General features: G+C 40.4%; 1 long non-coding RNA gene across 1 annotated transcript; it reads left to right on the forward strand.

Annotated features, from left to right (window-relative positions):
- The first annotated feature begins 7,547 nt into the window (after positions 1-7,547).
- LOC139358188 (uncharacterized) lies at positions 7,548-37,962 on the forward strand. The gene is made up of 4 exons (XR_011612770.1): positions 7,548-7,645; positions 28,126-28,347; positions 28,898-29,028; positions 36,772-37,962. It is a non-coding gene; the product is annotated as an uncharacterized lncRNA (long non-coding RNA).
- Positions 37,963-72,089: the final 34,127 nt, after the last annotated feature.

Below are 72,089 nucleotides of genomic sequence, written 5' to 3' on the forward strand. Positions count from 1 at the left end.
ATGCATTGTTATAAGAAGGAGGCAGAAGGAGATTAGAGCAGACAGAAAAGGAGAAGGCCATGTGAAGACAGAGGCAGAGATTGAAGAGATGTGGCCACAAGCCAAGGAATGCTGGCAGCCATCAGAAGCTGGAAGAGGCAACAAACAAATTATCCCCTAGAGCCTCCAGAAAGCAGTCAGCACAGCTGACACTTTGATTTTCAGCTCAGTGATAACAGATTTCAGACTCCTGGCCTACAGAACTGTGGGATAATATGTTTCTTTTGTTTTAAGTTGCCACACTTGTGGTTATTTATTACAGCAGCCACAGGAAACAAATGCACCTACCAAAGTAATCAAGAAGAAAGGCAGTGTGGTATACCTCTTATAAATGAAAACCCAGAGATAGTGATGCTTATGACATTGTGCTATAAACTCACACTACTCCTACTCCCCACAGCTAGATGTGGCTAGACGGCTTTCCCCAGAGCTCCTTTAAAGCCTTTATTTAAGAGAAGACTTTCCCTGACCAAATTTTAGTCAGGCTCCTCTGAGCCCTCCTTTCAACTAGGCCCCAACCTTGGCCCCTGTCCTACCTTCCACGTGTCTAGCCAACTTTTAGAAAGAATCCTGCTGTTAACTGAGAAAGAATCTCTCACCCTTAATATCTAATCACCCTTAGTACATAATCAAGTTTCTTACCCCCGACCTTTGATGTATATGTCCATAACCTGCCTTCAGCAAGAAAAAATTCCCCTACCCCCATCTTAGAAATTTTTCATTCATTGACCCCTTTACCCTTCTCCTTGGCAATAAATATCCACTTGTCCTTGTATTTGGAGATGAGCTTGATCTCTGTTTTCCATTGGAATAGAGTTAACCCCTATTGTGATAGTCTTAAATAAAGTTTTCCCACTATTTTAACAAGTGTCAGGATAACTCATTCTTTAATGGAGAAAGCGTTGCCAGCTTATCAGTTATTGACTTTCAGACGTTGGAAACTTCAAATGACTTTCCTTTCTAGATGTGATGTTTGGTGCTCCTGAAAATGTCACAGGTGAGCAAGAAAAGGAACTATCCCAGTTCTATTTGGATATACTTGGTGTTTAAGTTGAAACTCCTGATAACTTTTGTATTCCGAAGAAGACATAAATGGGCCAACTCTTTCATTTAATGTCTTTTGCCTCCTTGCCTCCTTTCCTTCCTTTTCTTCTTCTTTCCTTTCACCCAATTATTTATTCATTCATTTAGCAAACATTTGCTGAGGCATGACTGTGCACAAAGCTACATGCTCTGGGCCATAGAGCTAGAAACGTGTAGATATGATAGTCACCACCCCCAGAGGAGGAAGGGAACCACAGCAGAGCTCCGAGCCCGTACCTGGTATCTAGCTCTATTCTGGAAATTTTCACATATATTGTCACATTTAATCCACCCACAGAACCAGAGAGATGATTGTTATTATTCTCTTTTCCCCTAACAGACGATGAAAAACTGAGTCTTAAAAGAAATTGAGTATGAGGAGAGATGAATAGAGCACAGACTATTTTTAGGGCAGACAAAATATCCTGTATAATATCATAATGGTAGATACAGATTATTATACATTTGTCTAAACCCATAGAATGTACAAGCCCAAGAGTAAACCTGATGTAAATTTTGAACCTTGGGTGATAATTACGTGTCAACGTAGGTTCATCACTTGCAACAAATGGGCCGCTCTGGTCGGGGATGTTATAATGGGAGAGGCTATGCCTGTGTGGTAGCTGGAGGTATAAGGGAATTCTCTTTATCTTCCATTTTTCTGTGACCCTGAAACTGCTCTATAAGAATAAAGACATTTTTAAAAATAAAAATAAAAAAAATTGAGCAGCTTACTCAAGACCATACAGTTACTCCTTTTTTCTCACTGTGCTGCAACAAGATATGCACACAAATAACTATGATACAAGGTAAAGGGGAACAACTTTGCTACTCTAGAAGAGAATAGGTAAATCCTTTTAGAGTTCAAATAATTTTTAAAAAATAGGAAAGAAATAACTATTGTGTGTCTAGTATGTGCTAGGCATTTCACCTTGCATATCCACGTGCATAATCTTTATGGAAGCAAGAACACGTAATATGAGCTCTACCCTCTTCATAAATTTTCAACTGTGCAATACACTATTGTTGACTACAGGCACAATGTTGTACAGCAGGTCTCTAGAACTTATTCATGTTGCATCACTGAAACTTTACACCTGTTGAACAGCAACTCCCCATTTCTCCTTCTTCCCCGCTCCTGGTAACCACCATTCTACTGTCTGCTCCTATGAATCATCTTGTTCAATCCTTTCCACAATGCTATGATGAGTGACATCTCACGTTCAGCTGGAGAGACTGGGGAAATCATCAAGGAGAAGGCAATTCTAATTTTGGGTTTTGAAGGGTGAGGAAGGTAGAGCATACAGAATTGGAGAGAAATCACATTCCAATGGAGGAAAGAGCAAAGTTCTAGAAAAAGAAAAAACATTTTTACAAAGCAGTTGTTGGTGAAATTGGCTGGAGCAGTAAAAGCACAATAGGAAAGAAAAAAGGTAGAGAGCCTTGAAGGCCACGTTCAAGTATTTGGGCCTTGTTCAGTGAACCATGGGAGCTCTTGACAAGGAGGCCAGAGCTGAACTTGAGGCAAAGTGTGTCATGGAGGATGAATGGGAAGAATGAAGGGAGAAACTAGGGTCAAGGGAACCAGGTGAGAGGCTTTGGAAATAATCTAAGGAGTGGTTGTAAGACTCTTCTGAGGCAGGGGACAGGCTGGGAGGGAGGGGGAATCACACAGTGAGATAAAAATCGACATCATTTTTCAAAAAACGTATTAAAGATAGAAAAAACACAGCTTAAAATAACTAGTTCTCTTTTGGAAAAGAGGCAGCAATGGGCCAAGGATATTTTCTCTTAAACCTATATTTGTTAGATGGCAAGGGCGGTAGCTGGCCAGTAGTAAATTGCTCCTTATCTCTAGACCTAGGCCATTTCACTCTTCTATCCAGAGTCTGAATAATAGATGTTCTGTTCTTCCAAGGAAAACAATGTCACTGAAAGAGGTGGAAATATCAGAAACAGGATGGTTTGTTTTTTATGGACAAAGTTTCATACACTGTGTCAGAAGTCATCTATTTCTTTCCCAGTTGACCCAACTGCCCAACCAGCTGACCTTGAAAAATCATTTTCTTTCTCTTTTCGATTCAGTTTTAAAAATCAAAGTGTTCTTAGAATTGGAGAGACAAACCTAGAAACAAGGTTTGAAGAAAAGAAAAAAAGGATAATCGATCTGTTCAAGAGTTCTCCTGATAAGACTGAACAGTGAAGGCTACGAATTATGCAGTGATAGGGAAGGAACTAATTTACTGGTGCCTGTTATTCCTGAATACTCAGCTGGATGCTGTGAATTTAACAATGAACAAGACAATCCCTACCCTCAGTGCACTCACAAACAGATAGAAGAATTACTTGAACAACTAGTTTGGAAGGGAAATTTCCAGAGGTATTCAATGGGATGAAAACTTGGGCAATCTTGTGATTTATGGATCACTTTCTGATCAAGTCTGATGGCCACCTATACCTGCAAACACAGTATACATTCAGTGATCGAAAAGTCAAATCTTGTGTAATAATACTCAAAGCTGCCAAATCATTGAAATTATGACTCTCTTCTCTTCCTAAGAGGAAGGGGCAGAGACTGGAGAAAAGGGGAAATGTGGTCATTTTCTCCACCTACCAATGTTCCCCTCCCCAGCTGGTCAACGGCAGTTCCTGATCCCCTCAAGACTGGGTTAAGGGCATGGTTGGATAGGTGTCAGTGGTAGGAAAAAAAGGTAAGGTAACAGATAATGTCTTCCCTGACTGGGTGTATTGTAAGCAGTTTGGGCCGTGGGGATGGGAAATGTTAAAGCTGCTTTCTAGGGAAGCTCACTGATAAGCTTCCACAGGCCATGCCCTTGATCGAAGTAAAAATCCACTGATCCAGCATTGCTCACTCTCTCCTCTGCTCCTAGGAATCCAGAAGTGCAACTTACCCTCTGTTGAGGCCATTTCTCCCACTTAATAACCCTATTGGATAAGATAATAAGATGACCCCACCCAGGGTTGCAGATAAACTATTCTGTCTTCGTCCAGCCAAAATCTGAGAGTGAAGACTAATCCCCAGCAGGAACAATTCTCATCCTCTGATATCCTGGGTGGGGTGGGGGAATGGGGGTCAGACAACAGGCCTGTGTGTTCCCCTAACGGCTCTCTGCATGGTCCCTTTGAACTCTTCTTCCTTGACAAGGTGAAGCGGGAAGCTACCCTTTCAACCCTCCTCCTTAGATGGAGAAGGAGGACTCACAACACGGCCACAACTCTTTCCAAAGAAATCCCCATAAATTTTTCCTAAATCTGCACTCTCTCAACCCTATTATATCCTGGGTATGGTGGGGGTTTGGCAAGCTATGATTTTCAGTTTATCTTCTCTAGAATTTCTGCATACGACCTAAAATCTACTATAGAATGTATAGTGTCACATAAACTGAAACCTCCAATATGATATCCCGTTTAATTTTCAGAGACAAAGTTGAGAATAAATTACAGAATTTATTAATAGCAGTAAATGCTTGATGCTCCTATGTAAAGCCCTTGTAAGTGAATAAAAAATACAGATGAGGCCAAAGCCTCTTATTTCCCAATCATTGATTCTGTCCCTCTCCCATTCCCCAAACACAAAGTTGGGAGGCTATCACAGCAGTGCAAGGGAAGACCGACGTGAAGCAGCACCCCATGACTACCAGAGGAAGTGGAGCATGTCAAAACACTAAAAAAAGTACATCTGACCCCAAATCAAGTGCTGAGTAATCCAGGCATCTTGGCGCAGAGTGAGAACAATGAACAGGGTCAAGTTGTCATCTGGGAGAAAAGAACACTGATTAGAGATGAGTAAGTGTCTTCCATCACAGTAAAGGACCCAAGACCTTTAACCAGTTCTTACAGCAGGAAGTAAAAGAAGAAGGGGCAGGAGAGTCTACCTTGCAAAAACTGAAGAAGTGACAGAGAAAGAGGTTGGCTTGGTTTCTGCCACTGGGTAATCGAAAGCCTTCTAACTGGCCAAGTTATATGTCATGAATAGGCTACAGTTGTGCCATAAGACCTTCAATCCATACATCTTTGGGGCTGCCAGAGACCCTGGGTGGGTCACCTCTGACCATGAGTAGCCTTATTTGGGGCTCTTCAGAGGGTGTCTCAAGATTAGTGGGATCAGTCTGTATACCCCACAGTCACTGTAGGCAGGAGCGTAATAAGCACCACTGTGCAACAATGGCTCAGCTTCAACATACTGAGCAGAGCCAAGGAGGAGCCATTCCATCCAGATAGCCACCAGCAGCTAAATGTAGAGCCCGAACAGCTCATCATGGACAAGTGGCCCACGGGGCTTATAGAGAAGTTTGTGTTCCTGATGTCCAAGGTCTATAGTACACAGACCAAGGTGCCACCTGTCTGCATTGAAAGAGAGGGATGTCAAGCTCCTGAGGTGGCCTGCCAACATATTTGGAATTTCTGGTCATTTGTCATTGACGTGCCCTTTAATGGCATTCAAGCCATCTGCATGGCAACTGCTCTAATGATATGTGAGAGTTCTGTAAATTACAGTCACATAATTATTTTGAAGTACCAGATATGACAAAGTTAATTAGATTTGAAAAGCATTTGCAGTATCCTAAGAAATTTCAAAAGTAAATTTGTCAATAAAAGGATGGGCTATTATCATCCTAACTATAATTTCAACTATTATGAGTTTTGGAATTGTTGTAAAACAATGGTCTAAATATTATTTTATGACATCCTCATGCAAATTTTCTCACTGATGCTGAATATCCAAAATTTGAAGAGATCATTGTTAAAAAAGTTTTGGTCAGGAATTCAGTGTAGCCATTTCAAGCATCAAACTTGATATTAAAAAGTTGGATTTCTAAAAGTAAACTCTCATTTTTTAAACTGACAATACCCTATTTAGATGTTTTATGCAAACATATCTAGTATCTTTCTCAATTTTTATTTTCTTATAAGAAATTGGCTTCAACATACATATTTTAAAGTTCTGGTGTTTTATAAAGAATATATTCCTTGTGTATAGCATCCGAGGACTGTTCCATAAAAAATTTGATCCTCAACTATGGCTCTCAGTCTTCAAGATTCTAGCATGAACCTCCTCTCCTTTTAAGAGGAGGGCTCACGGCTACCTCGTTCTTGGGACCCTCCTTCCCATGAGAGGAAATAGAACAACCTGGGTCCTGTGTTTTCCCAGGTGTTTTATCTTATTAAGCCATATTTTCTTATCACTTTTTAAAATAAATATTTTAAAAAAATTTTTTTAAAGACACATTGGAGATTCCTTAAAAATAGAACTACCCTTTGATCCAGCAATCCCACTACTGGGTATCAATCCAGAGGAAAAGAAGAAGTCATTACACGAAAAAAGGTACTTTCACACACATGTTTATAGCAGCACAATTTGCAATTGCGAAAATGTGGAACCAACCCAAATGCCCATCAATCAATGAGTGGATAAAGAAACTGTGGAATATAAATATGATGGAATACTACTGAGTCATAGAAAGGAATGAATTAGTGGCATTTGTGGCAACCTGGATGGGATTGGAGGCTATTATCGTAAGTGAAGTAACTCAGGAATGGAAAAGCAAACATTGTATGTTCTCACTCATAAGTGGGAACTAAGCTATGAGGATGCACAAGCATATGAATGACACAATGGACTTTGGAGACTCGGGGGAAAGGGTGGGATGGGGGGTGAAGGATAAAGACTACAAATTGGGTGCAGTGTATACTGCTCAGGTGATGGGTACACCAAAATCTCACAAATCACCACTAAAGAACTGAGGTAACCAAACACCACCTGTTCCCCAATAACTAATGGAAACAAAAAAAAAATTTTAAGACAATTCAGTCTACTTTTAGCATATGCTTTGGCTAATTTCACTATTTTTATTATTTTTTCTTTAAAACTATTTACTCTACACTTCTAACTTATTTATAATATTTTATCTTTTTTCTCCTGGCCCTACACCATTGTAGAATGGGAAGATTGGAGAGGTGAAGGTCCTCAGGGACTTTTTTTTTTTTTTTTAAGGCACGGTCTTGCTCTATCGTCAGGCTGGAGTGCAGTGGCGTGATCTCAGCTCACTGCAACCTCCACCTCCCCAGTTCAAGCGATTCTCCTGCCTCAGCCTCCCGAGTATCTGGGACTACAGGTGTGCACCATCACACCCAGCTAATTTTTGTATTTTTACTAGAGACAGGGTTTCACTATGTTGGCCAGGATGGTCTCGATCTCTTGACCTTGTGATCTGCCTGCCTCCTCAGAGACTTTTCAGAAAAGGCATCATAGAAGGGAGCCAGGTCTGAGAAAAGGGCTATTCAGCCAGGCCCACTCCTCAGGAAGCCTTGCTGAATTTCTCCTATGTCATCATTCATTGTTCACCTACTACCTGGAGGCACATGCACATGCTTTTGCTAGTCATCACAATGACTCAGCAGCATAGGTAGCAGTAGGTCCAATTTACAGAGAAGGACACTGAGGCTCAAAGCAATCGCTTAGCAATCACCCAAGGGCAGCAGACACATCTTTAGTGAGAAGGTGAGTGTGTCAGGAGTTACAAAATCTGTTTGATTTTGAACCTTTGCTCTTTCTGCTCCTCCAGTGCTTCTCAAACTTTAATGTGCTTATGAATCACCTGGGCATCTAAAAATGCCGATTCCAATTTAGCAGGTCTGGGGTGGAGCCAGAGATTCTGCATTTCGAATAAGCTCCTAGGTGAGGCTGAGGCTGCTCCCCTGAAGACCACACTGGAGCTGAAATGTGCACGTGGTCTTCACCAGGCCCCTCTGGGTACACCAGCATCAAGGAGGCAGCCCAGATAGAGCTGTCGAGGTTATCATTTACAGCAGGTTTCTCCTTTCGCTGACTGGCTTTGATCAGGGTTCCAATGGATGGCTAGCAAGAGCTAATTACAATCCCAACTAATTCACTGTGTCAGTTGTTATTCATTAACAAATTATGTTCCTGACAAACTGCTCTAGTGTGGTACCCTAAGTACTGTAATTAAAATCTTAGAAAGTTGCATGTGGGCCTAATTGATTTCCTTAATGTATTACTCAGACTAAACATCCCATTATTTTGTGTCTTGATGTTTATGAAGGGGCGGAACTGCCGCTGCCACCCAGGCGGCAGATAGATCCATCTCTGGGTTAATGGGGGAGCTTTTCTGCTACTGGGCCCCACTCAGTTCCCCAGCAGCACTGCCCAAGCATTCAAATGACAGTGGCGTTTCTCTCCTCCAGAAATGTTTACATAGAAAGGGATGGCGGGCAATTGGATTTCTGTCTATGATTTGTATTTCCTTCTCGGGTTTCCAAGCTTTCGAAATGTATGATGACTTTTTAGTGTTGTGTCCTGAGGCTGTCATGATCCCATGTCCTATAGCTCCCCTTTTGCCACTGAGCACCATGGGGCAGAACAGGAGATGGAGCTGGGAACAGTACCTAAAAATGCCTGTGCTTCATCCAAAGCCGTGTGTGATGCAGGCAAATCCAAGTGCATCTGGCAAATGTGGAATGTTATGAACAGCCAATATATATACTGCAGTTCACTGAATTAGACTACGTTTATTCATTCATTCATGTATTCAACAGCCTCTAAATAAGCACCTAGCATGGGCCAGGCCCAATGCTAGGTTTAAAAAACAAATTAAAAAAATCAAAATAAGCGCAATCATAATAACGGCAAACAGTTCTATATTGTAAGCCAGGCACTGTTCTAAGTGCTTTAAATATATTCACTCCTTTTATTTTTGCTTATTTCCTTTGAAGAAAGTACTCCTATTATCCCTATTTTACAAACGAGAAAACTGAAGCAAAGGGAATTTAAGGAACTTGCCTAAGGTCAGACAGCCAGGATTCAGGTCCAAACAGTCTGGCTCCAAGTCCTTGCTTGAACCACTATGCCATACTGCCTCCCTTCAGTATTATAATAATAATAGCGGGTGAGCACTTAGTATATCCTCATGAATAATTTTATACTCACAAACTCACAAAAAACCTAATGAGGGCTAGGTGTGGTGGTTCACACATGTAATCCCAACACTTTGGGAGGCCAAGGCAGGAGGATCACTTGAGCCTAGCAGTTCAAGACCAGCCTGGGCAATATAATGAGACTATGTCTCTACCAAAAAAAAAAAAAATTAGCCAGGCATGGTGACATGGGTCTGTAGTCCAGTTACTTGGGAGTCTGAGGCAGGAGGATTGCTTCAGCCTGGGACATAGAGGTGGCAGTGAGCCATGGTTGTGCCACTGCACTCTAGCTTGGGCAACAGAGTAAGATCCTGCCTCAAAAAAACAAACAAAGCCTAATGAGATAGGTCTTTATCCCCATCTCACAATTGAGGAAACTGAGGCGCAGAAAGGTTGCTTAACTGCCCCCAAAGTCTTGGGTTGTAAGTGGCAGAGTCACGATTTGAGCCCAGGCCTGGAACCTAACATTTCAATCTCCATGCATCCTATGTAGAACTAGCAGAGATCTGAGAAATCAAATAGGGATTTGGGGCCAGCACAGTCCAACCAATTTAAATAATCAAGCTACAGGTATCCCTGCCCTAGATCTCCAGCAAATGAAGCTACAGCCCTGGTGGAAAAGTGTAGAGCTGGGATGTGAAGCCATGGGCTGCCCTCTGCCTCTGCATTAGAGTATCTCTTGCACAGCCCTAGTTCTCTGAAGCTCTTTCCTGTGCCCTCTGCCCTACTCACCTTCACTCAGCATCCAACACAATGCGGGTGGATCACATGTGTCCAAGGATAAACTTAACAGGCTCACTATACATTGCATGATATGCTACCTACTGTATATTAAACTAAAATGTGCTTAATTTGGGGGCATCCCTTTTTTTATGAGAGTGTACATCAAAAATGCAAATTATGAAAGACAAATATTTCTCATGGTTTCCTAATTCTTAAAAAAAAAAAAAAAAGGCCAGCTGTGAGGTCTTTTGGAAGAATTGGATGATTTTGTTTGCTAGAATAGGAAACAGGGCTTCTTCAATATGTTATTTCTCACGCTGCATGTATGCATTAAGTGAGGGTTCTCACTTTCTATTGGCTGCCCCAAGAACGATGTGGTTCATTAGTGTGTTCAAGCCCTTTCCTTGGTTCTGGTACTTTACATGAGTCAACACCATTACCCTCTGAGTCATTTCCTGTAACCGTGGTTCACAGGCTTCCTGTGAACCCTGGTTCACAATCACAAGTTGTATTATTTCTGCTTCTCTTCAACAAGTGCCGTTGCATACACCCAATCCAGCCCCTCCAAATCACTTTTCTCCTAGATTTCTGCCCCAGGCATCACAAATTCCTTTCCCTCTGGTTTCTGGGAATGATCTTACTATGCACCATCTTTAGTGAGCTCCTTTCAGTAGTTTCCACTCATGGTTAAGCACTTTCTCCCCCTCAGCTAAACCAACTGTGTATCCTTCCATTGGAATGTCCCACCAGTAGAACAAACTGGCTTTTCATTCATCACTCTCAATGCGTGGTGTTCTTAAACTTTTTTTTAAATGCATGTGTGGCCAGGCGCAGTGGCCCACGCCTATAATCCCAGCACTTTGGGAGGCCGAGGTGGGTAGATCACCTGAGGTCAGGAGTTCGAAACCAGCCTGTCCAACATGGCGAAATCCATCTCTACTAAAAATAAAAAAATTAGCCAGGCGTGGTGGTGGGCGCCTGTAGTCCCAGCCACTCAGGAGACTGAGGTAGAAGAATCACTTGAACCTGGGAGGTGGAGGTTGCAGTGAGCCGAGATTGCACCATTGCACTCCAGCCTGAGCAACAGAGTGAGACTCTGCCTCAAAAATAAATCAATAAATAAAATTAAAATGCACATGTGTGTGTTAGCAGTCAATACCACAAATTTGTATTCATATTACTAAGCAAAAGCTAGATTTAAGAAAACTAAATTTAAGTTTAAAATATCATGTGGATATATTCATCCCAGCAAACTCCATTGTCAATTCTTATGTAGGACTTTGTAGCATTGATGACTTGGCTAATAAAAATGCTGTCGGAAGTTAAGAACCATTTCTGGGGTAGTACTCCCTTTCAATAAGAGTTCTTAAAAACACTTGACCAAACTAGGGAACTTGGTTATGCATTACAGATTTTTCTCTCTATACAAGCCACCATTGTTAAGCAAAGGAGTCAGTGCAATTGTCAGAAAAGTGTCAACCATGCTCTCCAATTTATTTGATATTAAAAAAAAAAAAAATCTGGTTTAGGGTATGTGTTCAGAATACAGAGTATTTGTGAAGCATGATGCTGGTAGCTGGTAATTACAGGATTTCTTTCTTTTTTCTTTGTTTTTACTGAAATGGCCACTGGGATGTCACTCAGAGTTTTTAGTTTGGGGAGGCTGAGAGGTTCTCAGGTTCTTTGGAATGAATTTGTTTTGTTTTTGGAAAATTACCAAGATTGATCCCATAGTTACATAAGTATAAAGCAAGTACCCATTTCTTGTCCTTGGCGACAGCAGTGAAGTCACCATAAATCTGAATGCTGATGGTGCAGATTAAGATGCCAACTCTTTAGCCCAGTGATGTAAGTAAGTATCTTTAGCCAGGACCATGTCCTTGAAGAGGGAGAGAAATTTTTTGCCCAAATGTGAATCTAGAGCATTGGTATCTAAGTGGTATTTGAAGAGTAAATGATACCAACCTTGTGGATGTATTTTCAACAATTTGGGTACTTTCAACTTTTTTTGAAGCACAGTTTTTAAAGACTTTTTAAAGGATATTTTACATTTTACATTGTATTCCAGTAAACATGTGCAACAAATATCTAACAGGAACAAAATTTCATTAAGCAATACTTATCTTTATTATAAGTAATGCTTTCTGCTATGTCTATATATTCCTATTTCATTGATTTTAATGTTGGTCATGTCCCATTGAATTGATATTACAACCTGTTAATGGTTCATAATTTGTAGTTTGTAAAACACTGAACTGTTGTGATTGCTTTGTCTGAATCCAGTGGTCAACCACACCCTATGAAGGGGAGTGGCAGGAAATGAGTAAAAGCCTTCTACTGAGCAGAAGGAGCACCTTCTCCCATCTGTGGAGTCCAGGAGGTCTGCGGCCTTAGGCTTGGAGGTTTGAGGACCTGTAGTGATGGCAGCAATGTACTATAAAATACTTCAACATGGACAGTGAGATACTACATACGTGCCAGTTAGTTAGAGCTTTAATTAGGAGCAGCCAGGGGTGGTCAGCTGGCACTTTCACCTAGAGTCCCCCCACCAGTGCTTCTGTTATCTGCATCTCAATCAATAGTCAAAGCTTCATCACTGAACATCTTACACACTGAATATCAAAAATGAGTTTTTATTGGCCAGGTGTGGTGGCTCACACCTGTAATCCCAGCACTTTGGGAGGCCGAGGTGAGTAGATCAAGAGGTCAAGAGATCGAGACCACCCTGGCCAACATGGTGAAAACCTGTCTCTACTAAAAATACAAAAATTAGCTGGGTGTGGTGGCGTGCACCTGTAGTCCCAGCTACTCAGGAGGCTGAGGCAGTAGAATCGCTTGAACCCAGGAGGTGGAGGTTGCTGTGAACCGAGATCACACCATTGCACTCCATCCTGGTGACAGAGCAAGGCTCTCTATCAAAAAAAAAAAAAAAAAAGGAGGGGGGTTATCATGCAAAATTATGCTCTGTTGATTCACTTAACAAATTTCAGAAATGATCTTTTATTGGTAAAATTAGAAGAAGTCTTAATGTGTGGACTGGCTAAAATTTCTCTACCCTCATCTAATCAGAGTATTGGAATCCAGGGAAACTGGTAGCTTACTACCCTGGGAGACTTGATTGCTAAAGGGCTCTATGTGCAGCCATTGGTGTGTAGCCATCAATATGAAATATGCTTGCTATCTGATGTTGACTGTAAGGGTAACAGAATCCTGCCTCTGAAGTATTGACTTTTGTCTCCAGTGAACAGAAGTTCATGCGAGGTGCTCATAAGAGCATCTAAAAGGCCAGACAGGGGCTATGACTTCATCAAGCCTCCGGAATAGGCCATGTGAGCCATTTTGTGCTCACTTGCTAGTGAACGTGTGTTTAGCAAATGTCTGCTTGTGTAGCAGAATTTGGTCTGAGAATTGCTTTCATTGTAACCCAGTAGTGAGGTTGTATGGGAATGGCAAACTGTCACCCACCTCATACTTTGAATGGTTTGTGTTATCTTAAAAATAATAAAACCTAAGAGCTGTGATTATCAAATTGATTATATTCAGTTAGTTTACAGGCCCCTTCCTCATGTGCAGATCTGTGTGGAGAGTGAAGGATGCTGGAGAAGCAGATAACTTGGGGAATGAATGGTTGATAAACATGCCCAATAGCAGAGGTGTGTGGAGCGTGGGAATGATCCCTTGATTCCCAGAATTCAGTTGTGGAGGAAAACTCAACAGAGGAAGGGTGTTCAAAGGATGGGGACTCAGGACCATATTACTCTAGATTGTAAAAGGAAATATGACCTTATTTGGTAGTCAGAGGCTGGTGAGGGCTGGAAATCCACAGGTCATATTTGAAATCACAGTCTACAACAAGAAGACTTTTACTGGCATTCCACTCCATATGAACATTAACATTTTAGTTATGAAGTAGACTTTCTCAGGGTAATATTGTAGAGGGAAAAGTGAAGAGACTCCACGTGATCCTAAGATGCACCCACTGCTGTGTTCCAGGCCTTTCTGACAAGTCAAACAAAGGGAAAAGCCCTAATGGAATAACCATTGAGGAAGGGGCTATCTGCATTTTGGGGCTATTTGGAAGGAAGCTAGTAGAGAAGGCTTAAGAAGTGTCTGGGAGAGATGAAGATGGGAGGAAGAGCTTGAGATCTGATGCCTATCGTTCCCTGGCCCAGCTCCATGAACTAGGTCTGGTCTGTCTGGGCCATAGGCAAAATCAAAAGGAGACACTAGGATGTTGCTCACAGTGCACTGGGCCTCAGAAACTAAGTATAACACCAAAGGGAAGAGGAAATTTTCTGTTATTGCTGTATGAATCCAACACAGAGAAAATCCAAGAGATTACAGAGCCATTTATGAGCTTGAGAGTCAGGGTCTGCATCCTGGGTGTCACCTGGAGAGTGCAGACTTAGCACAGGCATCAGCATTGTCACCCAAGACATCAGTGACAGTACTGAGGCATGATTGCCATGGAGCGTTCAGTGGACATAGACCGTGTAAGCCAGAGAGGAAGAACTTAAGATTAGGGTCATGCAGTTTGGAGCAAGAGCCAAGAAATTTTTATCTTTACCCTCAATGTGCCTCCATTGTACCTAAAAATACAGATAAGACTTGAAGAAATTTGAATTACATTGGAGAATCTTATTGGAATTATGATGATTTTGGATTTTTCCACAAAACTAGAGCCCAAGATAAGAGTTTGTGCCCGTAGCTGGGAAATGATCCAGGAAAGAGAGGGTAAGAGGGAACAGCACTATAAGAGGACATTATCACGTTGGTCACTGCTGTGTAACTAGGGCTTGACCACTAAGACCTTCTGAGGAGCCATATAGAATATGCCTCATTTATCCATCATTTGTCTGTCAGCTCTCAACCCCCATTAGAAAAGCGATGCCCTATCGGGCTTTAACTCCCTGCCCTTTCAAGGTGCACATGCCTGAGTGGGTTTCCACAGCCATCTCACAGCACAGCATTTGAGAAGTCCCAGGGCAGAAAAATGTGATGCAGATGAAGTGAGGCACTGTCAGAATATATTTGTGCAAAACTAGTTGCTGCGGCAGTGACTGGAGTTAAATGTAAACTGAGAAGCTGTGAAGATATGAAGTGGTACATACAAGGTGTCTGACAGAGTACATCTCCTGCACTGCTCAACTCCACTCATGCCCTACATTATTAAATCCTGTTCACCAGAGAGCTCAAGGTGGCGGCCAACTACAGTCTCTACAAAGGATTTAATACAGAAAGCTTCCTGAATAAAGCTGTAGTCCCTATTGCTGCAACTGGTGGAAAGGAATTGATGCAATCAAACTGTTATTAGTTGCCTGTTTGGTCTCTTCAAGTGATGGGGCCATTTAGAGGATTAATATCAGTCTCTGTAGTTGCCAGGTTGGGCCCTCAGCTTTAATGAGATGGAACCCAATGCCACTGCAGTCATGTATAACTTCCATCCTTGTACCATAACCGGTCTACCATAAGTCCATTGCACAGAACTGGAGTGGCTGAGACAGAGGTTGGCTGAAATCTGCAGGACAAGTGATCTGTCGACTCAATTGATCAGGGGGGCCTCCTCCAGATGACTGTTCTTCATTGGGCATTACCATGAGACACAGAAAGCCAATGCTTTATGCCTACTTTCATGGGCCCATGCACATGCCTCTTACTTATACTTCTTATCTTTAATCATCCAAACTTGCCTTTTTTAGGGCCTTGATTAACCAGCCAAACCAGTTGCCACTGCCCAAGACTATGTACATCACCACTTTAAGGCATTTCACCCGCCATAAAAAGTAACTGCCACTGCACTGTTCTCAGCTTTACCCACTTTCTCTTTGCCACTTTCTTTTAGGGGAACATCCTTCAGGGCCATGCCTGGGTGCTATATCTCCCTGATCTTATGATTCTGAGGGCAGAATCATGCCCAGATCATGATAGGCAACATCTATTGCATAATTATTTGATGTCCTATGGTGAGATACTCATTCTCTATTAGGAGCCAGAACATGCCAGGAGGTGCTCTTCAAATGGAGACAATTTCCCTGCTCCAGAAGGCATGTCCTTGCCCCAGAACCCTACCGATGTATATTATGATGCTCTTATTGGAGTTTGCAAGAATATCCACACACCTTGTTTATCCACAGCAGACTCCTTTAGCATCATTAACCTTGTTGGTTTATATCCAACCTGGACCTGCTGCAAAGTTCTCTTTCTCTGGCAGTACTCCCAAGGGCTTCCCTCCAAATTCTAAGCAGCTTACCAAGCACCATGACTCTTTCTCAGTGGTAGGAGGATGAAAAGTACAACTACTTGTCACTTATCTCAAAGAGCATGTCCTGGTAAGTCCCAGACCATTGAACTTCTAAAATGTTCATTGACTTGGAAAGCCCCTTAATGTTTAAGGGGTTGTCTCCTGCCCTCTAGCATGCATGTGTCTTATTAGAACATCCAGACTACTTGTCACTTCCTACTCACCAGGTCCAATTAGCATGATGTTACTAATGTAGATGATCCTCATGACATTCTGTGAAATGCCATAATGATCAATGTTCTTGAAGACTATATTATGGCAGCAAAAAGTAAGATAACATATCTCTGTGTCAAGGTAGTGAATGTATACTTGCATCCCTCCCACATAATGTAAACTTACTTTTGAGCCTCCTGAGTCATGGGTATTAAAAAGAATGCATTTGCCAGATTAATTACCACATACATTATAGCAGAATAATGAAAGCTGTACTGATCCTAAGATGCACCCACTGCTGTGTTCCAGGCCTTTCTGACAAGTCAGACAAAGGGAAAAGCCCTAATGGCATAACCATTGAAGAAGGGGCTATCTGCATTTTGGGGCTATTTGGAAGGAAGCTAGTAGAGAAGGTTTAAGTATTATCTGGGAGAGATGAAGATGGGAGGAAGAGCTTGAGATCTGCGTTGCCTATCGCTCCCTGGCCCAGCTCCATGAACTAGTCTGGTCTGTCTGGGCCATAGGCAAAATCAAAAGGAGACACTAGGATGTTGCTCACAGTGCACGGGGCCTCAGAAACTAAGTATATCACCAAAGGGGAGAGGAAATTTTCTTTTATTGCTGTATGGATCCAAAATCCAAGAGACTGCAGCGCCATTTAGGAGCTAGGGTTTTTCCCAGTGAAAAACTCCACATTTCTCCACAGCATCTGTAATTGGGGCCATTATCTGCCATAACCCTATGGCTTTTATAAAAGTCATAAAGTTAAATCAATCAAATAGGAATACGATGAGGACCACCATCCCTACAGCCTTTAAATCTTTAATGATGACATTAGCTTCTGCAGTTCCTCCCAGGGTATGGTGTTGATTCTGAGTTACTATCTCAGTCACAGAAAGACACATGAGGGTGTTCCCACAGCTTCAGGGCATTCTACTTAGTCTTTTCTTCCCTGATGGCACAACACAGAATATGGATAGTGTTTTCTGCCCAAGGAATGGATGGAGGTAGCCCTTGTCCACTGGCTCTTTTCTCCCTATTTGTCAGGATTGCCCCGATCTTCAATCCCTCAACCCTTCCAGATTGTGCATGCATGAGAGCTAAGTAGCCACCATATCAGTGATGTCCCAGGGCATAAGAACAGATGTAGTTGAAGGGAGGTACTATCAAAATACACCTGCACAAAGCTAGTTGTCACATCTGTGGTTAAAGCAAATGGTGGCCAAGAAAATGTGAGGTGGTGTAACAAGTTATCCTATATAGTGGTGCACTACCAATCTTTACTTCTTACAAATTAGTTATGGCGTCCCCCATCCCCATTCATTACTAATTAATTGTTACCTCTAGAATAGCACAACATTGGCTTTCCCAACTCCTAACTTCATGATGCCATTAAGTAAAAGACTAGGCCTTCCACCAATTGTCTTCGTCCTTAGAGTTTTCACATACCTCCCAAATAAAAAAGAAAGTGGGATGGGCATAGTGGCTCATGCCTGTAATCCCAGCACTTTGCAAGGTCAAGGCAGGAGGATCACTTGAGGTCAGGAGTTCAAGACCAGCCTGGCCAACAGGGTGAAACCCCATTTCTACTAAAAAATGCAAAAATTAGCTGGGCATGGTGTCACGCACCTGTAATCCCAGCTACAAGGGAGGCTGAGGCAGGAGAATTGCTTGAATGCAGGAGGCGGAGGTTTCAGTGAGCCGAGATCAGACCATTGCACTCCAGCCTGGGCAACAGAATGAGACTCTGTCTCAAAAAAAAAGAAAGAAAAAAAGAAAAAGACAGTGATTGACTATTCAATTTGCCAGTCTGTGTCTTTTAATTGGAGCATTTGACCCATTTACATTTAAGGTTAATATTGTTATTGTGAATTTGATCCTGTCATTACAATGTTAGCTGGTTATTTTGCTCATTAGTTGATGCAGTTTCTTCCTAGCATTGGTGGTCTTTACAATTTGGCATGTCTTTGCAGTGGCTGATACCAATTGTTCCTTTCCATGTTTAGTGCCTCCTTCAGGAGCTCTTGTAGGGCAGGCCTGGTGGTGACAAAATCTCCCAGCATTTGCTTGTCTGTAAAGGATTTTATTTCTCCTTCACTTATGAAGCTTAGTTTGGCTGGATATGAAATTCCGGGTTTAAAATTCTTTTCTTGAAGAATGTCGAATATTGGCCTCCACTCTCTTCTGACTTGTAGAGATTCTGCTGAGAGATCTGCTGTTAATCCGATGGACTTCCCTTTGTGGGTAATCCAACTTTCTGGCTGGCTGTCCTTATCATTTTTCCCTTCATTTCAACTTTGGTGAATCTGACAATTATGTGTCTTGGAGTTGCTCTTCTCAAGGAGTATCTTTGTGGCGTTCTCTGTATTTCCTGAATTTGAATGTTGGCCTGTCTTGCTAGGCTGGGGAAGTTCTCCTGGATAATATCCTACAGAGTGTTTTCCAACTTGGTTCTATTCTCCCCATCACTTTCAGGTACACCAATCAGAGGTAGATTTGGTCTTTTCACATAGTCCCGTATTTCTTGGAGGCTTTGTTCATTTCTTTTTACTCTTTTTTTCTCTAAACTTCTCTTCTCACTTCATTTCATTCATTAGATCTTCAATCATTGATACCTTTTCTTCCAGTTGATCGAATCAGCTACTGAAGCTTGTGCATTCGTCACTTAGTTCTTGTGCCATGGTTTTCAGCTCCATCAGGTCATTTAAGGACTTATCTACACTGGTTATTCTAGTTGGCCATTCGTCTAATCTTTTTTCAAGGTTTTTAGCTTCTTTGCGATGGGTTCGCACTTCCTCCTTTAGCTCAAAGAAGTCTGATCATCTGAAGCCTTCTTCTCTCAACTCGTCAAAGTCATTCTCCATTCAGCTTTGTTCCATTGCTGGCGAGAGCTGCGTTCCTTTGGAGGGGGAGAGGTGCTCTGATTTTTAGAATTTTCAGCTTTTCTGCTCTGTTTTTTCCCCATCTTTGTGGTTTTATCTATCGTCTTTGATCATGGTGACATACAGATGGGGTTTTGGTGTGGATGTCCTTTCTGTTTGTTAGTTTTCCTTCTAACAGTCAGGACCCTCAGCTGCAGGTCTGTTGGACTTTGCTGGAGGTCCACTCCAGACCCTGTTTGCCTGGTATCAGCAGCGGAGGCTGCAGAAGAGCGAATGTTGCTGAACAGCAAATGTTGCTGCCTGATCATTCCTCTGGAAGCCTCACATCAGAGGGGTACCTGGCCATGTGAGGTATCAATCTGCTCCTACTGGGGGATGCCTCCCAGTTATGCTACTCGGGGGTCAGGGAGCCACTTGAGCAGGCAGTCTGTCCATTCTCAGATCTCAAATTCTGTGCTGGGAGAACCACTACTCTCTTCAAAGCTGTCAGACAGGGACATTTAAGTCTGCAGAGGTTTCTACTGCCTTTTGTTCAGCTATGCCCTGCCCCCAGAGGTGGAGTCTACAGAGTCCCGCAGGCCTCCTTGAGCTGCAGTGGGCTCCACCCAGTTCGAGCTTCTTGGCCTCTTTGTTTACCTACTCAATCCTCAGCAATGGCAGGGGCCCCTTCCCCAGCCTTGCTGCTGCCTTGCAGTTCGATCTCAGACTGCTGTGCTAGTAATGAGCAAGGCTCCGTGGGTGTGGGACCCTCCAAGTCAGGTGCAGGATATAATCTCCTGGTGTGCCGTTTGCTAAGACAGTTGGAAAAGTGCAGTATTCGGGTGGGAGTGACCCGATTTTCCAGGTGCCATCTGTCACAGATTCCCTTGGCTAGGAAAGGGAATTTCCTGACCCCTTGCGTTTCCTGGGTGAGGTGGTGCCTCGCCCTGCTTCGGCTCATGCTTGGTGGGCTGCATCCACTGTCCTGCACCCACTATCCGACATGCCGCAGTGAGATGAACCCAGTACCTCAGTTGGAAATGCAGAAATCACCCGTCTTCTGCATCGCTCATGCTGGAAGCTGTAGACTGGAGCTGCTCCTCTTTGGCCATCTTGGAACCCCATCAAAAATTGGGCAAAGGATGTGAACAGACACTTCTCAAAAGAAGACATTTATGCAGCCAACAGACACATGAAAAAAATGCTCATCATCACTGGCCATCAGAGAAATGCAAATCAAAACCACAATGAGATACCATCTCACACCAGTTAGAATGGCGATCACTAAAAATTCAAGAAACAACAGGTGCTGGAGAGGATGTGGAGAAATAGGAACACTTTTACACTGTTGGTGGGACTGTAAACTAGTTCAACCACTGTGGAAGACAGTGTGGCGATTCCTCAAGGATCTAGAACTTGAAATACCATTTGACCCAGCCATCCCATTACTGGGTATATACCCAAAGGATTATAAATCATGCTTCTATAAAGACACATGCACACGTATGTTTATTGTGGCACTATTCACAATAGCAAAGACTTGGAACCAACCCAAATGTCCATCAATGATAGACTGGATTAAGAAAATGTGGAAAATATACACCATGGAATACTATGCAGCCATAAAAAAGGATGAGTTTGTGTCCTTTGTAGGGACATGGATACAGCTGGAAACCATCATTCTCAGTAAACTATCGCAAGGACAAAAAACCAAACACTGCATATTCTCACTCATAGGTGGGAACTGAACAATGAGATCACTTGGACACAGGAAGGGTAACATCACACACTGGGCCTGACGTGGGGTAGGGGGAGCGGGGAGGGATAGCATTAGGAGATATTCCTAATGTAAATGACGAGTTAATGGGTGCAGCACACCAATATGGCATATGTATACATATGTAACAAACCTGCACGTTATGCACATGTACCCTAGAACTTAAAGTACAATAAAAAAAAAAAAAGAAAAGAATTATAATAATTAACATTTTTTTTTAAAAAAAGTGATTGAAACTTCTCTGGTGGAGCATTAGAATTCCTGGAATAGGTATATTCTATCTAACTGGGTTTATCAAACCAAAAAAGAAACCTAGTCCATAGGCTCCCTTGAGAAGTGTTAGATGAGGCAGGGTCCTGAAAGATGTCGTGAAGAAGCTAGCCTCTACATTCAATTACAAAATTTAAAAAGTAAAAACCTAGTTTTTCATAAGCTAAAAGGGAATATATGGCCCACTTTATGGGAAGTCCCTTTCCTTCCCTAACTACTTGGAAGAAATCCCTTGGCAACTGAGTGGAGGCCCTAGGATAGGCAATTAGGTGAGCAATGAAGCCTATGACAGAAGCTTCTTGATTCCCAAAACAAAGACTGGGGAAGGAATAGTGCCAGACCCTGAAAAGGAAGCTTAGGAATTGTCCCTGGATTGAGGCTCAGCAGGGCTGCAGTGCTGGTTCCCTGAACAACACAGAGAAGAGGAAGTCTAAAAATCCACAGGAAGAGCCTCAGTTAGGTACAAACGATAATCCTTATATTCAGAGGGATTGACAGTTCATGAAACTTTTGCCTCAAGGTTTTCTTCTTTTGGTTTGATCTTAACTACAAGGCAGCAGGGGGCCTAGCCTGTAGCCTCCCCTTCTGATCCCCTTCTGATGTCTAAACCTTTAAATTTGATTTTCCTTTTTTGGCCCTGAACCCTTGAAGAAGTAGAAAATTAACACCGTGTTTCTAAATTTGTCCAGAACAAATGGTCACTGCTCCTGTAAGGATTCTCTTCCTACTCAGGCGTAAAGCTTTCAACCCCTGGATCAAAAGTTGATATGTTGTCCCTTTTGTGCATATCTATCTTTTCTAAATTTTCTATAATGAACATGTTCAGGCAGTCCTTGCTTTGCACAAGTTCCTGTGTGCACAAATTTCAGTTACCATGGTTTAAATAACACCAGTCCCCCAGCAACACGGTTCAAATTCCAGTTTCCATGGTATATTAACTGTGAAACTTCCCTGCTCGCTCTTGAGTACACAAATCACTACATAAATAATGGATGTACCTCATCATCAGTAGCCAACCACGTCCCTTCTTTCAGTTCGTCCAGGCTCAGTCACTGCACATCTATTATTCAGTTCACTCACAGATGGCAAACCAAGGGGTTGTGCTGTCTCCTTGTCTCCCAGGGATAAACCCACATGACAGTTTACAAAAACAGGTAATAAGAGGCAATGGCCCAGATGAAACACAGCAAAGGAATGAGAAGTGTTAACACTGGGAGTGAAATTCGAACCAAATGTAAATGGAGTGATCATAGAAGTAGCTGACTATGGAATGTGGATACCGCCTGTATCTGCAGCTAGAGAAGCTTAAAGAAGGTGAACTTACTGACACCAGTTAGAAAGTGACCGTGATGAAACAATGAAGATGCTCTAGAGGAAGTGACACCAGCAATAGGAAGAAAAAAAAAAAAAAACCCTCTCATTGAAGGAACTCTTGGAGATATTTCATGACATGGAAGGCACAAGGATACAATACTGGCAGCTAATCAAAACTTAGGATATGACAGTTCACCAAGGCGTAGAAAGAGATGCTCGTTCTATCATAAGTTACAGAATGAGAAGGTAAGCACCATTCAAACTATTTTTGATAAGTTTTTTACACAGAAAAAAAAACGTTAATTCTCAGTACTTCCAACATTCTAAATTACAGAGTACTAAATAAATGTGAGCTTTACTATTTTTTCATTACTCTCCATATTTAGAATGAAGACTAAGAGAATATTTAATGTTATGACAAAATTTGTTAAAGCTACAGGACAATCATAATTTTTCCCATTGATTATGAAAATCACTGCACAGTTTCAGCTTGCATGGTCATTTTTATTGTTCCATACTACTGGCTAAAGGGATTGCATGAGATGAAAAAGGTGCTTTTAATATATGTTTTTGCTGGGCAAAGTAGCTCATGCCTGTAATTCCAGCACTTTGGTAGGCCGAGGCGGGTGGATCACTTGACATCAGGAGTTCAAGACTAGCCTGGCCAACATGGTTAAATCCCATCTCTACTAAAAATACAAAAATTAGCTGGGTGTGGTGGCACATGCCTGTAATTCCAGCTACTCAAGAGGTTGAGGCAGGAGAATCACTTGAACCCAGGAGGCGGAGGTTGCAGTGAGCCAAGATTGCACCACTGCACTCCAGCCTGGGCAACAGAGTGGGATTCCACCTCAAAAAAAGAAAGAAAGAAAAAATATGTGTTTTTAAAAACTAACAAGGAACAAGAATGTTTTTCTGCTAGCTAACTACTAGTGTGTCTCTAAGATGAACTATATTCTTAAATAGCAAACGTTTGAGAATTGATCGACTTCCACATACACAAGAATCATAAATATCCAACTGCATGTGTGGTACAGGTAAAATAATCTGTTGCATAATTTTTACCATTTTTGGTGTAACAGAGGTGGAAAAGTAATAGCTTAGGAATTAGCATATTTAATCTATCATTCAAAAAATATATCATCTAAACTTTTTCGACTGAAATATTTTCGGTTCTCAAAAAAATATGGAAAAACATTTCCCTAAAATGTTCTCTAAACTTTCAGGTAGGTGGATTCTGTCTTTGACTTTGCAATTTATTTATTTATTTACAGACGGAGTCTCGCTCTGTCACCCAGGCTGGAGCGCAGTAGCGTGATCTCGGCTCACTGCAACCTCCACCTCCCAGGTTCAAGCGGTTCTCCTGCCTCAGCCTCCCGAGTAGCTGGAATTACAGGTGCGTGCCATCACGCCCAGCTAATTTTTTGTATTTTTAGTAGAAACAGGATTTCACCATGTTAGCTAGGATGGTCTCGATCTCCTGACCTCATGAGCCACCTGCCTCGGCCTCCCAAAGTGCTGGAATTACCAGTGTGAGCCATCACACCTGGCCTGCAATTTATTTTTTTAATAGATATCCATCCTAGTGTTTTCCAGGACCTGAAAGCTTTCATGAAAAAATAAATGTATTAAATATCTTCTATGTTTGAGGAGCTGTAATAGATTTGGGGAATGTAGAAATGTTGCAAATGCTTAATTTTCAGTCTAGTATCCTGTAAAATGTGGTGCTTCTGGTAATGCTTGGGAGATTTTATCATTTTGGAAATGCTTTTGCTTAATTAGATTTTCCTAGTGTTCTAGGAGCCAAGCATTCACAGAATACACTTTTAAAGGGATGATATTTTCACATTTCCTTAGTACAGTTCTTTTAGTAACAATATTTATATCAAAATTATTATGACATGTGAGTCATAACATTTGTTTTAATTCTCAAATTACCTGGTAACCACTGTTAATAGTTTGGTATATAAACACTAAGATAGCCAGTAAGTAATTTGTTGTATTTACATTTGTACTTTTCTCCATGCTATTACACTCACACACACACACACACACACACACACCTCACATGTACATAAACAAGTTAAAATTTATATTCTTTCTTCTAAGGAAAATGAGACTATCCTATAGACAGGTGTCTGAAACTTGCTTATTCGCCTGTGAGTACATCACAAGTATCTCTTCAAATTAATACATGAATATCTAAGTCACTATTTTTAATAGCTGCAAAATATTTCTCAGTATGGAAAGAATGTAATTTATTCAATGATCTCACTACTGATGGACATTCACATTTAAATTTTGTCTGGGTTTTTTTAACCCCTATAACAAAACTACAATAAACATTCATGTGTACACACACGCATGGTATATTTTTGTGGATAGGCTCTGTAGCTGACTCTTCAACATCCACTCCCAGATCGTCAAAGCCAAGGATAATTCTATCCCTTTGTTAATGATTGGTAATAAATGGACAAATGTCCATGATAAATGGACCCAGTTCTGGACAGTGAATGAGGGGAAGATGATCATGGAAGCTCTGAGATGTGATTCATAAAACTGCTTCAAGGCCGGACGCGGTGGCTCACACCTGTAATCTCAGCACTATGGGAGGCCGAGGTGGGTGGATCACGATGTCAGGAGATCAAGACCACCTTGGCTAACATGATGAAACCCAGTCTCTACTAAAAATATAAAAAATTAGCGGGGTTTGATGGTGCACGCCTGTTATCTCAGCTACTTGGGAGGCTGAGGCAGGAGAACAGCTTGAACCTGGGAGGTAGAGGTTGCAGTGAGCTGAGATCGCACCACTGCACTCCAGTCTAGGCAACAGAGCAAGACTCTGCCTCAAAAAGAAAAAGAAAAACCTGCTTCAAACACCTTGCTCCAACTCAAATATAAAAATGACAATGAGGATCAAGAAAAGAGAGAAAGAGCCAATACTCAATGACATTTTGGCACACTGAATTAACCAACTTTAGCATTTACTCTGTTTTCTGGGCTTCCCTTCAGGTGAGAGATATATTTCTTACCATTTAAGCCAATTTAGTTTTTCTGTTTGTTATAGCAAAGAACACATCCTATCAGACATGCCTCATGTAGAGTTTTATTTCTGTGACAAAAAATTCCAAAAGAGGGTTTGCTGTATTTTTATTGTATTTGAGTCTGACAGATTATAATCCAAAAATACTGTAACAATGCATACTTCTATCAGCAATGGTATATGGGAATGCTTATTTTCCCCATGCTTTCACAAGGAAAGGAAAGTATTAACTATATCAATTGTAATTCAGTTTCAAGTAATAGGTAACTAACCCAAAGGGGCTTAAATTTAAAAGGGAGTTTATTTGGCTCACATAACTGAACAGTCCAAGAGTAAATGTGTATCCAGATAGGGCTTGGTTCACAATATATGTGAATCAATCCATGGAACAGAAGAATTAATGAAGGGCAAGAAAAAAGAAATATATATATATTATATATATGCATGTGACACAATATTTTAATTTTTTCCCAATATATGCAAAATACGGCATTTTACTAGCATTTTTCTAACCAAAGTTGGTCGAAGTGAGATTTGAATACAAATCAAATGACTCAGAAATTCTTTTACCAATACCCTGTACTATATCCTTCATATCCACTCCTTTTGAAATCCGGAACTATAGAAAGCCATGAAAGAAATAAAATACTGTCTAGCAGTTCTACGAAGATAACAAAAGATTTAGAAATTCTGCCTGGGAAAACTTAGTGATATGCTAAATTTTTACAGCCTATAAAATAATGTATCTTCTCAAGAACAATTAAGGGTTTAATTGTTGCCTTTTGTTGAGGAGGAATCATGGAAAGATACTGAGTAGCAGGCAGAAGAAAGGAATCAAATTAGAGTCAGAAGGAATCAGTTTAGTCACAAAAGTTATATTTCTCAACAGAAAAAGTCCCATACAGGGCTGGGTGTAGTCGGTCTGTGTTGCTTGTCTGCCCTGCACCCTCCTCCAGTTCACACAGTCCTGATGGAATTGTGAATATTACATCATCCTCCTCCCAACTCGAGAGCCATCGTGTGACCCAGGCCAACCAATCAATATGCCCCATCCCTCTGGTCATGGTGAACGGTTCTAAGACAGGCCTGTGACATAAGTGGAGCCCATTAGAATCCTCCTTAGGACTTTTCTGCCAGAGTAATTAGAAGAGAATATCTCTTTCCCATTGGGGTTGATAGCCTGTCATCTTCATGAAGCCAGCTGTAGCCCTGAATTTCCAACTCGTGTGGTCAATACATTTCCTATTTTGCCTGGGCTGCTTTGTTCAGTTTTCTGTTTTCCAACAAAATGCTTTTAAGCAATATAGTGGGTGACTCACAAGTCTGTTGTAGCTCCTTCTTCTGAGGCTATTAGTATGAGAGAACTTATGTGCAGAAGGAGGATGGTCAATGACACCTCTAGAGGTTGGTTGCATCTCATCAGGGATCTGTCTGATGGTGGATGTAATGGAAATAAAAGAGAATGCAAGGCTGGTGTGATTCTCACTTCAAATTCTCAGAAATGCATTCATTGATCCCACATTATCTACATACGATTTCAGAACTCATAGGTGAGATACATTTAAGTGACTTATAATACATATTGAATAAAGCTATAATCTTTTTTCCTTTGCTGTGTAAGAAAAGAAAAGTTGATTCCTATTTACAATTATTCATACAAACCAGATTCTAGACCAAGTGTCAACTGCTATGTGATTAGCCAAAACAGTCCTTCTTAAACAGTCCTTTCTAAAACTCAGCTAGTAGAGTCAATTTATCCATCAGGATGTGAGTTGGAAGCCAGGCTATGATGGTTGGAATCATAGCCAAGCTAAAGCCTTTCTGAGAGCCTTTGTAGCTCGGGGTTTGAAGGGAACAGAAGGAGCTGAATTGAGCTCTAACCCGAAGGTGTTTAGATTCTACGGAGGAGAATAACGTCAGGCTATAATAAGAATGGCCACCATTTGTGGAGCTGCTTCTACAGGCTAGGTACACTGCACGTGTTATCCCATTTAATCCTCAAAAATATTTGGTAAAGGAGGTATATTTAATCCATGAGTATTCACATGGGGAAACTGAGGCTCACAGAAATCAAGGTTTGTCCAGAGTTACCTAACTGGTACATGCAGGATCTAGGAGTCATGACCAGTTCTAGCTTGTCCCGGATCTGTGCCTTGGGTCTCTTCCCTAAACTCCATGTTTTCTCACAGCGTTATGTGGCCATTTACAGCTAAGTATATTAAGTTTTGACTTAAGGCATTCCTTCCAGAACTAGACTTCTAGCCAAGACCTCTGAAGGAATCAAATTGCATCCACAGTTACTAGAGTATTTCTTGGTCTTCTCTTCCAGAAGGGTGTTCTTCTAGAGCAACTGTTTACTGCCTTGAAATGCACTTATAAAATCTCAGTTCAAGGGTTGTGTATCTCCCAGGAGACAAATGGCTTTTTTATTCCTTGCCACTAGCTTAACACTGCATTATAGCTGCTCATAACAAGTCATGGTATGCTAATTTATGAGTCATGTGACACACTCAATTCATATTATAGACATTGCCCTGATTATATATGTCTCCTTAACTGAAATGTTTACATAGTTGTGATGGAATCAATTTTATTAATTTTGCAGCATTCACAGATTTCTCCTCTTCCCAAGACTGCCAGAGAGATCCTGTAATTACCTGCCCAGTTTTTCTTCTTAGGAAACATGAGAAAAGAATAGAATTCCTCTAATTATTTTCTGCTTGTTTGTGCCTCTGTAAATTTGACTCTTCTCAGAGATGAAACCACCTGGGACACAGCTTCTTTAGCGTTGCACAGTGACACCTGCGAATAGTTAGCAGCACAGCAGGTACAGAAGCACACACACCTGGTGGCAGGGCAAGATGGGGTGATTCCTGGAGCCAGATCATCCCTGATGTGTTCCTTGCAGTGTTATCAGGGGGATTACAGGAAATCATATACACAAAAAACTGTTTCTTAACTGCAAAGCCCTGTGCAAACGTGAGCTGTTAAGCCAGGTGGTGTGTGCAATGGAGATTACCTTTTGCTGGGGGGTAATCATTTCAGTTTATATAACACTTATCACTCCAGGAGCCCCAGGCCCTTGTGAATAGTATCCTGAGAAATATCACTTGAAATAAAATGCACATGCATAAACAGAGTCTAGCAAATGGAGGCACCAATTATGATGACAATGACGAAGGTCTTAAATGAGAACATAAACATTTTGACATGTCAGCTCCCAAGGATGTTGCCACTGTAGTCACAACACCTACTGAGGGAAAAATCAATTCGCAACATTAATGTTTCCCATGAGTGTTGACTGTTCGGGGGACGGGGGAGGAAGAGGGAAACAAAAGTGGAAAAACAGTTTAAAATATGAATTTTGTTTTCCATAGCAGTATATCAGAAAACTTAAATATAACTCCACAACTCTTTCAAGAGTTTCTTTTTGTTTTCCAATGGTAACGGGAGAGAAAATAAGCTGTCATTATCGGAATGATCAAACACAGAGAGAAAAGAGGCAGAGGTAAGTAAAACACCAATTACAGCGTTGCCAATCTGTGTGAATTGGGCTTCTTCCAAACAACAGTGCAAATGGATTTGAGGACGTGGGGAAGGGGATGTGGAGGGGGCAGGGAAGAGAGAGCTGCCAAAATACAAGACAGGGAGGCTTAGAGAAATTGCCCCTTGGCGCTCTGGCAGCAGTTTAATCAGCCAGAGCCCTGTCCATTCCCATGCACCAATTCCATTGTGTATGTTCACTTGCAGATTTGGCTTCTGGCTTGCTCTCTTTGTTTGGGTAGCTAGGCATGAAAAAGAATCATCTGCAACCAGAGCTCAACTTAATTCCCAGTTCCTCTCTGGAAACTATCTGTTGGCATCATGAAATGTTCTGTGTAAAAGGCCATGCTTTGACTGATCAAAAGTGGGATTTCAGACCCTCCACCAGAGTCTTTGTGGATGAAGCTAAGCCAATTCTTGGAAAGTGACAGAAGAGCCCTGAACCTCTGGCATAATTTGCATCTCCCCAGCATCTCACTGTTCCTGCCAATGACAAACAGGAACCCCCGACAATTTTTCCTCTCTCTCCTGGCAATGCAAAGATGGCCCAGCTGTTTTCTCACTATAAAAAGACACTCACTTCTCTCTATCACTCCAGCCTATTGCAAAAGGTCTACTTACATTACTGATTGAATGACCATGTATCATATGAAAAATCACAGAAGAAATTCACAGGAGAGGCTCTAAGATTTCTGACCATTTTATCCACATCCCAGCATCTACATCTGAGCATGATGCTCAGTAGACATTGAATGAATGAAGGATGAGAAATTTGGAAAAATACTGCATTGTCTACTGTTTTCAGAAATCTTTATGCAGGGTAATTTTAATGTCTGCCATTTTCCCTTGGGTCAGGGAAGCCACCGTATGATATAACTGCTTTGATTTGTATTGTGTACCTACTAGGTTCAAGACATATTCAGGAGTGTTCTGAAAAACATAATAGAAATTGACAGAAAAAAATGACTAGACTTCCAGTAAATATGAAAGATGGAATAGAGAAGTTTGCTTTCCTTTTTCCAAGCCCCTCTAAAATGACAGGAAAAATAAAAATAAAACATAGATCCCCAAAACAAAGGAAACAGAAAGGGAAATGACCACAGATGATAGACAGCCACAAAATTTTGGACATGGCAACCCAAGAGGGTAGAGGGATGAGGCTATGGGAGGAGGAGTCAACCAGAAGAAGCAAACCAATTTATACCTCAGAATCCCCAGAAAGTGCCAGGAATTGAGGATGCCAGCTGCCTCTGAAGGCAAATTGAAAACAAGACAGTTGATTAAAAATCTTTGTAAGGAGTAGGCAAATTCCAAGGTCTCCTCATCAACCCTTTGTGGCCAGGTAGCCAACTCTTCCTACTCCAGCAGAACACAAAAGATGTCCTCCCTGGAGATGTGGATGAACAGGTATTCCAGACTTGGGAACACCAGACACAGCTAAGGTACCACAATTAAATGGAGAAACTAAGCAAAAAATTACATCATAAACAAAAAGTCTGACCCAACTTCACCCCCTTCTTTATGTCAATTCTCGGAAATACTGCATTGTCATTAAAGCTTAAAACCATAGACAGGAGAGAGAAAACTAGTCATAAATAAGTAGAAATAAGAATAGCATCATCTTCTCAATAGCAACAACAGCAGCTTGATCTCAGTTTACTCTGATTCAATCCCACCCTCACGTACCTCCAAATACTTGGTTTTGTGGCTTTGACTTCATACATAGACTCCTATAAAATACTGGTGTTTGCCTCTTAAAGCATAGCATATCCATCCAGCCCCTGAAATGGCCTTGGCTCTCATCCTAAAGAGATATTAAGAAGCAGCCTTAACAAAGGAAAAGACCAGCGTGATTGTACCCCTAGACTTTCTATCTGGATAGTACTTTACTCTTAATTCCCTGTTCTCCTCTTTTGATTATAACCTAATTGGCAACTGTAGCAGCCAATCCCAGATATGTTCTTGATTCCTGCAATGTAGCCAAAGGCTGACTTCATCACATTCTCCTTTTTTTTTTTTTCTTTTGCTGGTGATGGAAGGAGCAATTGGATCATGAGCTTGGTTTGATGATTAAATAAATGGCTTGGTGACATTTGGAGTGGCAGCTTTCCAGATCTGCAATCACCACAAAACTGCAGACACAGAAAACGAACCTAGGGTGGAGTTGCTGGGTTCAGAAACCATAGATTGGATATTACCTCACCATTAGAACATCAGTCTTGATTTCCCTTTCTTGGCTGCATTTAGGGGCTAGATGCCAGCTCCTCCACAACTATGTAATGAAGACAAGAAGGTGATAGAAAGAAAGTCCACCACAGTTTATGGAGCCTGCAGAAGCCAGTGTTCTTGACACATACTGTCATCCTGTCGTTACAAGTATTATTTTTATAGTGGAGGAGGAGGAAGAAGAGGAGGAGATCAAATTTTTTAAAAAAAGATCTCATCTTTTTAGGTGAGAAGATGGAGAAGATGATTACATTTGCTTTCAGCAAACCAATGGAAAAGTCAATTCGCATGATCTGAAAAGGAAAACGGGAAGCTAATTGTTCTATACCAGGCAGAATTTAAGAAATACAATTCCTAAGGACTCCAGTGGATACAGCTCTGGTTCCTGGACTTCATGTTTTGGCTTGGTCTTTCTGCTTTTTCAATTTTGTCACTGGTAGGACTGGTCCCACTTCATCCATGAGGAGGAAATTTACACATTTCCAAGGTTAAAATGCTGAGTTAATTAGAGAAAGTGGTGTTATTAACTGAATGGCAATAAAGAAGCAGCAGAATTGAGGGAAAGGAGACGATAAGTTTGTTTTGGGGCATGGTGAATTTGAGATTTCTTGCACAACATTCACACTGAGGTTCTGATGAGCTCTGAAGTTGTCACATGTTAACTAGAAAACAGATCTCCCAGGTGTGGTGGCTCACACCTGTAATCCCAGCACATTGGGAGGTCGAGGCGGGCAGATCACTTGAGGCCAGAAGTTCAAGACCAACCTGGCCAACATGGCAAAACCTTGTCTCTACTAAAAATGCAAAAAATTAGCCTGGTGTGGTGGCAGGTGCCTGTAATCCCAGCTACCTGGGAGGCTGAGGCACAACAATCATTTGAACCTGGGAGGCAGAGGTTGCAGTGAGCCAAGATCACACCACTGCACTCCAGCCTGGGCAACAGAGTAAGACTCTGCCTCAAAAAAATAAATAAATAAATAAATAAAAGGAAAAAAAAACTGGGATCTAAGCTCAGGGCATCAATCAAGTTTAGTCTGGTAGATTTGATTAAGGATAAAATTAAAGCCATAATCTTTGGTAAAACCATCGTTGGATAAGGTGAAGAGTTTTAAAAAAAAGAAAGGCTGTTTCAGGGCACAGCTAGATTATGCTACATTAACAACCCCAAAATCTCAGTGACTTAATACATGACAGGTTAATTTCTTATCCATTCTTTATGTCAAGAGCTGACTATGAGTTCTGCTCAGCCTCATCTCACCCTGGGATTTGAGCTGATAAGCAAACCACCCACCTGGAACATTGCTAGTTTCTACAGCAGAAAAAAAGGGGGATCTCATGCTGGCAATTAAATGTTCTAGCCCAGATGTGACAGACATTATCTTGCTCATATATCACAGACCAGGAGTCATCACATAGCCCCACTCAACCACCAAGGAGGCAGGAATTGTCATCCAACCACGAGTCTGGAAAGAGGCGTGCTGCCATCAGTGAGCCACGTTAATAACTACCTTAAGGCCCAGGGCAGAATTCATATAAACATGCTGCTTCAGAGATGTAAGAACTAAGAGTTAGCATAGAAAGAAGTTAATGAAAGAACCATCAGACATAGGAGGAGGACCAAGAGAGCGAGAGTCATGGATGAGCAGGAGGAAGAAGAGGCAGTAAAGAAAGAGGCAAGTGATCAACGCAGTAGTTTCTGATAGGAAGGTGTACCCGGCCCAGTAAGACAGACAGATGTAAGAAGGCCAACCAGTTATCTCATAAGGAGAGCTTCAGATGGCACTCATCTCCTTGATGGATTTCTCAGGATCACAATTTCTTTGCCTCTGCCCAACCCTAACACCACATCTAACCTTAGTTATTATGATGCACACATGGGGTTGCCTGTTGCCACTGAGCATTCTAAATGTCTAATCCAAACCATCTTGCTCTGGTGTCATTCTTACTAAGCAGACTACTGCTTATGGTTTGGCTTCCCTTGAGTATCTATCTTCTGTAAGACAAAATGTTAGTCATACAGACTTAGAGCATTTCAGACCACATGACAACTCCACCTTTAATTGAGTAAGTTTAAAACCCAGTATTCTGATACTTCAGTGTGATGAACTTGGTATATATGAGTCTCTGGCCAAATGGTTCCACCCCTTATATATAGGCAATTGTAAGGCCCATGAGCCTTATGTGTAATATCTGATTTTTCTGTGAGCATTTAGCAGTAAAGAAAAAGCCAGCAAAGGCAAATTTCCTACTGAAGAGAGACAGAGGGGGGAATAAAAAGAATTCAAGAAAGGGGAGAGCTGGATAACAAGGAATTAGGCAGTAAATGAAATAGGGAAAATAGAGACCGTGAGTGGAGACGGCAATTTCAGACATTTTTTAAAGAGTTTGGTGGGTTTTTGTTTTTGCTGAATTTAAAATGGGACTGCAGGCCCAGCGTGGTTTCTCATGCCTGTAATCCCAGCACTTTGGGAGGCCAAGGCAGGCAGATCACTTGTGGTCACGGGTTCGAAACCAGCCTGGCCAACATGGTGAATGGTGAAACCCCATCTCTACTAAAAATACAAAAAGTAGCTGGGCATGGTGGTGGACTCCTGTAATCCCAGTTACTTGGGAGGCTGAGGCAGGAGAATCACTTGAACCTGGGAGGCAGAGGTTGCAGTGAGCCAAGATTGCACCACTGCACTGCAGCCTGGGCAACAGAGCGAGACTCCATCTCAAAAAATAATTAATTAAATAAAATAAACTGGGACTGCAATTGTTTACAGACTACGAAGTGAATATAATTTGGCAAAAAAATTAAGGTTATTGATGGTGGCATGCAAATACCAATAGAAATAGAAAAATCTGATACATATTTGGCTTCTGGCAAATACCTATTTCTAAAAATAAGCATGCTGGGAATTGCTACATAAATTATATTAGGTCAAGATTATATACTACAATACTGTATACAATATGCGTTATAATAAATTATAAGATGTTATAAAATGATACAGTACACTTCAGTCATCAAAACTAGATTGTTAGTGATTATTACATGACACAAGAAAAAAAGATGGCGGCTATATAATGTTCAGGGAGTAAAACAGCAGGATTTTTTCAAAGTATGTCCACTATTTTATCAGCTTTGAAAAGTAGAAAAGACTGGAAGATCTCAAGAATGAGCATGGAAGTGATAGTGTGATTATGACTGACTTTTATTTTATTCTTTATACTTTCCTGTGATATTCAAATTTTCTATAATGAACTTAGAGTTCTTTTATGATAATGTAGATTATATAGAGAAGCATGCTTCCATTAGCAATTCTGTTTTTCAATTATTTTTGTTAGTTATACTGGAATTAAAAACTCATTCGATACATTAAATGTAACATTCTTAAATGCTGAGGGTATATATACTCCCAACTGCTTTTAAAATGAAGTTGTAATTAGATATAATAAGAGAATTGAGACTAGAAAAGCTCTCTGAAGGTAATAGCAAAGGCATAAAATACCCTATTTCAAATATTGTGAAATACTATATGAATGACAATCTTTGGGATGTATTTTACAAAATACCACACATATAAATTAAAACTTGACTTTAGATCCACTCATAGATTTTAATACAAATAAGCAAACTAATAATGAAAATAAGATTATAGAGGCAACAGTGCACCTGCCAAGGAGAATATACTATTTTCTTTTCTTTTTTCAAGACAGGATCTTGCTTTGTCACTCAGGCTGGAGTGCAGGGACACAATCACAGCTCACTGCAGCCTCGACCTCCAGAGCTCAAGTGATCCTCCTACCCCAGCCTCCCAAGTATCTGGGACTGTAGGCACGTGCCGCCACACCTGGCTAACTTCTTATTTGTTTGTTTGTTTATTTTAGGTACAGTATTTTACTATGTTGTCCAGACTGGTCTCAAACTGCTGGACTCATATGATCCTCCCACACTGGCCTCCTGAAGTGCTGGGATTACAGGCGTGAGCCACCACACTGGGCCTATACTATTTTAACATATGTGTTAACTAACAATACTCTTAAGTATAGTTCCAAGCTCCATTTGGCAATATAGAATAAATGGAGGGTTTGCTCACATCTGATGATATGACTTTCTCTGTGAAGACTGAAGCAAGATCATCCGAGTGTAAGGAAGCAGTGTGAAGCTCGGAAATTAAGGAAGCTAGAGATGCTTAAGGTAGCTTTGCAGAGAATAGGAGAGCGTGTCCACCAGACAAATGTTATAGTATTGCCAAGGCTTAAAGGTTGAGACCTAGCTGTGGATGATTGAGACGATTCATGTATTTAATGATACTAATAGAATGATCCCCGTGAGCAAACTGGTCTCCTAGGATGCAAAAAGAAAATACATTTATTCTTCACCTCCAACTGCCCATTAGAATCTTCTTTTGGGCCAGTTCTTTTCCCCTCCCCGACTTCAAATGAAATAATAGAAAGGTCTTTGGACTCTCTGATCATCTCAGATTATAAAATGCCCTCTGGTCACTTCAGCTCCAAACCACAACCTCGGTTTATAAGTTAATCTGCCCAGAAACTCCCAACTTCATTGCAGGCTTGGAAATGCTTTAGACTAAGGGGCCTATAGTGGGGAATGAGATAGCCATCTCTGTGTTGCCTTTAATGCTACTTCTCCCTGACCCTGACTTTGTTTCCCCAACACTTAGCTACCAATGGGTCTTCCAGGATGGGAAGCAGAGACAGCAGGAAGGGAAGAGGAAGAAAGGTCTTATTTGACCTTTCTTATAAGATATAAGCTGGTGTAGCTGCCCTCTGGCTCTGGCTGATGTTTCAAGCTGACTTTTATGCTCTTATTTCAGTATCTGTGGCCTCCTCAGACACTTACCTTCTGGACCTGTCCGACTGGAATTACTTCACTCAAGTAGTACCTCTCCTTTAAGCATCTGTTTACAATCTCCCTCTACTTCTCTGTCCAGTGAGACCTTCATCCTCTTTTTGTCAAGGACACCTCCTCCTTTCCAGGAAGCCCTCTGGGATAGAATTCCTTTTAAAACAACTCAGACTCACATTCGTACTGTGGATTTTATTTGATCCCCAGAAAAATACAATTTTGGCCTGGCATAAGCCAAAAAGTGCTTACATCCTAAATGCAGTGCTCTGCTGTGCTGACACAGTTCACTTCAGCCAGCCTCTCACTCAAAGACTTTCTCTTTTGGCATGAGTCAATGCCTGCCTGTGTCTCCAGGTTTCAAAAGATATCTATCAAGATCTCTTTGAAGTTCTCACATGGTGGAGGGTCTGGGGGCGGGGTGGTAAGGAGTGTCTTATAGGGAGAATTCACAGCTAAAGGTAAAGTACAGATCACAAAACCTGTTTTCAAGCACGTTCTTTAGAAGTCATTGATAGGTGGGCTAATACTTTGCCTTGGAATTTGACAGTATTTGGCATCTTTGGTTTTGGGCCTCAGTGAAAACTAGAACAAAGAGTTCTATTTTAACTCTATCTTCCTTCTATGCAGTTTCTCCAGTGCTGCTCAGCCTCCTAGTAGAAGAGAAAGATGGTTGGGTTCAAGTTGTGTCAAATAGAAATGATAAAAAATAGAGCAACAAGGGGCTTTGGGCTCTGGCAAGAGTGATTGAATTGATGCATCATAGAATCAAACTGGAGAAGGAAGAAAGGAAGAAGATCAGTGGCCTAAAGGGCTCAGAAGGTTGGAGAATGTAGAAGAAATAGTTGAGTAAACATTCTGGAAAGATACCTTAACAGCTGATTGGCTAAAGGAAAGGGAGACAAGATAAAGTGGAACGGTCTTTGGGGTTCAGAGCCTTATGGATGAGACAGATTATGGAATCATTCACAGGATTAGAGTACTGGGGAGGAGAACTGGTTTTCAGGGCATAATGATGAACTTCATTTTGAACAAACTGAACAGGAGAGGATAATGAGACATCTAAGTGGCATGGAGGGCTGGAGTTCAGAAGAACCACAGGATTCAAGATAGACCTTTCAGAGTGAAGACCAGAAACATTACCGGGGGTCAGGATTCAGTGACACCTCCAAAGAAGAAAGTGACAAGACTGAAATGCAGTCTTTGAGGACCATTTTATTAAAGGAAAGGGTATAACAAAGAACCTGTTAACACAGAAGAAATGGAGTTCTCTGTCATCCAAGACAAAGAGCTGCATCTGAGTCAAGGTAATCTGCTCTCAATAGTGCTTCATCCAAAAATATCTCCCCTTTTTTTCCCCAATCATCTTTATTGTCTGGTTATGCAAATAAACCTTCTACCTCTTAAGCCTCAGGTTCCACACCCATAAAATGAATACAATATTAGTATCTACCTTCCATGGCTGTGACGAGGATATAGTGAGGCAAGAAGTGATATGCCTGGCACAGAGTACAAACCCAACCAATGTGAGCTACCCTTATCATTGTCGTTATTATTATTCATCAATTTGCCTCTGTTTAATCAATAATCATTCCTTTACAAGATAAGAATCCCAAACTTCCAAATACTTTGTCATTTTTTTCACTCATCACTTAGCCTTTCTGTCTGATGCAAATGGCATGGAGAAAGCGGGAATGACACAAACATTCAATCATCACAGATTGCTGTTACCCTGGCATGGTTAAGATAAGTATGTTGCCGTCAGGATACTGGTTTGACTCTCAAGTCTGATGTTCAGTGGTTACTCTTTCCTCTTAGGGACTGTGCTTAAGGTTTAGAGACATCGCCATCATCTAGATGATGGTTGCTCAATTGAAACATTTATTTGCTGTATTGGTTTTCTATTGCTGTGTAACAAACTTAATGGCTCTAAACAACACCCCATGTATTAGCTCACAGTTCTGTAGGTCTGAAATCTGGGCACCACATGGTAAAAATCAAAGTGTAAGTTGTGCTGTGGTTCCCTGAGATGCAAGGCCCTCCTATAAGCTCATAGTTGCTAGAATGCAGTTCTTTGTGGTTGTAGGACTAAGGTTCTGCTTTCTTAGTAGCTGTTGACTGGGGACCTGTCTCAATTCCTAGAGGCTACTCCTCTCCATCAGCAGGTCACTACATAGCTGTATGCTTTCTTCCAGGCCAGCAGTTACGTTTCTCTCTGATTTCTTCCTCTACTACCAGTCAGAGAAAAGGCTCTGCTCTTAAAGGACTCACCTGATTGGGGCAGCCCACCCAAGACAACCTCCCAATTGCCATATAGCATCATAATTAAGAGACTGATACCTCATCAGATTCCTATCTTCCACCCACACTCAAAGAGGAGGGGATTACATAAAGGCAAGGGTCGTTGGAGGCTGTCTTAGAATTCTACCACATTTACTTATGGAACAGTGTTTATGTCCTAGGCATTGCACAAAGCACTGTAGGGGCAAAGATACATTACAGTTGACTTTGAGATGTTCACGCTGTAGTCCTTTAACCACATGTGGCTAATGAGCATTTGAAATGTGATTGATCTGAATTGTGCTGTGCTGTAAGTGTCAAATGCACAGAGGATTTCAAAGAATTAGTACCCAAACAGACTGTAAAATATCTCATTAATATTTGTGTAATGACTACATATTAAAGTGATAACATTTAGGATATGTTGATCTAAAAAAAATATATTATTAAAATTAATTTCATCTGTTCTGTTTACTTTTGTAAAGTGTCTACCAGGGAACTTCCAATCACATAAGTGGCTTTCATTATGTTTCTGTTGGACAGTGCTGGTCTAGATCAAGAAAAACAATAATCACTTCAGAGTGTACTATGTGCCATGACAGGAGAAGCCAGCAGTGTTTTGGGGTCATGAGAGGGAGTGGTCAGTTTAGCTGGGGAAGAGAGTGAAAATAGGAAAGACTTCAACTGTTTGGTTTCCTATTCAGCAGATAAAGTAGAGTATGATTTTCTATGCAAAAAATCCTTTCCCAAGAGATAGAAATCCTTTATATAAAACTGCAGAATAATTACTAGAGACTTTTTATTTTAGAAGGCACAATTCAGAGCAAAATTTTAAAACAAATACAAATGCCCAAATGCACATTAGCACTTTTCTGACAAACCTTTAACTGTTCTGCCTCCGCCTGCACCTTTCTTGTCTTTCTCTTGAACACCAGCACACACAGCTAATTCCCTCTCTCTGAGCTACTTTGTAGGGTCAAAAGTTTCCAGTTGCTCATCACCAAAAGCAGCCTATCTTCAAAATTCCTCATAAGCAGTGATTCTCTGGCTTTTGATCTCTCCAACAGAGGGCAGCTATTACCAGTTTAATTGGAGAGTAATTACCTTCTTGGCCCTCCCACTTAGTTCAAACAGCTCTCTTTGGCTTCCTAGCTTACGACAAATCAGAAAAAGAAAGAAATATTGAAATGTGATCTATAAAACTTTTTTCTAGTGGCTTTTTGTCCCATTGGGAGTTTCTCTATCAGTTTTTGTTGTTGTTGTTTTGGACTTGGCCATGCTTCCCAGAAGGATCCATGTGAATATTTTGTACTCATTAGACAAATACTTTTACATGCAAATGGTTAATACTTGTTAAGTACATGCTATGTATTAGATGCCTTGCTAAGTACATTTAATTTTTCAGCTCAAAAAAGTGACAATAATAATATAATACTAAAAGTTAGAGTGCTTGCTATATGCCAGGTACTTTTCTAATCTTTTATTTGTGATGAAGTTAATTTAAGGAGTTAAGGCTCAAGTGAGTCAAGAGATGGGAAGTAGTAAGAATAGTGTCTAGCACTAAGTATTCAATAAATGTTAATATTTAATCCTCACAAAGACCCTGTGTCATAAAAAATATTGCTATTATTCCTATTTTACAGATAAGTAAACTGAGGCTTAAAGAACTTAAGGTCCTTGCCCTAGATCAGTTGTTCTCTTTAATGTGCCCCAAATATCATCTGGAGGGTTTCTGAAAACACAGATTGCTGGGCCCCACCCTGAGATTCTCATGCAGTAGGTCTCCAGCGGGCCTTGGGGATTTGCATTTCTAACAAGTTCCCCAGTAATGCCCATGATGCTGCCCAGAGGATCTCACTGCTCTGGATCATTGAGTAAATAAAGATTTCACCCCTGGCCGGGCACGGTGACTCATGCCTGTAATCCCAGCACTTTGGGAGGGCGACGTGGATGGATCACCTGATGTCAGGAGTTTGAGACCAGCCTAGTCAACATGGTGAAACCCCATCTCTACTAAAAATACAAAAATTAGCCAGGCATGGTGGCAGGTGCCTGTAATCCTAGCTACTTGGGAGGCTGAGGCATGAGAATTGCTTGAACCCTGGAGGCGGAGGTTGCAGTGAGCCAAGATTGCTCCACTGCAATCCAGCCTGGGCAACAAGAGCAAAACTCCCTCTCAAAACAAAACAAAACAAAACAAAAAAGATTTCACCCCAGCTCTTCATACTCTGCACCAGTATTCAACACTCTCTCTTTGTCATGTTATATTAATGGAACTTGAAATGTCTAACATTCAAGCTAATGTCAGAACTTAGACAACTTTAAGTAAAGCATAAAAGATTTTAAAGAGACAGTAGAAAATGGCTGGCTCACATTAGATAGGAAAAGTCTGAACCAAACAGAGCATCAGCTCTCTTTCTAAGGAGCGTACCATTCATAGATTCTCATGAATAAGGGTCTTTTGCTCACTTCCAGCATTGCTATTTTTTAAAGTTTTCTGTTTTAGCACCTCATAGATGAGTTTTAGCTACCCATGTATGCTGGCAAAGCTGAGTAATATCTGTCCTGGATAGGTATGTAGATGGACCTTGCCACGCAACTTATGGCTTGTTTGTGTAGAAGAGTGATACACAACACCTTCATGAGAAGTGTTTTCTGCAGAAAGGAAAGGAGGGCTGCGGGATTGAGAGGAATTTACAATGCTTTTAATTAAAAACCAATGTTTGTGTTCTTAAAGAAATTTTTGAAGCAATTCTAGCAAAAATTTTTGAAGCAATTCTAGCAAAATGTTGGGATTTGTTAAAACTGACTGGTAAGTACATAGGCATTTATTATACTCTTCTGGATATTTTTCTAAATCTTTGAAATGTTTTCTAACTATATATTTTTCAAAGGCCCAATGCCTTCTATTTACTAAAAACAAAAACAAAAAAACAAAACAAAACAAAAAACAGAGAGCACAAACAGATACAGCCCCATCTCCCACAGGAATTACTGCCTCCTAAAGGAAGTAGCCCATAATCAAATAATCATAGATAGGCATGTAGTTACAAACTGCCATCAGTTTTACAAAGCTAAGGGCTAGAGTGCTATGAAAGCTTCTAACCCTGGTACCTGACTAGGACTCTGAGTCAAGGAATGCTTCTCTGAAGAAGTGGAAATTCAGCTATGAGCTGAAGGCTACATAGGTGTTAACTAGGACACATGGGTTAGGGCACAAAAAGAACTATAAAAAGGCCAGGTAAGGCCAGGCGCAGTGGCTGACACCTGTAATCCAGCACTTTGGGCTGAGGCAGGGGTATCATTTGAGGTCAGGAATTCAAGACTAGCCTGGCCAACATGGTGAAACTCCGTTTCTGCTAAAAACATAAAAAAATTAGCTGGCATGGTGGTGCACACCTGTAATCCCAGTTAAGAGACTGAGGCAGGAGAATTGCTTGAACCCAGGAGTCAGAGAAATAAAAGAAAAAAGAAAAGAAAAGAGAAAAGAAAAGAAAAAGAAAGAAAGGAAGGAAGAGAGAGAAAGAGAGAAGGAGGGAGGGAGGGAAGGAAGGAAGGAAAAGAAAAGATAAAGAGAAAGGGAAGGAGGGAGGGAGGAAGGAAGGAAGGAAAAGAAAAGATAAAAGAAAGAGAAAGGGAAGGAGGGAGGGAGGGAGGAAGGAAGGAAGGAAGGAAGGAAGGAAGGAAGGAAGGAAGGAAAAAGAGAGAGAGAAAAGGGAGAAAGAGAAGGAAAGAAAGAAAACAGAGTGGAACTACAAATGTTAAACCTTGAGTATTAAGAATCTGTTCTATAACCAGTGTCACAATGGCAAACTAGCTCTCCAAAATAGCTCTCCAAAACATGTAATTAAATCAGAAGAAAACTATGATTTCAATCTAACCTTAAGTTTATAAATCTCATTCATCCTTTGCTTCCTTATGCATAGAATGAAGAATCCCTTGAAGGGATGAAATGATCATTATTTTATGAAATGAGGTATTTTTATGATCAAGATTTAACTTGTGCTCATTAACAGTTATAGCTTTCTAGTTTCATTGTCAGGGTATGGGGACACAAAACATCTGCCATCTGCTTGCTAGTGATTGCTGACTCGTAAAATGGCATTTTCCCTCTTTTTACATAATCATCACTGATACTGGTTAAGTGATTTGACTTTGTCTTTTTAACACTTAGTCCTGAGCCTACTGTGAGGAGTCATCTAATAAGTCAAATATCTGTATAACTACCGTAAGCATTTTTTATATTCCAAGTTTTTTCCTCTAGGACCTAAGATTAATTCTACCATTAAAATTTTAGGTACCTGATTTTCTAGAGCCACTCTAGGTACTGGCTTACTGTATGCAATTGTCTGAGGTCCTCAGGCATCCCTGGCTTTCTAAAGAAGTTTAAAAGAAAAATAATAATAATAATCAGGGCTGATGCTATCTCACGAATCCCAGTTTGGTATACCATAGCTGTTTCTAAGCTTTTATGCTTCAAGTTATACAGAAAGTAGAATTTCTCAGTTACAAAGTTTTGTTTTGTTTTGTTTTTAAGACTGCAATGCAAGATTGGTCCCTCTGACAAAGGGTATTAGGCAGAATCTCCCAGCGTCGTTGACAATGGGCCACAATAATTTCTCTTCTGAAATATTCCTATATGATTCGTTTATTGCACTAAATAAAAGTGAATGGTGGCACATGCTCACATGGAATATCATTTGAAATCTCTCCAAGGGCTTCTTATTACTTACACCCCATTACAGTAATTTACTGTTATATCTTATTCACTCGTGCTTGCTTCAAGAGCTGTAATTAGAACCTGGAGAGCCATCCAGGAGCACATGGCCATAGGTTGGCCATATTGCTCCAAGAGACTTTCTAAATTTTTATTATGGACATGAATTTTCAAACATACCCCAAATTAAAGAGAACAGTGAGTGAACCACCATGTACCCAACACTTAGCTTTGATAATTATCAATTCATAACTTTTCATGATCTCACCCCCTTTCCATTCACTCAGTCACGTTATAGATTCCAGAGAGGCTTTCAAAGGAAGTCATGGAATCTTCTGTGGCAATAACCACCATTCACATTTACTCCTGGAGATGTAGACTTTCTTGTGGCCTTACAGTTTGATCACAGCCATCAAAGGAGCAATGAACACGTTCCCCGGGGCACTCTATTTACATACTCAGGGTTTTTCATCAATCATGTAAAAGAGGGTTACATTTTCAGGTCATACCAAAGTGACTCATCAAGCTACAGGGGTGAGTCATGGAAGACACATGACGCTTTCCAGTTTAACCTGCTGTGCGACTGTGAACACCTGTAATAGTCATCTTACCATAAATCTCTCCCTGACCTTTCTGTGACCAGAGAAACTGCTTACCAAATCCTGAATCCTACCTGTATAGTAAGAAATGATTTCAGTGTTTATTGCAGAAATCCTCTATTTGGAGAATTTAAATTTAAATCAAATTCAGAGGCAAATTCATATCTTACTTTAAAAGTAAAGCAAATCATTGGGAAAAGCACTGGGGGAGACAGACTGAGATATAGAAAGAGAGATTATCTTTCAATCAGCAATTCTGTGTCTATTAGTTTTTCTTGAAGAAATAAGCAAGTCTTGAAAGATGTATGTATTGGGTATTTATTGCAGTAGATTGAATATTAGGAAAATATTGAAAACAATTATCCAAAAATTTAAGACTGTGAAACTAAATTATGAAATATTCATACAATGAAATACTATGAAGTCTTGAAGAATGATAGGAAAATGTGATATATTGTTTTAAAAGTTGTATCTTCAATAAATACTGAAAAGAAGGAGATATCAGAAAAACCTGCAGATTAAAAGAAACTTATAACACTTTTTTTTTTTTTTTTTTTTTTTTGATGGGGGAGACAGGTTCTCATTCTGTTGCCCAGACTGGAGTGCATAGTGTGATTAGTGTGATCATGGCTTACTGCAGCCTCAACCTCCTGATCTCAAGTGATCCTCCTGCCTCAGCCTCCCAAGCAGCTGGGACTATAGGTGCCCACCACCGTGTCCAACCAGGGAACATATTAACCAGGTGCAATGTGCTGCATTGCCCTCATAAGTCTAAGCATGCACTCATACAGAATATTGAGGAAATGTAAACACTGACCAGTTACTGAATTATACTATGGAATTTTTATAATTATTTTTAAATGTGATAATGGTATTTTTTTGAGTTCTATATTTAAAGAAAAAAATGCCATGCTGATTGGAGAATGTAAGGATATAGATGAAACAAGATTGATGAAGTTTGAAAGTTTATTATACACTTCTGTCTACTTATATTCATGTTGAAAATGATCCATTTGTTAAAAAGCTTTTAAGCTATAAAACAGTATGTATACTGTGACCCTATTTGTTAATTTATTTTTATATCTTTCTTCTTCTTCTTCTATATAAAACATGACAATATTTTGATGTAAACCTACTTTTTACTTATTCATGTATTTATTTTTTGAGATAGGGTCTCACTCTGTCACCCAGGCCTGAACACAGTGGCATGATCTTGGCTCACTGCAGCCTCTGCCTCCCAGGTTCAAGCGATTCTTCTGCCTCAGTCCCTGAGTAACTGAGATTACAGGTGTGAGCCACCATGCCTGGCTAATTTTTGTATTTTTAGTAGAGACAAGGCTTCACCATGTTGCCCAGGCTGGTCTTGAACTCCTGACCTCAAGTGATCCGCTCGCCTAGGGCCTCCCAAAGTGCTGGGATTACAGACGTGAGCCACCGCGTCTGGCCCAAACATACTTTTTATAATAAATAAGTAATTTGACAACTTGAACTGATTTACACTAGATATTAATCTCTCAAAATTTGCTGTTTTCCCATTATATCTAATATACTATTGAGTTTACAGTTCGTAAACTATTAAAAATGACAGCGTGAGATGGACTCACATGTGGTCTCAAATTAAGATCTTCTATTATCATAAAGCCCATCCATCAGTTATGAGGTGACTTTTATCCTGTGGCCAGGGAGCCTGATAATTCATGCCTGGGGCAAGCAAGCAGATCAGGACAACTCACGTGAAACCCTGGACTTTCCAGTTTTCATACAAAGCTGGACCTTCATAAACAAAACAAGGAAGGAAACTGAGCATCTTAACAGGTGAATCTAGGGGAAAAAACAAACTAACAAACAAAAAAACTTTTTTAAATAAATGATTTGAATAATTTAGAAACATTTAAGGGCCATTTTGCCTAAATCAATCAGAAAATGTGATTGCCCCAGGTACCAATTTTGTTCTTTCAAGATGGCTGGATTTACCTCAGCTCTCAGAAAAAAAACCAAATCACCACACCATAACATTTTCACACTCCTAAAAGAAGCTTTAAATTTTATCTATTTGTTTATTTTTGAGACAAGGTCTCTCTCTTTCACTCAAATTGAGTGTAGTGGCATGACCATGGCTCACTGCAGCCTCTAACTCCTGGGCTCAAGGGATCCTCCCAACTCAGCCTCCCGACTAGGTAGGACTACAGGCACGCAACACCATACCTAAATTTTTTTTATTTTTTGTAGAGATGGGGTCCCACTGTGTTGCCCAGGTTGGTCTCAAACTCCTAGATGCAAGTGACCCTCCTGCCTCAGCCTCCCAAAGTGCTGGATTACAGGCATGAGTCACCACACTCGGCCAAGATTTAAGTGGGCCTTCCTGAAAGTGAAAGTGACTGTGTGCGTATACAGTGGAACTGGAATAAATTAAATGTAATGAACTTCTCACATCAGCCTCTGTGGATGGGTGGGCTGTACTATGTACTTACTCTTGCTTAAAGACTCAACCACACGGCCTGTGCACAGGAGAGACGGCAGTTTGGAAATTGGAGGACTGTGATTCTGCTCGTGCCCTCCAAGGCTCCAAACTGTTTAACTAGAAAATTCTGCTTTGCTTCTGGTGTTCGTCTCCCCTTGCTAGGTCTCTCAACTGCAGGCCTCGAGCCCTATCTCAGGTAACTAAGTTCTGCCCCACTCAACTTCTGAATCCAAGTTCATCATCTGTCCAAAGTGAGTCTTTGCCACACCAGAGTGGGGTGGAGTGGGCCTTGCTACCCTGCCCTGTAGCCAGATGGGTAGTAGGTCTGGAGGCTTCTCCCCTGATGCCTTGTCATTCACAATAGCACCTTGGGACTTCTGTTTTGGTTTTCTGAATGTTCCCCTGGCCCATACCCAGGGAGAAGCCCAGAGTCTCAGCCCCCTAGAAGTGGCCCCTTTTCTTCCTGTAGTAATCACAGGCTGAGGTCTGGCTCCCTTTGTAAGGGACCACCTGAAACCACACTGCCCCCTCCTGGTTGCCATTCCTCTTGCTATGACATCCATGCAAGCAACTGGCCACCCCTCTCCACATGAGACACCCAAAATTTTTCTTGGGATGGGATTGAACTCTAATTTGCTATACTTGTAAAACATAATTAGGACCGTAGGGTATGCCTCAGTGGTAATATCAGTCGGCAGGAGCCGACTGATAAATGTTCAGGATTTTTGCAAGTTGGACTGTTAAACACCCCAAGTATTAAAACTTTGAGTCATATAAACTTTTAATTAATCTATACTAAAAATAAAGGTCATAATCAAAACTCATCACTTCTTCCTACATTTTACTACTGTCTATGCTCTGGGTTATTTACATTGACTGTAGTGTTATTTGTACAGTGGAAATTACTCCACTTGTCAAATCATGGTTGAATTGCAACCATCGGTTGGCTATGGAGACAAGAGTTCAGTAAAAATCAATGACAGCATTCTGTGAGAGTCAATTGGCCATATGGGACTTAAAGGGTACTGCATATTTTATTATTATTTATAAATGGCATGCTACTCCTCCTTTTTTGTATCAATAAAATTTATAAGTTGATGTATTTTTTTTCCAGAGAACCCATTGTTAAGCATTTCCCAGAACCCCACTGTATACCATCTACCAGACTGTGAGCCCAGTTCTATTGTCTCATCCACTCCTTTGGTTCTACTCACCTCCCACATTGACTTTGAGACTGTTGGAGAGCAGGAGGCTCATACCCAACCCACTCTTGTTTTATCTCATCCATGTGGCGGGACATCAATTAGCATAACACACCTGGCTTCAGCGCCCCACCAGACTCCTCTAGGCAAACTGACTTACCCGGTTGGTGAATTTGGAAGAAAAACTGTGTTGTATGTAGCTTAGCTCTTTTCCTTTTCTTAGAAGCTACCCGCAGTAGGGGCATCTTTCTCCAGAGGCAAAGCCCGCGCTGTTCTGGTGTTGCCTGAGGCTGATGGGCAAGTCGGTCAAATCCCAAAGTTTAGTTGATAAGAACTGCACTTGCTTGAAGATAGAAGTTATGCTTTCCTAAGTAGCATTGATCAATAAGGAGCTACCCGTGGGTAGTAGGTATGTTGGACTCCATCTGCTGACTACTTTATTTCTCAATTGGCTCAAAAATTGAATGAAGAAAAGGAGTGCTCTTTATTGGTCCCCTTAGAAACTCCACAGTGGTCCTCTCCCATCAGCATTTGCTCCTGAGGTCCCAGAATGCCTTGTGGCCATGCCCATGCTTCTTGGTACACATAAGCTCTTCTTTTTTTTTTTTTTTCCCCTTGAAACAGAGTCTCGCTCTGTTGCCAGGCTGGAGTGCAGTGGCACAATCTCAGCTCGCTGCAACCTCCGCCTCCCGGGCTCAAGCAATTCTCCTGCCTCAGCCTCCCGAGTAGCTGGAACTACAGCCGCGCGCCACCATGCCCAGCTAATTTTGGTATTTTTAGTAGAGACTGGGTTTCACCATGTTGGCCAGGATGGTCTCGATCTCTTGGCTCGTGACCCATCCACCTCGGCCTCCCAAAGTGCTGGGATTACAGGTGTGAGCCACTGTGCTCGGCCATTAGCCCTTTCTAAAAGAAGAAAAACTGACTGGCAATTTATTTTATTTTATTCTAATCCCTTTATTCTCAATATGTACATGTAATAATCATAATGTTTACATAATTGAGCCCCTTTTATATGTTAGATATTGTACATACAAATAGCAAATAGCTTGGAAAACAAGCGTTGTTATCACTTTACAGATGAGGAAATTATGTCCTAAGTTTAAGTAACTTGCTCAGGGTCACAAAGTGACTGAGCCAGTTGTTGGATGCCAAGGCCCTTGCTCTTTCTATTACAGTTTCTCTCCCTTCCCTTTCTCTTTCCTCCACCCTCATTCCACCATCTTCCTTCCTCTTCTCTTCTCTCACCCTCTCTGCCTCCGAGCCATCTATGACTGCCTTTCCTCATTGCCACATATTCTAGCCCTTTAACACGTCAGAAAATTGAAGAAGCATTTGAAACCTCAGATATTTCAGTATATTTAAAAATATCTGCAAAATCTTACCCCAGCAGCTGGGCCCCCAAGAAGCCTGGCAACAAGCAGTAGGAAAACTGTGGCTGTCTTTTTAATATCCTCCTCAGGTTTCTCAGGAGGAATGTCCAGCATCCCATTCGAGGTCCTCGGGGAGAAGGTCACAAAGAAACCAGTACATACAGAGAGAGAGGCCACAGGACTTCATCAAGCTGGGGTCCGCCCAGGCATGACCTGGGAGCTGGGCCCTGTGTGAAAAATGCAGCCTTTCCTCAGATGGAATGTGTACCCGTTACTTCTGAATCAAGGTTTCTTTCCCTGGGGTCAATAGTTGTGTAAATAGCTCAGGGACTGAGCAAACAGTTTAGCAATTACTTGGGGGGATGACTGAGAGAAGAAGAAAATATGGACATATCATGCATTCTCAACCAGGTAGTATTGCCCCCAGTGGGATGAAAACTGGTTCTTGGGAACTCAAAAAAATCCAAAGTATATCTATGATATTAAAATTTCATAGAGGGGTTGATTAAGAAAAATATGTCTTAACAGGCTCCTTAGGAAAGCAATGATTTTTTTAATGGTTGAAAAATATAAATGAATATAAAGAACTTAACATAGCATGTGACACATAGTAGGTATTCGATACATGAGAATAGTTTCTATTACAGTCATCAGTTGTTATTATGATTGTCCTACAACCTCATTAGAGAAATCATCCAGACCCATCATAGTTGGGGCAGAGAAGGTTGTACTGTGCCAAGTTTACAGATGAAGTTAGCTTTTGGTGGATTTTGCCTGAGCTAGAGGTTAGAACTGCCCAGGGTTCTAGAAAATAGAAAGATTTTTCCACACTGCTGGGATGAGCAGAAACATTTGTGTACACAGTGTTAAAATAAAATTTTAAAAAGGGGGCATGGCATGAATGTTTAGGCTGTGTTCAGACTTTCACAATGCCTGCTATCATCCTCTGGGGAAAGGACATGATTAAGGAATGAATGTAGGGTTGGGGAAAATGCTGGGCAACTTCTCATACATGCTGCATGTGCTCCGCAGGTTTGTAAAAACCTAAATATCCAATGATTATTAGTTTTTAGTGTTTTTTGTTTTTTGTTTTGAGACCAAGTCTTGTTCTGTCACCAGGCTGGAGTGCAGTGGCACAATCTTGGCTGACTGCAACCTCTGCCTCCCAGGTTCAAGCGATTCTCCTGCCTTAGCCTCCCAAGTAGCTGGGACTACAGGCGCCCACCACCACGCCAGGCTAATTTTTTATATTTTAGTAGAGACAAGGTTTCACCATGTTGGCAAGGATGGTCTCCATCTCCTGATCTCATGATCCACCCACCTCGGCCTCCCAAAGTGCTGGGATTACAGGCATGAGCCACCGCGTCTGGCCCCCAGTGATTATTCTTAAAACCTATGTTTGTATGACTCTCAGTGTGCAAATGTACACTTATTTAAGTGTAAATTAATTAAATGCAATTAAATGCAAATTTAAAATGTAAATTAGTTCAACAATTGTGGAAAGCAGTGTGGTGATTCTTCAAAGAACTAAAAACAGAACTACCACTCAACCCAGCAATCCCACTACTGGGTATATACCCAAAGGACTATAAATTGTTTTACCACAAAGACACATGCATGTGTATGTTCATTGCAGCACTATTCACAATAGCAAAGAATCAACCTAAATGCCCATCAACCGTACTCTGGATAAAGAAAATGTGGTGCATACACACCATGGAATGCTATGCAGCCATAAAAAAGAACGAGATCGGCCGGGCGCGGTGGCTCAAGCCTGTAATCCCAGCACTTTGGGAGGCCGAGACGGGCGGATCACGAGGTCAGGAGATCGAGACCATCCTGGCGAACACGGTGAAACCCCGTCTCTACTAAAAAAAAAAATACAAAAAACTAGCCGGGTGAGGTGGCGGGCGCCTGTAGTCCCAGCTACACAGGAGGCCGAGGCAGGAGAATGGCGTAAACCTGGGAGGCGGAGCTTGCAGTGAGCTGAGATCCGGCCACTGCGCTCCAGCCCCGGCGACAGAGCGAGACTCCGTCTCAAAAAAAAAAAAAAAAAAAAAGAACGAGATCATGTTCTTTGCGGGAACGTAGATGAAACTGGAGGCCACTAGCCTTAGCAAAATAATGAAGGAACAGAAAACCAAATACCACATGTTCTCACTTATGAGTGGGAGCTAAATAATAGGAACACATGGACGTGTAGATGGGAACAACAGGTACTGGGGTTTACTTGAGAGTAGAGGAAGGGAGAGGGGAGAAGTTCAGGCAAAAAAAAATGTTGGGTACTAGGCTTAGTACCTGATTGACAAAGTAATCTGTACACCAAACCCCCAACTCACGAGTTCACCTATGTAACAAACCTGCACATGTACCCCTAAACCTAAAAGTTAAAATGTCTTTTAAAAAGTGGTTTCACATATGATATCTTATGAAATCATCATAATAACCTTGCAAAGTCAGTATTAGATCCCTACCTGAAGGATGAGGAAGCAGAGGCTCAGAGTCCTCTCAGTTATTTGTTCTTTTTAGCTACCCAGTCGTAAGTATCAAGCAAGCTTTATTTCTACTGTACTCCACCACATCTTTAAAATTCCTTTCCCACAGAGGAGGAGGACATAGGAAATAGTAAAGCTATGGAGCAAAAGTCACATATTGGGACTTGGGGACTCCCTGGTAAGGGATACGACAGTGCCTGTGAATGGACACAACCAAACCATGTAAGAAGTGGCTATTATGTTCACGGAGTATAAATCTAGCACATGGCAGAACCTGCTGAGTCTGGTCAAAGTCATCTACTGCCAAGTTATAGGGAAATGAAAACCCATTGAAATAGAATATGGAAGCATCACAAGATGCTGTGAAGCTCAGGACATAAAAGACTTAGGAGCCCAAACACTGAGAATAAAAATATAATATGAAAAATCAATGACTAGGTACACAGTTGGTGCTGGATTTTATTTTAAGGCCGTAGCTTCAAATGTAGGAATGACGGCTATTTGGCTAAGAGTGGAGAGAATTTTTCAAAGACTGAAAAGAATGTGTTTAGTCAGAGACTAACTCATCTGGCCAGAAGGGCTGTAAATGGAAAACAGATGGGAAGGGAGAAAAAAAACACCTAGATAAAACTGAAACAGGTTTCCATGGATGATATTAAGGAGGGCCTGGGAAGAATTTCAACAGTGAGGGAGGTGCCGCGTAGTTCAATGAGAAAACAGTTGGGAAGGACATCAGAAACAAAACATAGACAGCAGATGTCCAGATATCATGCACAGAACATGAGCAACGTGGTAACCTTGAGATTACAGCACAGGGTGACAAACGAGACTTCATAGATACCACTGAGAGTTAGCAAGCTGGAACAGATCCATGGGAACATAGCGATAGAAGGGTGTGCTGTGTACAAAAGACCTGTTGAGAGGAGGAGAAGCAGCACTGTAGGCTGTGATAACAATAGATTCAGAGGAATCCCTGAACACTTGGATGAAGATGAAAGGACAGAGGAACAGAAGTGATGTTTTTGTGGAAGCACTGCTGAGCCACATGGAGGAAAGCCACAGAATTGGCACGATACCCATGATTAATGAGGATAAGATTCAGGGTACTTCATTCAGATAAAAGCAGAGGTTTTCACTTGCCTCTCTAATAATTTTATGTCCTAGAAGACAGAGGAAGAAATAAAAATAACTGTGCTCTGACTGATTCGAATACATAGGAAGAAGTCACATAGCAGAGTGGAAAGGATGAGAACTAAAGAATGTGCCTGTCATCTTCAGGGGAGAGCCTGATGGAGCTAGAACAAAGGTGCATACAGGACTTCAGGAAGTTAGACTCCAAAACATTTTAAGAAAATATGGCATAATTCCACAAGTTTCTAGAAAAGAAAACAGTAACAACAAGCACTCAAAAATGTGGCTTTGGATAATTCCAATGAGAAGAAAAGACAGAAGGGGAGACTCTCAAAGAAACTAGTGATGGCATAGAGCCCTTTAAGCAAGGATGTAGAATGGATGTTCAAAAAGATGGAGGTAGATGATCACTGCATGAGAGTGGCAAAGAACAACAGAAATAGTAGCAGGGATGTTAAAATCCTGGGAGGATCAAAGCATGCAAAAATGAGAAGGACCAGAGAGAGTGTTATGGGGCCAAGGGGATTATGATAATGCATGGTAGAAAGTATGAACTATTTCTCAAATGATGTCACATTCTTTTAGGCCCTGTCAAGAACTGTGATTGTAGGACTGAAAAGGTTGTACAAAAGTGAGTAAGAGTATGTTGAAATCCAAGTTTGGGGAAATGTTACTGATCCTCCTTGAAATCTAATCTAGGATCAAAGTTTCTGGTCCATAATCTGGGAATCAAAGAGTATACATTTGCTGATTTTGAAACTTTCTTATTCCTAAGTATTATGAATTGCATTTCAGCAAATTGACCTTCAAATTCATCTTGCAGAAGCTTGGGAGTGTAATTCATTTGGGTGAGAAGAACTGATTCCATTTTGGATCATCTGCATATTCTCTTTTATTATCAGAATTTTTCAATTGGATATGTCCAGCTTAAAGCTTAAAATTAGCTAACTAGCTGCAGAAGGACAGTTTCCAAGGTCCTCAGCAGGATGCTGTGTGTATCTCTAGGTAAAGAAATGTTACTTAATTAAGGTATTCTATCTTTAAGAAAGCAAATTGCAATGTGTCGGAGTTTCTTAAGAACTTTTAGAGTAGCTCTTCATGAAAGAACTAGTAAAAGTGCCTTTTATAATGGTTATGGTATTTTCCTCTAATTAGTACACTATTTAATAAAGTTCAGAACAGGCAAAACTAATCTGTGAGGATAGAAACCATAATAGTGGTTGCCAGGATAGTTGGGAGGGAGTGATAGAAAGAAAAGGAACACTAGTGAACTTCCTAGGATAATGGCATACTCTTATTTTTCTATTGGGGTATTGGTTACATGGGTATATGCATTGGTCAAATCTCATTATTATATGTTAAATTGTCAGTGTATGTCATTACACCTCTGTAAAATTATATACAAGTATATAAATCTGGGCAGTGATATGAAAAGAAAAAGAATGACTTTTCTCCCATGACTTGACAGTAAATAAATGAAGTTAACATAAATGGTTAAGGAATCAGATAAAAGCAGAATCTCCGCGTTTGAAATCAGCAGTGTTCCCTAAGCAGATTTGGGAAAATGTAAGTCTTACCAACACCCTCAAGTTGTTAATTTTCTATTGGCAAGGTCTTCCATATGGAGAAGGTTGTGCATTGCTACTTTCTATCCTGGTTCCACTGGCACTAGGTACCAGTGATTTCCAAACTTCCATGCACATAAATATCACCTTGGATACTTGTTAAAAATGCAGACTCTGGGTCCATACCTGGAGATTCCTATACAGTAGGTTTAGCTGAGTGTCTAGGACTTGCATTTTAATGATCATCCTTGATGAGATTGATGTAGGTGGTCCATGGACCTATACTTGGAGAAACATTTCATTAGACAATCAAATCATAAAACTACCACCTACTTGCTCTAATTTCAGGCTCTCCAGACAACCTTCCAATAATAAAGGCTTTTTCCATGGCTTCATGGAGAAAATATGTTGCTTATATCAACCTGTATTCCAGCCCGTGTGCTAGCATTCTTTCTCATTCTAAATAATAAACAGGCATTGGCTTTGTATCCCAGTCTGATGAGCTTGCTAAATATTGGTTTGTCCCAATAGATGGATGTGCTTACTATGTGATACTGAAAAATTATGCCTCTGGGCTTGCAAGAGACAAAAACATGATTTGTGCTAAATTTACAGAGATAAAGAATATTTCCAAAATAGGATCTCTTTTTAAAAACTCTATGCCTATACTATAAAGACACATGCACACATATGTTTATTGTGGCACTATTCACAATAACAAAGACTTGGAACCAACCCAAATGTCCATCAATGATAGACTGGATTAAGAAAATGTGGCACATATACACCATGGAGTACTATACAGCCATAAAAAAGGATGAGTTCAGGTCTTTTGTAGGGACATGGATGAAGCTGGAAACATCATTCTCAGCAAACTATCACAAGGACAAAAAACCAAACACCGCATGTTCTCACTCATAAGTGGGAACTGAACAACAAGAACACTTGGACACAGGAAGGGGAACATCACACACCAGGGCCTGACGTGGGGTAGGGGGAGGGGGGAGGGATAGCATTAGGAAATATACCTAATGTAAATGACGAGTTAATGGGTGCAGCACACCAACATGGCACATGTATACATATGTAACAAACCTGCACGTTGTGCACATGTACTCTAGAACTTAAAGTATAGTTAAAAAAAAAAAAAAGAAAAGAAAATTGAATGTTAGTACTTAAAAAAAAAAAAACTCTATGCCTAACATCATAATGACTATTATATTCTTTTTAAAGTAATTGGACTTAACAATAAACATGTATATATAATATAATATTTTCATTTTAAACAAATCAAATGAATCTTTTAATAATGTATATTGTGGTTTATTTTTATGATTCAAAATAAATGTTTATTATTGAAATTTTGGGAAAATGGTAATGCATTTTTTTAAATCACCTGTTCTACTACCCTGAGCTAACCATGGTTAACATTTTAACTTTTTTTTCTTCAAGCTATTTTTCTATGTCTTTATGTACATGCATTTATTGTAGTGGTGGTGGTGGCGGTGGTTTATTACTTTACAAACCTGGGATTATGCTTAATAAGTATGTCCTAACATGATACAGTTATATCATGTCTTAACATGATTTGCTCTCCTATGATCTAATTTTATTTTTCTTCTTGGGGCACTTATCACAAAAGTGATATATTTGTTTGCTTATTTATTTTTCGTCCTTTCCTGCATGTGTGGTCTAGAGAATAGGCCTTTCACTACGAAAACCAGCACCTTCAAGGCCGGGCGCGGTGGCTCACGCCTATAATCCCAGCATTTTGGGAGGCCGAGGTGGGTGGATCACATGAGGTCAGTAGTTCAAGACCAACCTGACCATCATGGTCTATTAAAAATACAAAAATTAGCCCGGCATGGTGGTGGGCACCTATAATCCCAGGTACTCGGGAGGCTGAGACATGGGAATAGCTTGAACCAGTGAGGCAGAGGTTGCAGTGAGATGAGATCGTGCCATTGCACTCCAGCCTGGGCGACAAAGCGAGACTCCGTCTCAAAACAAACCAACAAACAAACAAAGAAAAAAAAAAGCATCACACAAAACCAGCACCTTCCACAGAGTCTAGCATATGTTAGTCACCAAAACAGGTTTGCTGAATGAACAAATGAATGATTGGCATTTTACATGTCAGTAAATATGCTTCAACATCATGATGTATGATGAGTAAGCAACTCTATCAAATGAATATAACATAATTTGCTGTGAACACATAATTTGCTGTGTTCTAGTATTGAACAGCTGGACTATTTCCATATTTTAATTTTTAGTATTATGTTTGAGGATGATATATAAATCTTGTTTATAAAAAAGAGTTCATATTTCTGAATATCTCCTTAGGATTAATTCCTAGAAGTAGAGTTATTATGTCAAAAACTGTAACAGTTCTAAAGACCTTTTACACATATTGCCAAATAACTTTCCAGGAATACTGCCTATTTATATGTCTATAAGCAGCACAAGAAAATCTCCATCTCTTTGTATCTTTACTTACATTGAGTATTGCCACTTTAATACAAATGCTGGCCAATTAAATAAGTCAAAAACTGTATCCCTTTGATATTTGAACTGATTAGCAAGATAACAACAAAGAGTATTATTTTACTATGTTATATATGAAAGATTATTGCAATTAAAGTAGTTTTTGCTTTTTTATTTTGTTTTTTCAATAGGTATATTATAGATGTCGATGTTATTAAGTCTCTTTTTTTGAGACAGTCTCCCTCTTGTCGCCCAGGCTGGAGTGCAGTGGCTCAATCTCAGCTCACTGCAACCTCCACCTCCCAAGTTCAAGTGATTCACTGGCTAATTTTTTATATTTTAGTAGAGACAGGGTTTCATCACCATGTTGGTCAGGTTGATCTGGAACTCCTGACCTCAGGTGATCCTCCCACCTGGCCTCCCAAAGTACTGAGATTGTAGGTGTGAGCCACTGTGCCCAGCTTAAGTCTTTTACTATATAATTTATTCCTTATTTTTGTGCTTAGAAAGCCATTCCTTATCTTGAGATAAGGTAAATATTCACCTCTACTTCTTGCTAGTTGTTTAAAGGCTGTCATTTTTCACACATAAATCCCTCATCTATTTGGAATGATTTTAGTCTATGGTATAGGATAGAAATCCAGCTGATTTTTTTTTTTTATTTATTTAACTAATGGTCCCAATATAATTTAACCGAGTAATCTTCCTTTTCTTTATTTGGTTGTCACTTTCGTCACATAGTCTTTTTCAGTGTTCAGATTTGTTCCATTTTGTCAAGGCATCACCTTGTTTAACATCCTCCAACTTCATATGAAGGTTAAATATTTAATTAGGCATATTGCCTCAAATTATTTCCTTGTAAGTTTCATATGTGATAACTAATATGTTGTTATCACTTCTGTTAAGTTTGAATACTGGTGAAGTGGAATGCTTTTTTATTTTTTGTTTATTTATCTATTTGAGACAGGATCTTGCTCTGTCACCTAGGCTGGAGTGCAATCGCACGATCATGGCTCACTGCAGCCTTGACCTCCCCAACTTAAGCAATCTTCCAGTCTCAGCCTTGGAGTGCTTTTACTTTTCTTTTCTTTTCTTTTTTCTTTCTTCCTTTTTTTTTTTTTTTTTTTTTTTTTTTTGAGGTGGATTCTCACTCTGTTGCCCAGGCTGCAGTGCATTGGCACGATCTCAGCTCACTGCAACCTCTACCTCCTGGAGTCAAGTGATTCTCCTGCCTCAGCCTCCTGAGTAGCTGGGACTACAGGTGTGTGCCACCACTCCCGACTAATTTTTTTGTTTTTAGTAGAGATGGGGTTTCACCATGTTGGCCAGCATGGTCTTGAACTCCTGACCTCAAGTGATCCGCCCGCCTCAGCCTCCCAAAGTGCTGGGATTACAGGCGTGAGCCACCGTGCCCAGACAGAGTGCTTTTTCAAATGTGTATTTATTGACCACTTGTATTTCTTGTTTGTTCGTTGTCTGTCCATATAATTTGGTAGGTTTAGGGCACTCAATTTTTTTTTTTTTTTTTTTTTACTGATTTGTAATCATACTCTATTAACTGAACATAGCACGTGGTTTATCTTTGTCTTTATTTTAATTTTTCTTTACATTTTTATGCATAAAGGTAGCTGGAACATTTGACCCACCAATAACTGGCCGAATTTCTGCATTAGAAACTTGCTATTATTGGAGCAACGATTCTTTTCCCACCGATTTGAAATGTCACTTTTATCACCTTGTGTTTATAACTCTAAGATCAGGCTGCTGCCATTCATATACCACAAACCTCTTTACCACAGTTTTCTGTAAGGTTGTGAGTGAATTGGAACAGTGGCCTTTAACACATGGTAAATGGCATATAAGTGATAGCTCTTATTATTGCACCGGCTAAAAGATCTCTCCCATTGTGGTTTTGTTTGTTTCCCCCTTCCTTCTTTATTTGTGAAAACAACAAGCTCAGTAAAGCTCAACCTTTGCTCTTTGAATCGGTTCAGTTACTCAGCTCCCTAGAGGCAGTTTAGAAACTCCCTCAAGTAGAATAAATGAAGCTCTCCTAATTCTTTGTTTTGATGTTTCTGCTCACACCCACACTCCCGACACTGTCAAGTATTCCAGCCTCTGCCTTTGGGATCCTAAGAGATGCTGTGGCATGTTACTGTGGAGGTGACACACTTAATGTATAACGGCCACCTGAAGGGGCACTGATCCCACTGAACTCCTTAGCGCCCAACTTAGGAACTGACTGTGGCAAATCTCTTAGTCAGCAAGTACATCTAGCACAGCGAAGGCTAGCAATTTCTGAAGTCCTTCAGTTCACTTCCCAGCCCCCAGTTCTGTGAATTGCCTCAGGGCTGGCTCTTGACAGCTTTGCCTGGGCTCTGAGCTTGGAATTTTCTTCTTTGAACTCATAGAGAAAAATTTACGTGTTTTCTTTTTTTCTGTCAATCTATTTCCAGATGCTTTATAGCTTTCAGAACTATAGCTGAGTACAATCTACCAAAGACGTAGTGGTTTAAAACAATTTATTATTATCTCATGAGCCTCTGTGTTGACGGAGTTTAGCTGAGCTGTTCTTCTGGTCTCACTTTCGGTCTCTCATGCAGTCATAGACAGCAGCTAGGACAGCGGTCCTCTGGAGGTTCTGTTGCATGGAGACATCCAAGATGACTTCTCTCATATGTCTAGCAACTTGATGCTTCCCCACATGGCCTCTCTCCTCATCCTTAGGAATATCTCATCCTCCAGGGTTTCTACACATGACCTCTTTCTACAGCATGATAGCTGGATTCATGCATGATGGCCTGATTTCATGAGTGCAAAAAAGAAAGGTGCCAGGCCTTTTAAAGGCTTAAATCCAAAATGGCACAGCATCACTGTCACTACATTTTATTGATGAAAGTCCACCTGCAATATGGGAGGAGACTACACAGAGGACTAAGTACCAACAAGCGTGGTTCATTGGGACCATTTTTGTATAACTATCACATCACTTTGTTTTGATTTCCAGAGCTGTTGTGTTTTGGGAGGTTTTAAAAAATTACTTCAAAAAGATTTAGAGTGAAAAAAAATGAACTCCAGTTTTAATTCACCATCTTAAAGTGGGAATCCAGTATTTGTTTTGAAAATGGCTATAGAAATTATTTTTTGGTATTGGTGTTATTCTCTTTTTACTATGTGCATTGTAATACAACATATACAGTAATCTCATTTTCTAATCCTGTCAACATCACTTAATCGAAAAAATATGGTTTTCTTTGAAAATAGAGTATCTCAGAATAAGAATATATTCAATTCTTTAATTCAATAAACATTTAAAAAATATCTCATATGCTGGGTCCTATAATCAAGGTACAGAGTGACTAATATTTTCAATTTGATTCAATGATCAGTAATCATAAAGCATTCTTTTTTTAAAAAAGTACATTAAGCTCTTATTAAATGTATGGAACTATAGGGGTATAAAGGATTATAAGGCAGTGTTGTCCTCAGGGGGCCTTAAAATAGGAAAAGTTATTAAATGTAATAAAAATGAACATATGTTATGCACACACAAAAGGCATTCTTGGGCCCTTACCTAATACCACATATAAAAATTAATTCAATATGGATCAAAGACCTGAAGATCTAAAACTAAAAACTTTTAGACAAAAACATAGCATAAAGATTCATGACACTGGCTTTGACAATGATTTCTCAGATATGAACAAAAACCACAGACAACAAAGAAAAAAAATAAATCGGACTTCAAAATTTTTGAAATTTGGACATCAAAGGACACTGTCACCAGAGTGAAAAAGCAACTCAAAGAATGGAATAAAGTATTTGAAAAATCACGTATCTGATAAGGGAGTAATATTCAAAATTTAGGGAAGTTGTAAAATTCAACAACAAAATAAACAATTTAAAAATGAGCTAAGGACTTGAATAGACATTTCTCCAAAGAAAATGTACAAATAACCAATAAGCACATGAAAAGATGCTCAACATCACTTATCATTGGGAAAATGCACCCCAAAGCTACAATAAGATACCACCTTATACCCAACAGAATGACTACTATTATTATTATTATTTTGAGACAGAGTATCCCTCTGTTGCACAAGTTGGAATGCAATGGCACAATCTTAGCTCACTGCAACTTCCACCTCCCAGGTTCAAGTGATTCTCCTGTGTCAGCCTCCCTAGTAGCTGGGATTACAGGTGCCTGGCACCACGCCCAACTAATTTTTGTATTTTCAGTAGAGACGAGGTTTCACCATGCTGGCCAAGCTAGTCCCAAACTCCTGACATCAGGTGATCCACCACCTTAGCCTCCCAAAGTGCTGGGATAAAATAGAAAACAAGTGTTGGTGAGCATGTGGAGAAATCAAGACCTTTATGCATTGATGGTGAGAATGTAAAATGGTATAGCCACTTGGAAAACAGTATGGCAGTTGCTCAAAAAATTAAACATAGAATTATTATTTGATCTAGCAATTCTACTTCTGGGTATATACACAAAAATATTAAACGTAAAGATTTAAATAGGTATTTGTAGATCCATGTTTACAGCATTGTTATCATCGTTGTCATCATCATCATTATTGCTACTTGTGAGACTAAAGAATCTGGTGATTTAGGATTTTGTTTGTTTGTTTTTTGTTTTTTTCTTCTAAATACAGAGTCTCACTATGTTGCCCAGGTTGGATTCAAACTCCTAGGCTCAAGCAATCCTCCTGACTCAGCCACGAGTAGCTGGGACTACAGGCACGTCCTCACTGCTCCTGGCCACAACAGCATTATTCATAAGCCGAAAGGTGGAAATAACTCAAATGTTCATCAACAGATAAACAGATAAATAAAATCTGGCATATTCTCACAGTGGAATATCACTCAATCTTGAATGAAATTCTGATACATGCTACAACATGGATGAAACTTGGAGACATGCTAAATGAAATAAGCCAGACATAAAAAGACAAATATTGTATGATTCCATTTCTATGAGGTACCTAGAATAGTCAAATTCATAGAAAGTAGTACAGTGTTTACCAGGGCTGGGGAGAGGAAGAAATGGGGGGCTATTGTTTAGCAGGTAAGTTCATTCACACTTATGTGTAACCAACAACCATGTGAATCTCCAGAACTTTTCCTTCCGAAAAAGTTTGTTCCTTCTTCAGAAAAAATTCTGGAGATTCATATGGATATTGGTTGCACGTAAGTGTGAATATACTTAATTCCACTGAACTGTACATTTTTTAATGATTGAAATGGTAAATTTAATGTAATTTATATTTTGCTACAATAAAAATACATAAGTGTATGTATTAACACATAAGGTCTATGTACTTAATTCCACTGAACTGTACATTTTTAATTGATTGAAATGGTAAATTTAATGTAATTTATATTTTACTACAATAAAAACATTTTTAATGAACACATAAAACAGAAAGTGATAAATGCTACAAAACGAGCACAAATAATCTTTTCCAGAGTTTTCTTCAGACAGCCTGCCTGAAATTTCAATTATATTCCCACCCTGATACTTCTTATCTTCTATATCAGCTTTATTTGTTCCTTATGGTTTATTACTATCTAATATTCTATAAATGTAACTTTATTTTGTGTTTGCTTTCCTCCTTAGAATGTAAGCTCCAAAAAGGTAGAAACTTTTGCCTGGTTTGTTAATTGCCTTATCTTAAGTGAATAGAACACATAGTAAATGATCAATAAATATTTTTGATTGAGTGGATAAAATGCCAAGGGAAATGAGAGGAAAGAAAAATGACTTCCCGAGCAATTAAAGGAAATCTTTAATGACAATGTCGATTTAGCATTGCCATTTTGTTCATTGTGTTCTAGTTGTTCGGCAGAATCGTTGTTCCTTTCTTCCTCTCTTGCTGGCTTTTTAAAAATAATTTAATAAGTTTTTGCCGGGTGCAGTGGCTCACACCTGTAATCCCAGCACTTTGGGAGTCTGAGGTGGGTGGATCACAAGGTCAGGAGATTGAGACCATCCTGGCTAACATGGTGAAACCCTGTCTCTACTAAAAATACAAAAACTTAGCCGGACATGGTGGCGGGCACCTGTAGTCCCAGCTACTCGGGAGCCTGAGGCAGGAGAATCGCTTGAACCCAGGAGGCAGAGGTTGAAGTGAAGTGAGATCGTGCCACTGCACTCCAGCCATATTAAATGAATATATTCTCTTTATCTTTATCTTTTGTGTATACCACCATAGGTTTTTGGTTTATAGTTACCATGAAGCTACTATAATATTGTATAGTTATACTAGTCTATTGTAGGATGATAACAACTTAACTTTGATCACAAATAAAAGTTCTGTACTTATATCCCCCCATTTTATGTTTTGATGTTTTACTTAATGTCTGTTTATATTGTGTATCTGTTAACAAGTTGGTGGAGTTATAGTTATTTTTAATACTTTTGTGTTTCAACCTTTAACCTAGAGTTGAAAGTGATTTACATACCATCAATACAATAGTTGAGTATTTTGTATTTGACTATTATTTGTCTTTACCAGTGAATTTTACATTTTCATATGATTTTTTGTTACTAATTTAGAGTTCTTTCATTTGAGCTTGAAGAACTATTTAATGTTTCAGATCTAGCAGTGATAAATTCTTCAGCTTGTTTGTCTTGGAAAGTATTTCACTCTCATTTTTGAAAGAAAGTTTTTTGGAATAAAGTATCCTTGGTTGGCAGCATTTTCTATCAGCACTTTGAGTATAGCATCCTACTCTTTCCTGGTCTGTAAAATTTCTGCTGTGAAATTCACTGATAGCTTTATTCAGATTGCCATGTATGTCATATGCTTCAAATAGAGATTGAATGTACTTTTAAGAATGCATAGAATTTGAATTATTGAGAGGCAAGAGTTATTTGCTCATCAGAGAGGCAAAAAAGAAAATTATAGAACCTACGAAGTATTGGCCGGGGGCAGGGGAAACTGCTACTTTCAAATAGTTTTGCTAGAAGTGTACATTAATGCAGCAATTTGGATGGAATTTTAGTCAAATATATTAAGTTTAAAATATACATTCTCTATGACCTAGATAGCTCACTTTTTTGTGCCTGTCATGGGGAAATTTTTAGACATGTGCAAAGAGGAAGAAAACTGAGGCACAAAAAGATTAACTTGATAAGGGTTATTTCATAATTGACATGAGGGTTAAAAGTTAATCTGTAAGACATTTAGAAGAGGCCTTGGCACATAATAAGTACTATGTAAGCATTTGCTCCCATTTTTATTTATTAGTTAATTGTACTTTATTAATAAATTTTCTGTGTAGTTTTTCTGCTTTGCTTAGTTGGCTCTTAATGCTTTCATTTTCAAGCTGCAGGAATTTTGTATATTAAATATGTTAAATTTGTCATACGTTGAAAATAGTTTTCAGTTGCATGTTTTTTATTTTATAGTTTTTTTGTTTTTGTTTGAGACAGAGTTTCGCTCTTGTTACCCAGGCTGGAGTGCAATCGTGCGATCTTGGCTCATTGCAACCTCCACCTCCCAGGTTCAAGTGATTCTCCTGCCTCAGCCTCCTGAGTAGCTGGGATTACAGGCACATGCCACCACACTTGGCTAATTTTTTGTATCTTTAGTAGAGACAAGGTTTCACCACGTTGGCCAGGCTGGTCTTGAAATCCTGATCTCGTGATCCACCCACCTCAGCCTCCCAAAGTGCTGGGATTACAGGCATAAGCCACCGTGCCCAGCCTCTTTATGTTTGATTACATAATGAGATATTAAAACTTTAATGAAGTCAATTCCATTATATTTTTTAAACTAGAATATTTGCTGCCAATCAGAAATTTTGCAAATATTTGCTTATTTCTTCTGTTTTCATAGTCTGACTTTTTACATTTACTAATTCATCTGGAATATTTATTTATTTATTTATTTATTTATTTATTTATTTATTTTTAAAGAGAGGGTCTCATTCTGTTGCCCAGGAGAAAGTGGAGTGGTACAATCTTGACTCACTGCAGCCTTGACCTCCTGGGCTCAGGTGATCCTCCCACCTTAGCCTTCCGCGTAGCTGGTACTATAGGCACACACTACCACACCTGGCTAATTTTTTGTATTTTTTGTGGAGATGGAGTTTCACAATATTGCCCAGGCTGGTCATCCATCTGGAATTTACGTAAGTGTACATCAATAGGTTTTTATTAGTTTCCTAAGGATGTCATACCAAATTACCACAAACTGGGTGGACTAAAACAAAAGAAATTTATTGAGTTCCTGTTCTGGAGATTAGAAGTCTGAATTCAATTGTCAGCAAGGCCATTGGTCTCTCTGAGGAACGATTCTTCCTTACCTCTTTCTAACTTCTAGTAGTTGCTAATAATTCTTAGTGTTCCTTGGGTTGTAGCAATGTCACTCCAATCTCTGCCTTCATCATCACATGGCATGCTTCTTTGTGTCTGTTTCCAAATTTCTCTCCTTATAAGGATACCAGTCATGGGATTCAGGCCCACCCTAATCCAATATGACAGCATCTTAATTTGATAATATCTTTAAGACCCTATTTCCAAATAAAGTCATATTCACAGGTACCAAGGATTAGAATTTGAACACATCTTTTGGGGGGACACACTTCAACCCACAACAGTTTTTAAATACCCAACAAATTATTCTAGCTCTGACACTTTTCCCTATTAAAGATTGTTAAATAATGTTTTATTGTGCCATTAGATCCCATATTAAATGAATATATACTAGTGTCTCTTTCAGGCTTTTGTTTTTGACTTTGTGATCTATCTGTCCATTCTTATACCACTATGAGAGAGAGATATATCTTTAAGTGGCTTTTAATAATTTTGACAAGTAGTTGAATGTGAAGATTTAAAAATGTCATATGATGCAACAACACAACCAAATTATTTCCCTCTGCCAAAAATCCGTACTCTGACCAGCAGTCCTCTTTGTTTCTGACTTTCTTAGAGCCACTGGTTTTGTCATGAAATTTACGTAGAAGATTTAGAGAAACAATTTTTGCTATGATTAGGAGCATGTCCCATTCACAGACCCCCTATGTTTTTGGTTTTATTTATGTTTTTTTTTAATTATTATTATTTTTTTTTGAGATGGAGTCTCGCTCTGTCACCCAGGCTAGAGTGCAGTGGCGCCATATTGGCTCACTGCAAGCTCCGCCCCCCAGGTTCACGCCATTCTCCTGCGTCAGCCTCCCGAGTAGCTGGGACTACAGGCGCCTGCTACCACGCCCGGCTAGTTTTTTGCATTTTTTTTTTTAATAGAGACGGGCTTTCACCGTGTTTGCCAGGATGGTCTCGATCTCCTGACCTCGTGATCCGCCCGTCTCGGCCTCCCAAAGTGCTGGGATTACAGGAGTGAGCCACCAAGCCGGGCCTTTGGTTTTATTTTTAACTAAGTTACCATGTGAGCTACATTGGAACTCCAGTGAGGAAATAAAGAATGAGACAGACTGGAAATACAATGGGAACAAGAAACTATAAAATCAATTTCACACAATATTCATATATGCAAGAAAAGATGTATCAGGGCTGGGCACCGTGGCTCACGCCTGTCATCCCAGCACTTTGGGAGGCCAAGGTGGGCGGATCACTCGAGGTTGGGAGTTCGAGACCAGCCTGACCAACATGGAGAAACCCAGAGAAACCCTGTCTCTACTAAAAATACAAAATTAGGCCGGGCGCGGTGGCTCAAGCCTGTAATCCCAGCACTTTGGGAGGCCGAGATGGGCGGATCACGAGGTCAGGAGATCAAGACCATCCTGGCTAACACGGTGAAACCCCGTCTCTACTAAGAAATACAAAAAATAGCCGGGCGAGGTGGCAGCACCTGTAGTCCCAGCTACTCGGGAGGCTGAGGCAGGAGAATGGCGTGAACCCGGGAGGCGGAGCTTGCAGTGAGCTGAGATCCGGCCACTGCACTCCAGCCTGGGCTACAGAGCTAGACTCCGTCTCAAAAAAAAAAAAAAAAATACAAAATTAGCTGGGCATGGTGGTACATGCCTGTAATCCCAGCTACTTGGGAAGTTGAGGCAGGAGAATTGCTTGAACCGGGAGGTGGAAGCTGCTGTGAGCTGAGATCATGCCATTGCACTCCAGCCTGGGCAACAAGAGGGAAATTCCGTCTCAAAAAGAAAGAGAGAGAGAGAGAGAGAGAGAGAAAGGAAAGATGTATCTGTGGGATAACTGATATCTAAACATTAAACACTTCAGGTCCTGAGGCTCTCCTTAATTATGGTTGACCCTTGAACAACACGGGTTTGAACTGTGAGGGTCCACTTACACATGAATTTTCTTCCACCTCTGCCATCCTGAGACAGCAGTACCAACTCCTCCTCTTTCCTCTCCTCCTCAGCCTACTCAACATGAAGGTGATGTGGATGAAGACCTTTATAATGATCCACTTTCATCTAATGAATAGTAAATATGTTTTCTCTTCCTTGTAATTTTCTTAACATTTCTTGTCCTCTATTTTTTGTCGTAAGAATACAGTATATAATACATTTAACGTATTAAATATACGTTAACCTTTTATGTTATCCATAAGGTTTCCAATCAACAGTAGGCTGTTAGTAGTTAAGTTCTGGGGGATTCAAAAGTTATATGCACATTTTTAACAGTGTGGGAGTCAGCAACCTTAACCCCTGTGTTATTTAATAATACACAAGTGGTTTAATTATAAACTCGTGTTTATAATACATAGTGTAACAGCTCTGCAAAACACAGGCAAGCTTGTATTGCAAAATTACAAATAATAAACACTGGTCCATAAGAAGGAACCCATTTAAAGTTTTTAAAATACATTTAAAGTTGTTTTTTTTGTTGTTGTTTGTTTTGTTTTGTTTTTGTTTTTGTTTTTTGAGACAGAGTCTCGCTCTGTCACCCAGACTGGAGTGCAGTGGCAGGATCTCGGCTCACTGCAACCTCTGCCTCCCGGGTTCAAGCAATTCTCCTGCCTCAGCCTCCCAAGTAGCTGGGATTACAGACGCCCGCCATCACGCCCAGCTAATTTTTGTATTTTTAGTAGAGACAGGGTTTCACCATGTTGGTCAGGTTGGTCATGAACCCGCCTGCCTCGGCCTCCCAAAGTGCTAGGATTACAGGCGTGAGCCACTGCTTCCAGTCATAAAGTTGTTTTTGTTTGTTTGTTTTTTTAATGTAGTACTCTACATAAAGTTTCTTCCAATAAGAAACCCACATAATTGTATTAATTTACTCAGAATTTATGTTGTGAGAAGATAGTATTCTAATATTAATACAATTTTCAGAACATGTATCCAAAACATTTACTAGATAACCAGCTGTAAAAGTAGGATATAGGGAGAGCTGGAAAGACGACGAGTCCCCTGTCCATGTCCCACCCAGAGCCTATCAGGTCTCACAAACTTTCTGGAACAGTCCTTAGTCCCGGCACATAAAACAGGTTTTTTTTATTTGTTTATCTCTCTTGGTAGGGCTTCTCATGTCAGAGATTCAAAGACTCACCCAGCATAGGGCCTGACATGTCACCACATCCCAAGAAACGTTGGAAAATACATGATAATAAGTTAATTAACAAATAAATACAATTTCAACAAAAGGCCAGTCATGATTTTTAGCCCAAAAGATAAGCCAGGAATACTTTAAATAAATCATGTATCAAAATCAGCTTTAGCTAAAAATAAAAAACACAGAATGAGAAAAAGAACATTGGGGAGGAAAAAAACTGTTTAAACATATTGAACTTTAGCAAAAGATCTATTTCACAATTTATTGTGAACAACTTTTCTACTCTCTCTTGCAAAACTAATGAGAAAATCAGTTCAAATGAGAAAAAGGAATGTTGAGTTGCGTAAACGGTGCTGTTTAAACATAAAAAATGTGAATGCCAGACTTTTGCCCCAGTAGCTCGCTGACTGTACCATAAAACCAATTTTCCAAATCATAGTTAGGTAGCTAAGCTGAGAATCGCTTAGTTTTAGGGGTATTCATGTATAATTGGCAAGGTTTTAGTGTGTACGAGAATTAAAATTCTAGAAGTTAAAAACCACCTGTATGGCTAAGTGGCTTTCCAAATGCTTGTAACAAGTGCAAACTCATCAGAAAACTATGAAAACACCATTTCCATCCACTTTTGATATTATTGCAGGTTATTAAGTCTTAATTGTTTTGTATATAACAATATCTTGTTTCAATTTGCTTTGTTTTGATGGCTGAGTTTTCCTTTCATTATTAATTGAGCTCATTCTCTGCTTCACTTCTGCACTTCACTAAGTATACTTCCTGGTGCTTAAAGAATGTGACAAAGATCTCTGTCTTCTAACAGGGGAGGTGACACTATACAATAAATATAAATAAATGATATAGTGTGTTAGAAGAGAAGTTTAAAGGGAGGGAAAAGAAAAGCAGGCTAAGGGGCATTGGGGAAAGCTGCACTGGGAAGTGCTGGGTATTTTGTTGTATAAAATAAGGGGTCAGGGTAGGGTTCATTGAGAGGGTGGGATGTGAACAAAGATTGGGGCAAGTTAAGGAGAGGACAGATAACTGCAGAGGGGGGTTTACACGGTGCAAGCGGCATCCCCATGACAGCTAGGGAAGTGAACTGCTCACACTGCACTTCCAAAGAAACAAAAAAGCAAAACTTAGCTGTGAGAAACACAATTAACTGGCGGCTCTTCTAGGGCATCCCCTAGCCACTGAGCATGGTGACAGCACCAGAATTGGGCAATTTTGTCCACTGACTGCCGGGATGGGCAATGTTGACTCCAGAGCTGCCCATTAGGTTGATTGAAACTGTGTGATCTACATCACAGTCTGACTCTCTCTCTGCCCAATTCTGCTTCCTTTCCACTTTCCGTTTACAGGAAATATTATCACCATTGTGGTCTAGAGGCTTTCCTTACCAAATCCTGCTTCCTCCCTTCTATTTTTCACAATTGATATCCACCATAAAAAAGGGCTAGTATTCCTAACTGTTTTGGTGTCTGCTTCCCAGGTACCTGAATTTACACAGGGACTGGACAATGAATAAGAGATTTACAAGGATGAGAAACTTGAGCTGTAAGCAGCAGGATGGAGGTTGAAAAAGCCCGAAGTCTAAGATAGAAGACAAAAGGTTGTTGTTGTTATTATTAATATTATTATTATTGAGACAGGGTCTCATTCTGTCACCCAAGCTGGAGTGCAATGGCGCGATCACAGCTCACTGCAGCCTCAACCTCCCAGGCTCAAGTGATATACCCATCTCAGCCTTCTGAGTAGCTGGGATCACAGGCATGTGCCACCACAGCCAGCTAATTTTTTTTTTTTTTTTTGGTAGAGGTGGAGTCTCCCTGTGTTGCTCATGCTGGTCTCAAACTAGACTCAAGTGATCCTCTCACCTCGGCCTCCCAAAGTGTTGGGGTTACAGGCGTGAGCCATGATGCACAGTCTGACAAAAGATATTTTTTAAGCTCACTTGTTGCAGGCTGAAACTGTTTTTAAGTGTTTAATTGTGGGATGCTAAAATGCTTCAATAATGAGTTGAAAATTTTTGTTACAATAAGGCACTGTTGTTGCACTTAACAAAATGTCACCACTCTACAAGCATGTAGAATTTGGAAAAAGGTTCTATGAGCATAAAATTTATGTCATAAATCACCAATCTACTTATTAACAATGGGAAAAGGAACAACAGCTCAATGACTAGGCATGTGCTGTGATTTCTATTATGGTTTCTTTCTAATTTGGTCTGAAGCTGTCTCTCTTGACAATGGCCACAAGCCAAGATAGCCACTCTCTAGAAGAGCCCTGACTCGGGCAAAGTTAGCTTTGGTGTGTGTTGGTTAGGGGAGACACAATGAGGAAGTGAGGCCAAAATGCACGAAACAGAACAAATTTATTACTTACAGATCCCAGAGGCATTGGGGTGCTGCGAAAGTCTGGAGGTGGCAGAGAGCTCAACCAGTGGGTGGAGAGAGACAGAGAGGCAAAAGGGGAGAGCGGGAATGAAGGAGACAGAAGAGGGAGAAGGAGTGGAGTGGGAGAAAGAAGAGAGGGGGAGAGGAAGGGAGGGAGAGAGAGGACCTGTGAGGCTATGCCTTTATTAAGGTCCATGATCATTATCCCTCAGGCTTTCGTGAAGAGGGCTGGGGATTGGCTAGTTTAAAGAAAACAAATGCAAAGGGGGAAACTACTTACTTGCCCCTGGTGTTGACCATTAGGTTTTATCATGGTCAGCATCTGTGGAACCTGCTGGGTTTTGGGTTAGCAAGATGGGGAGAAAGGCTATATCTCAAACAACCACAAGGGGAAGTTTTTGAGGTTTTGTTTTTGTTTGTTTGTTTTAGAGACAGAATCTCACTCTGTCACCCATGCTAGAGTGCAGTGACATGATCAGAGATCACTGACATCATCATAGCCCTCCTGGGCTCAAGGAGCCCTCCTACCTCAGCCTCCTGAGTAGCTGCCACTACAGGCACACAGCACCACACTTGACTGATATTTAAATTTTTTGTAGAGACGGGGTCTTGCTATGTTGTCCAAGATAGTCTCAAACTCGGGGCTTCAGGCAATCCTCCCACCTCAGCCTCCAAAAGCGCTGGAATTACAGCCATGAGCCACAGCACTTGGCCAGGAGGGGAAGTTTTAATTAAGCCCAAAGTGATAGGGTACAACTGGGTTTCTAACAACTTATGTCAAGCCTAAAAATGGATGCCAAGACTGCAACAGTAAATAGATTTATGCAGTGTGTGTTCCGCCTACAGAAGGGGTTGAGTGAAACACTTATTTGCCTTAATAGGATCCAGCATCAAACTTTTCCTATTATTGTATTTCCAACACAATGCCTGGTACAGAATATGTGGTCAGAGAACATTTGCTGGATAGATTGATGTCTTCAGAACACTGTGAGTCAGGGTAGACAGATGTGAGTGAGGAGGATCAGAAAATGCCTAGGAAGTTTCCTAACATGAACTTGCATTCCATGAGCCTCTTTCTTTCACATACCACATCAACTCCATCAGCAAAGCCTGTCAGCTCTAGTTTCAACAAATCCAGAACCCAACCGCTTCTTACCACTTGTGCGGCTTCCACCCTGATATGAGTTACCACTCTCTTCTGAAGCATTGCAATACCCTCCTAACTGGCTTCTTTCCATCAATCCTTCCCTTCCTCCAGGGAATTCTCCATACAGCAATCAGAGCAATTCTTTCAAAACATAAGTTAGATCATGTCACTTCTCTGTCTTAAACCCTCCAATGACTTTCTATGTTACTCAGAACTAAAGCCGAAGTCTTTACAACAGCTCTCAGCCCACTGTCCCACCTCCCCTTGTCTCTCTCCTCCTTGCTTCCTTGGCTCCTTCACCTCACCTCCTTGCTATTCCTCCAATAGGCCAAGAATGCTCCTACATCATGGCCTTGCATCTGCATGTAATAAGTGCTATATGAATATGAACATTTATGGCTATTATGGTTTTTCCCTTTATTCAGTTCTCTCTCTTTCCCTAGCATTGGCATGACTGGCTTCCTTGCTTCACACTACTCCAATATCACTCGATTAAGGAGACTTTTCTTCATTAACTGGTACATCAATCTGGGCCTCAGCAGAAAAACAGACATCACATTGCCATTTTATGGGTTGAATTGTATTCTCCCAAAGATACGGAGAGAACTGAAACCCCAGC

The sequence above is a fragment of the Macaca nemestrina genome, chromosome 14, assembly GCF_043159975.1.
Source record: "Macaca nemestrina isolate mMacNem1 chromosome 14, mMacNem.hap1, whole genome shotgun sequence".
NCBI lineage: Eukaryota > Metazoa > Chordata > Mammalia > Primates > Cercopithecidae > Macaca > Macaca nemestrina.